The sequence below is a fragment of the Nicotiana tabacum genome, chromosome 19, assembly GCF_000715075.1.
Source record: "Nicotiana tabacum cultivar K326 chromosome 19, ASM71507v2, whole genome shotgun sequence".
Lineage (NCBI taxonomy): Eukaryota > Viridiplantae > Streptophyta > Magnoliopsida > Solanales > Solanaceae > Nicotiana > Nicotiana tabacum.
Genome location: NC_134098.1, coordinates 124,716,171 through 124,788,259, shown reverse-complemented (window position 1 = coordinate 124,788,259; position 72,089 = coordinate 124,716,171). Strand labels below are relative to the sequence as shown.

Genomic DNA, 72,089 nt, shown 5'->3' with positions numbered 1-72,089 from the left:
ACACTTGTTTATTTCATTTATTTACTCTGCCTCATATTTATTCACCTTCTTATTGTACCTGATATTATTGGACCACTAGTGAGTGTCGATGTCGACCCGTCGTCTCTACTCCTCCGGCATTAGGTTAGATACTTACTGGGTACGCATGAATTTACGTACTCATACTACACTTGCTACATATTTTTGTACATGTATTTTTATGTTTGGTGGTCCTTTGGGCATGAAGGCACGGATGATGTGGGGACTTGGCGCGAGCTGCATTTCAGGTTACGATTCGCAGCCAGCAGAGTCTCCTCCAGGGTTATTTATATTTTTTCTGTCTAATTTGTATTCCGGACAGATGTTGTATTTTATTTTACTTCCTAGTTGATGCTCATGCACTCGTGACATCAGGTTTTGGGAATACTTTTGGGATGTTCTGTATTAAGGTTTGTAAAAAAATATTGCCATTTACTTTGTAAATTTTATCTCTTACCATTTAATTGAAAGAAATTTACGATTTCAAAAATACTAAAATGAGTAATTAAGTTAAACTTTTATTGATGGCTTGCCTGACAGTGGTATTAGACGTCATCATGACCTTTAATGGATTTTGGGTCGTGACAATAAAATAGCTAACATGAAATATTTACACAACGAATATCTCTAAAGAAACTAAAGTTGTTAGTCTATTGAGTTAGTCTAACCAACAATGCACCATCTAAAACTCAAAATAACAAGCACAAATTTAAAATAAATTAGTCGTGGTTAACTAAGAACAGTCAAACTAAGTGCAAGGAAGCATTTGGGCAGCTTGTAATCACCATTGAGTTATAGAATGAGAAACGCACAATTATGATATGGCACAACTAGATATATATTCAAAGTATTCATACTCCTACGTTTTTTTCATAGTTATAAAAAAATACTAAATTTCCTCTCTTTTTTTGTATGGTGGAGGAACACACTAAAAACATTAGTTTAAAGTGTAAAAACTATTTTTATACAAAAATTTAAAAATCAAATATTTCCCTAGCAAAGTGTAAAATCAAATATGTATAAAAATTTGATGAATGAAAATGACATTGTAAAAGGAGAAGTTCCCGAGAAAGTCACAATCTAACTCATTTTCTTACAGTTTTTGAAGGATACTGCACTTAATCAACCAGCATATGATGCCATTTTTGTGTTGATATTCTTGGTTTGATTTATGAAGACCTATCCTAGCATCTACTTCAGTTATCCATTAATTTGTCAATTGCATTACTCAGTCCACTTACTAAGTGCATTTCGATAATTGTGCTTTAAAAATTGCTTTTGTTAATTCGATAAATAAACAAGAATTATTAGTTAATATAAAAAAAATTCTCTTACCATGTTTTATTAAGTAGCTTTAAAAGCTTTTCATATTGTACTGGAGCATCGTTTATTTCATTATGATGATTTTGTAAATTGGAGTGTTTTTGTAACATAAGTCTGCCGCTTATTGAATTTAAGATATAAAATTAGAATTTTGTGTTTGACGAAGAATTAAAATATAATAGTACTAAAATTATTTCTAAAGGAGGATAGGCTTAAAAAACTTTCAAATATTGGACCCGTGCCAACCCGGGCTACCCTCACCTAAGTATTTCTCATATATCTCAATCAGATAACTATTTTATTAGTGACATAAGTTAAAATAAAATTTTTAAGTTAAATTACGCGTGAATAACAGTAATTATTATTATTACTATTTTTATTTTTTTGCGAGGTTGTGTTTTCAGAGTGCCCGGGGAGCAAGAAGACGACTGGGAAGTCACCACGTGGTTCTCAACTTTACAGTAACACCATCCTTTAAAGCTAGCCCTCTCCGCACCTCTCTTTCTTCTCTTCACTTCCGAGCTTATTAGGCTTCTCGAGGGTTTTATCTCAAGGGCCTGTACATTACACCTAAGGTAAAGTTTCTGTTTTTGATGTTAATTTGCTGCATTTGTTTAAGTGAGTGAAACCCCAGACAGTAAAGTTTCAGTCTTTGCTTTATTTTACTTAGTTGTTTGATGGGTTTTCAAGGGACAATGAAAATTTAAGTCGGTTAAAGTGTTGTCGCGTTGGGAGTTCTTTTTAAATCTTTAGTACATTTTTGTGTTTGAGAATGTTGTATTCGTAGCTTCTTGAAACTGTGAAGTATCTTGTATAGATTTCTTCTGTTGTAACTACTTAAGTGATTACTTCTGAGTTCCCTTTTTAATTTAACTTAGTTAGCGCGATTCTTGTTTTTTAGTGGAAAAGAGTTATTTTTAGCCTTGTAAGTGTAATATACTTGATTTCTTAGTCTATTGAAGTGTTTCACTTTCTCAAACGCATTTTTGTTAATTTTAGCAACATCTTTCCACAGTCTGTTCTGTCCTGTGGCCTACATTACTATCTATTGATCTTATAATTTGGTGTTACTTTGCGAGCATCTTCTTGATATCATTTTGGTATATTCAGATTCTTTTTTTAGACAGAGAGATTCAGATATTTGCTTTACGTCAATCTATAATCGGCGGTGATGTCTCCAATAGTTCATTCTCCAATAGTTCATTCTATCATTGCTGCCATCTATTAGGTCTTTTTTTGGGAGGATTTTAATTGTTGTTAAGTGAAAGGGAATTTCTAAATATGAATGAATACAGTGATACTACTTGATATGCTTTTGGTTCAAGTCCTTGCTATCTCACAATGCATTGATCTTATTAAGTATTTATCTGTGTCTTTTGCATGTAGCAGCTACAGTAGCTTTTGGGTATACCTTCTCCGTTACTACTATGGATAATTTCAGAAGTTTTGGGTTGGGCAAAGCATTTAGGAAACAGAGGACTAATCTGTATCGCCGGCCTCAAAATGAGTCCCAGATGCTTCTGGATTGTCCTGACAATTCATCAATTTCATCAACGCCACAATCTGATAGGTTGAGCAGAGCATCCAGTCATGACATTGTTGATTATGGTAATATTTCAGGAACATCATATAGTAACCTCAGTGGCACGGAGACTGCCATGAATCAAGGTGTGGAAGATGGAAACTCTGGAGACTTCCGTTCTGGTGATACTGAACAAAAGGATGGTCAGATAGATATGAACAGATTTAGTGAAGGATACGTCACAACATCTCATATAGAAGATCCCCAAATAAGCGGAACTGTGATTTGCAATAACCATTCTGGACTGCATGGAATAGTATCAGATGGAGCTGGGAATGACAATAAAGTCAAGAAAGTGAAACTCAAGGTTGGCGGTGTTACAAGAACAATACACACTTCTGTTGCTGGGTCCTCTTCAACAAAGTCTTCCTCCTCTTCAGATGCTCCCCAACCATGGCAACCAAAGGTCAATATTCATTCTCCTGTTGTTATCATTGCACACATTTCATGCTATATGAAATTTTAGGAAACACATCATACTGACTGGGGATGCACCTTGGTCTAACACTAAAAGAAATGGTGTTGCTTACGATTGGTATTTACTAGATGTTGCATAGAAGATTGTAACCTAAACGGTCTTGGTCTAAGGTGCCAGATTAAGGTTCTGGTCCTAAAGGGTGTGGGTTCAAATTCCATGTGTTAAACATAACTTAATGCATATCAGGACAATCTTACATAGAAGCCTTACAGAAAACGTACCTGATGCGGAAGATATTATCGTAAAGAAACAACGAAAGCCTTGTAGCAAAATCAATTTCTCGCCCCTTTCCCTAACTTACGTTACCATTTAGTTACAAACTTTCCCTATCTTGTCTTGAATGAGCTTGTCATGTTGAAAGTTCTCTATAGCTTCGTAGTTTGTCCTGTCAGCAATTCTTGAGCTTCTTTAAGTAGTTTTCTCTTTTTCATGGCTGCAAAATCCAAGTTTGTGGGACATCAGCTTGCAGTCTCTTTTCCTTGATAAAAGTTTAAACTTAAAGCCACCAGCTAAGTCCATAAGAATGTGACCATCATACCACCCCACCTCACCCCCACCCCCACACCCCACCCCAGGACCAAAAAGAAGACATTTTATTAGATTCCTTGGCGTACTGATGATTAGTGTCTGCATAGGCCAATTTGAGGTCTGCTTTTTATGTTTTGTAGGAGAATACAGGTGGACATCATCCCTCTTATACTGGCAAGGCAATTGGCTTACGAGGTATCCCCTGGAAGGATTTTGCTAAAACTGGTTTTAGCATCAGGAATGTGGATTCCTTGCAGGATCAGTTACCTGGGCAGATTGTCCCTTTGAAACAATTTGGAAAATATAAAGCAGCTCATAAAAGCAAACCTGTGCTTTATAGACATTTATCAGATGATGAAGAAGATGATGATGAGATCCGTTACCTGGAGAAGCTCAAGTCTTCCAAGTACTCTGCTATTTATAGTGCTGGCTATGAGGATGTTGATGAACCTGGAAGTAAAAAGCAACGGAAGATATCAAAGGTGTCAAGTCAAACTAGTAATGGTTATGGTGCAGGTATTAGTGATTACAACTCGCTCAAAGCACGTAAAGGGATGAAGAAGTCCAAATCAGCTAGAGAATCTCAGGATACTGACTCTGAAGGAGTGATGCTTTCTGATACTGAGTTAGAACCCAAGAAGAAGCAACAAGGAAAGGAATTCATTGATTTCTCAGTGGATGGTGGGACAAAATTGGCTGTCACTACTCGCCAACGGGCAATTCAAACTGGAAAGGATATTTCTTCCAGCACAGGCTTGAGTGCAATTGGATTCCCCCATGGGCTTCCACCTCCACCACCTAAAAGTATGTTTTCCTGTTATCTGTGGTTTACATACTTCAGCTGAGGATCAGCTGATAAATTCGTTTTGATCTGGTTGCAGAACAAAAGGAGAAGCTATCTGAAGTGGAACAGCAGTTGAAGAAAGCTGAGGCTGCACAAAGACGGAGGACGCAAGCTGAAAAGGCTGCTCGAGAGTCTGAGGTTTATACCTCTTCCTCTAGTTTATGTGCTTATGTCAATATAGCTTCCGTACAGCTATATAAGTGCTTTACATGTATTGATTTTTACAGGCTGAAGCAATAAGGAAAATCCTCGGTCAAGATTCTTGTAGGAAAAAGCGAGAAGATAAACTTAAGAAGCGACAAGAGGAGTTAGCACAGGTGAGATGCAGCACAAGTCGAGCATCTTGAATTTCAAAGTTTGTTGTAGCCCCTTCTACTTTACAGTTTTTGGCAATTTCCATACGATTTATTAAAAGGGCAGCCCGGTGCACAAAGCATCCCCGTTCATGCAGGGTCCGGGTAAGGGCCGCACCCCAAGGGATGTAATGCATACAGCCTACCCTAATGCAAGCATTAGTGGCTGCTTCAACGGCTCGAACCCGTGACCTATAGGTTATATGGAGACAACTTTACCGTTGCTCTAAGGCTCTCCTTTTTCCATAGGATTTATTACGGGTCAAAATTTAGCAATTATACATGTTCGCCGCTGGTTTCATTTTTTCTTCTTTCTTGTTTTTTTTCCTTTCCTCTCCTCTCCCTCTTGACCATCTATGGGAATGGTTCCTTTTAGTTCATTCCTTTCTCTGGTCGCCGTCCATAGTAATGGCAAGAAGTATCTTCTTCTTCCCTTCTGCCACTCCCGCTCCTTACTGCTTTAAAATACTCTTCCATTGTCTTTTAAAGTGTCTATGACATCCTTAAATGAGCACATCTGGATCATGTGCGGTCATTTCCACGCACTTCTAGAATGTAGGGAGGAAGCTGTTACTATTTAAAGAGAGTAATTTCTTGATAAGGAGTCAAAAGCTACAATGTTGATTTTTCTTCTGCACTCTACTCTTTATTATATTTCACAAATTATCTTTTGCACATATGTTTATTCATTCAGGAGAGGAATGCAACTGCTATTGCACTGTCATCAAGTACTATCAGATGGGTCATGGGTCCTTCTGGTAATGTTGTGACATTTCCTAATGAGATGGGACTCCCAAGCATATTTGAGCCTAAGGCTTGCAGGTGATATATTCTTTAGAACGAAATGCTTATTCTGGAATTTTGGATGCTTAGAGTTGGTAGCTCGAGGACCTTTTCCGGTATTCAAATTTTTTCCTCTCTTGTTTAACTACTGATCACTAATTTATGTTACCTTTTATATGGGTTTTATCTGGTTTTTCAGCTATCCTCCACCTCGCGAGAAATGTGCTGGTCCATCTTGTATGAATACGTATAAATACAGAGACTCGAAATCAAAACTTCCTCTATGCAGTCTCCACTGCTACAAGGCAATACGTGAGAAGATTCAACCTTTGAATGCTTGTTGATTGAGCAGAGATCTTACAGGCCTTATACTGATAGGCACTTGGCCTATTTTTTTTGTAGAGAATCGTGTGGTGGATGTTTTGCATACCATCTTATGATTCTTATCTCATACTTCTGCTGGCATAATCTATCACTTCAGCTGGAGTTGTTCATAGTAGCGTACAGTATGGAACATTACCAGCAAAGCTGGTTCCGATAGATTATATGACTTTAGTCGATCCAGTTATCATAATTGGCATTGAAAACAGGGACTTATGGTCCAAACATTTTGAGTCGAATGGTAGTCTAAATGCAGTCAAATATTTTGAAGTCGAATGTTAATCTAAATACTGTCATGCTGTGAATACACTTTGAAGCTGCTATCCTTACCTTCAAAGGTTAAGGGAGGTCCTGTGTGAGTAACAAGGGTCTGTGCATCTGTTCTCCCGAATCCTGTCCCTTACTCCAGAATGTGCTATCATAGACATGAAATTTTATACAACAATTTTTTGTGTTCGGTACGATAATTTTGTTGAGTAATTTATAAAATTTACTGAACTAACTTCAATATTAACTTTAAGCTTTAATTTGACAATGTAAAAATGTCTCTTTACTACATTTTGTGTATGAGCCAAAACTAGAGGAAATCGTAAATATATCGCACTAGAATTGATTTCTCATATTATCCATGGATTTGGAAATTCGGCCTAATCTATTATTGTGGGGTCGAATCATATATGTGCAAAACCAGATAAAAATATATAGAGTCATAAATATTTTTCAATTTAGAATATAAATTGAGTATTTTAATTGTGAATCCACCAATATTCCCAAAACTATATTTGGTTTGCATGTGGAATGCTTTTTAGCTTATCCTATCAGAAAACAGTTGATTGTATTAACAATATTACGAGCGTGAATACAATCAAGCCTTTAAGGACTTGGTCTTATAATCATGTACTACTACACTTATTAGTCAATCATTAGCATAAGTGTTGAATCATGGTTGAACGATAGAGTATGAGTTTTGTGGTATATAACTATATATGGAAGGAATGGGGGTTGGTGAGGACATCCAAATTTCAAGTATACTTTTCTTTCAATTCCTGTTCTTGATATTTAATAGAGGGGGCAATGGGGCAGTTGAGGCATGTTCATGTAACATCACTTCACTGCCACCCTTCTTAGGTTATCCTCTATCTAACTTGTACTACATAAATTTATTTTGGCCTAACCACTTTGAACTATAAGTTTTTATTTTATATCCAATGTTCTGAGGGAATAATACTAATAGTTGAAGTATCCTTATCAACCTGTAAATTGCAGTAGTATATACTCTCTCGTGCAGTAGAATTTATTTTGCAATATCTAACTTTACCAATTTTATTCAAACATTAAATTTAATGTAGGTTTCGACTGAAAATGGGAGTATTATGTGCTATTATATATGAATTACACGTTGGTATAAATGCCGAAAAATCTTTTCTACAGCAGTTTAGATGTCCAAGTTAGATGGGGACATGAAGGCCGAGCAATTCAAACGCCCCCACTCCATCTATCTTTCTTGAATATTTTTAGTGAAATTCTTGATTATGCAACTGAGGTTTTGTAGACCGGAGTAGTTGCAACCAATTCAAACAACCCCTGTTGAGACTCAAAATCATTTTACCCAAAAAAACAAATGAAAGAAAATTAATCTTAATGTCTCTTTCTTTTTTACTTTGGGTTATTTTAGGCCAACTCTGGCGTATTGAACTATCGCATTCATACTGTTCATTGAAAAAATAAAATGTAAGAAGTCTCTATCATGACATAACGACTTAGCGTATCGTTATTGTTGATGTTTGTTTTTGTGTCTAATAATGTAATTTGGTTGCTTGCTTTTGGAGGTTATTGGCAAAACAAATATAATCCAATCTATTGTGCCATAACTTGGCATGCACGCTGATGTTTACTTGAAATCGGAATAATTTAAATTTTTATTTCGCATTGCAATTTTTATTTTATTTAATAGATTGTTCATCTATCTTGTTTTATGATCTTTTTTGTTTTGTTTGCGTTTCTCCATATTTTATCTATATGTCTAAATCTTTTATTAGGTGGCGAAAGCAACAATTAATGCTGAATAAGACGAGCTGGTTTATATTGTTATGTTTAACATTATTTTTCAAGTTTAGGTTTGTGATCTAATTAGGCAAAGGGAAAAAAAAAGGACAAAGAAAAAGAAAAAGATAATGCGGTCAACAAAGTCTAATTTGTTATAAAATAAAGATGGTAAAGTAAAGAAGTATAGAGAGAAACTGATATATTATTCAATTTCAAACAGATATACATAATGAATTGAAAACTCATCTATTTATAGAAGAAAGGAAGCAGCTGCGACGCTTTTCAGAAAGCAGTTGCAAGGCTTTTCAGAAAGCAACTGCAAGGCTTTTCTTGAGCTACTTGTACGCTGTCTGCATGAGCTGCTTGCAACCTGCCTGTTTAATAAGAAGTTGCCGCAAATCATTTCATTTGAGTTGCTTGCAACCTGCCTGCATCAGATGCTTGTAAATAAACTTCTTCACGAAGATTATCTATAGCGGAGTAATAAATGGACATCCCTTAGATGTTCATTAAAAGATATTGTGCCTCGTTAAAACCTTACTAGGAAAAATCCTAGTGAAGAAAAAAGAGTACACATATTTAGTAATACACATTTCTAACTGCCTCATTAAATACCTTATAAGAAAAATCTCATAGGAAAAACCTTAGTAAGGAAAAAAGAGTACAACGCGTATTTCACTCCCCCTGATGAAAACCTTGTTTCAAATATTTGAGTCTCTGCATTCCAATCTTGTATGCCATCTTCTCAAAAGTTGAAGTTGGCAAAGATTTAGTGAACAAATCTGATGAATTGTCACTTGAACGGATTTGTTGTATATCGATGTCACCATTATTCTGAAGATCATATGTGTAGAATAATATTGGTGAAATGTGCTTCGTTCTATCTTCTTTTATAAATCTTCCCTTTAATTGGGTTGTGTATGCAGTATTGTCTTCGTATAAAATTGTGAATCTTTTATCACATTCCAAACTATATTTTTCTTGAATATAATGAATCACTGATCTCAACCTGTAACGATTCGGCCGGTTGTTTTGAATATTATAACCCTGCTCCCCCATTTACTGCTCAATTTATGTCTTGCAATTGATTTATGACTTATCGGATTAGTTGGTTCGGGTCCGGAAAGAACTCGGAGTGAAATGAGATACCTAGTCTCATAATTAAAAATTTAAGTTAGAAAAGTGAATCGTATATGGACCTATGTGTAAACGATCTCGGATTTGAATTTTGACGATTCCAATAGCTCTGTATGGTGATTTTGGTCTTAGGAGCTTATCCGGAATATTATTTGGAGATCCATAGAGGAATTAGGCTTGAAATGCCGAAAGTTTAATTTTTTAGAAGTTTTACCGGGGGTTGACTTTTTTATATCGGGGTCAGAATCCGATTCTGAAAATTAAAATACCTCTGTTATGTCATTTATGAATTATGTGCTAAATTTGAGGTCAATTGGACGTGATTTGATAGGTTCCGGAGTCGTTTGTAGAAATTAAAAATTTCAAAGTTTATTAGGCTTGAATTGGGGTGTAATTCATGATTTTAGCGTTGTTTGAGGTGATTTGAGGGTTCGACTAAGTCCGTATGATATTTTAGGACTTGTTGGTATATTTGGTCGAGGTTCCGAGGGGCTTGGGTGAGTTTTGGATGATTAACGGATCAAAAATTTGGATTTGAATAGCTGTTGGAATTTTCTGATATCTGATAATGTTTTCCTTCTACGCGATCGCGTGAATGCGTTTGCGATTGCGTTGGCTTATTTGGTCAGTGAGGGTTTTTGTTCTACGTGATCATGTGGGGATATCTGCGATCGCGTAGGGTTAATGTGAGGCCGTGGCAATTTGTGCTTCGCGATCGCGTGAAGCGGGATGCGATCGCGTAGCTCTAGAATTTTGTGACTCGCGAACGCGTAGAGTAAGTGGAGCGGAGTAGAAGTCACGCGTTTTGTGCTTCGCGATCGCGTGGACTAGTCCGCGATCGCGTATGTCCGTGATGTTGTGCAACGTGATCGCGTGGGAAAGTCCGCGATCGCATAGAGTAAAATCTTGGCGATGGAAAATTGTTCTTCGCGATCGCGTAGAGCAAATGTTTGGGCAGAGAGTTTAAGTTTTGAAAGTTTTTGACGATTTGGAGCTCGGATTGAGGCGATTTTTGGGTGATTTTCAGAGGAAATAACGGGGTAAGTATTCTTAACTCACTATTGGTTAAATAAGACGAATCCATGGTGGTTTTTATCATTTAATTGGTGAATTGAGTTGGAAAAATTTGAAAACCCTCTTAGTTTAAATTGAAGATTTGAGGGTCGAGTTGGGGTCGGATTTTGGTAAAATTGGTATGATCAGACTCGTGGTTGAATGGGCTTCCAGATTTTGTAACTTTTGTCGAGTTCTGAGATTTTTAAGCTAATTTTCGGATTTTGTAACTTGGTCCGTCCCGGGAAACTGTAAAGTTGAATAATTTGTTGTTAGCTATATGCTCTCTATGTGTTGATAAAATTTAACTGTAAATCATGCTAGAAATCATGCTTAGGCTATGTGATAGTACTGTTGGGACCCACAGAGGTCGAGTATTTATTGAATTGCGTGCTAAGTGCTATATGTACTTAGTCTCTGTTTTTACTTGCACATTTTATCTCAGTCTCTGTTATTATTATTGATATATCATATCATTGTTATTTGGGCTGATTTCATAATTATTGAGAGCCTAAGAGACTGGAGAGATTTATGACTGAGTGAGGTCGAGGGCCTGATTGTGAGATATTGATACTATAGCACGTGAGTTGTCCGTGCAGTACGTGAGTTGGCCGTGCAGATCCTTATTTTATACTACAACATGTGAGTTGGCCGTGCGGATTCTTATATTATACTATAGCATATGAGTTGGCCGTGAAGCACGTGAGTTGGCCGTGCAAATCCAGATATTTATATTATGGCACGTGAGTTGGCTGTGTGGATCCAGATATTTATATTATGGTACGTGAGTTGTCCGTGCAGCACGTGAGTTGTCCGTGCAGATTATAGCGCTTAGGCTGTAGGAGCCCCTCCGGAGTCTGTACACCCCCAGTGAGCGCGGGTACCCATTGAGAGTGAGTGGTGAGGGCTGGGAGCCCAGGGAGTGATGAGGGCTGGGAGCCTAGTGAGTAATTGTTGTCCTGAGAGGTTGTACTTGATTTTCATTTATTGTTGCACTTAGTTTTTATCTGTCATTGTTGTGAAATCTCTGAAAGATTGTTAATATACGGATTTTATGAACAAGAACTATATAAAAATTGATTTGACATTAAACTGTCAGATTTGATAGCATGTCTATTCTTTGCTGGGATTACTGGAAATGAACTATAACTGTGTAGCTCGTTTCTATCTTCAGTTCCTTATTTATTATTGTTACTTGCTGAGTTGGTTGTACTCATACTACACACTGCACTTCGTGTGCAGATCCAGGTATTCCCAGACATAGCGGGTGTTGATCCTTTTACGCGGTTGATTTTTAGGAGATTTTGAGGTAGCTGTCGTGTTCCGTAGACCTTGTCTCTCCTTCTCTATCTCTTTGTTCACTGTATTTAGTCTCAGACTATTATAGACTATATTTTTCAGACTTGTATTAATATTAGATGCTCATGTACTCAGTGACACCGGGTTTTGGGGAGTATTTGTATTTTATTTAAATATTATGTTTTCAACCTTAAAGAGAAGTTTGGGTTTTATTGAGATTATCGGCTTGCCTAGTATCGAGATAGGTGCCATCACGACAGGTTGAGATTTTGGGTCGTGACACAACCATACGCATTCCCTACTTGCTTCGTGAATAGCTATTATCTCGGCATGATTTGAAGAAGTAGCAAGAATAGATTGCTTTGTGGAGCGACTTGATATGACAGTACCTCCACATATAAATACGTACCCGATTTGAGATCGAGCTTTATGGGAATCAGATAAATAACCTGCATCTGCATAATCAACAAGATCTGCACTACCTTTGTTAGCATAAAACAAACTCATATCAAGAGTTCCCTTTAAATATCGCAAAATATGCTTAATCTCATTCCAATGTCTCCGTATATGAGAAGAGCTATATCTTGCTAGTAAATTAACAGAAAATGATATATCAGGTCTTGTAGCATTAGCAAGATACATAAGTACACCAATTGCACTGAGATAGGGCGTTTCAGGACCAAAGATTCTTCCTCATCTTCTTCTGGAGGAACGGGTCCTTATTCACTTCAAGTGATCGAACAACAATTGGTATACTCAATGGGTCCGCTTTGTCCATATAAAAACGTTTCAAGACCCTTTTTGTATAGGCAGATTGATGTATAAAGATCTCGTCTGCTAAATGTTCAATTTGCAGACCAAGATAAAGTTTTATCTTTCCAAGATCTTTCATCTCATATTCTTTCTTAAGATATTCAATTGCCTTTTAGAGCCCATCTGGAGTTCCAACAAGATTTATGCCATTAACATAAACAACAAGTATAACAAATTTTGATACCATTTTCTTTATAAAAATATATGGACAAATAATATCATTTATGTAACCTTCTTTCAGCAAATATGCACTAAGGCAATTATATCACATGCGCCCATATTGATTTAAACCATACAAAGATCTTTGTAATCTGATTTAGTACATTTCACGATACTTTGAACTATATGCTTCAGACATTTTAAATCCTTCAGGGATCTTCGTATAGACTTAATCAAATGAGTCATATAGGTTATGACTTGCATTTAGATGGCATGACATCTTCAGGTGTCTAGACTACAGGTCCGATCCTCACAATCTTTTACAATATTGTGAACTATATTATATCAAATATATCGTTGACGATCATTTTGTATCGGTTCCTAAGCGACATAACTTGTTGAGACCTTATCACTTTATTTATTTTCAGGTACCTGAATTTCTTCTGGAGTTTCATGAAATGTTATGTCGTGGGCTCTTCTAGAGCTCATTTCCTCCTCATTATGATCATTTTTATCATTTGCTCCTATCATTTTTCAAGGATTGTTACTTTTGGAATCGATCGGTTTACTACGCTTCATGCGTGCAATAAACTTTATCCTTCATGAACTTTAATTTTAATAAGAGCATTTGCAGCTGAAATATGATATTTAATTTTGGATCAGCAAATACTTCTGGCATTTGACTTGAATTATCTTCGAAGTCATGGGGATCATATTAACGATAATTCAATTCATATAACATATTTTTCAGCTCTTTATCCCATCCCCCAAATGTTAGAAAAACTAACACATATACCTAATCTTATTTGGGAAACCTATCTTTGTGCATTGTGATAGAGAAATTAATCATACACCACACATCAAAAGTTATTAGATAGTAAAAATAATTGATTTCTGATCCTAAACCAATTGTGAGGGGATGACTTATTATATTTTGTTGGTCTGACGCATACAAGTGTTGCTGTATGCAATTTAGAAAATCTTAGACCGACACATGGAGCTTTGTTCTCATAAGCAATAGTTTAGCCATTAATAGGAGATATTTAATGCTAAACTAGCTTGGATATAAACCACCATCATCAAGATGAACTATCTTGATTTCATAATCTGAAAATTATGCTCTTAATTGAGAAAAGCAATTTCAAATGCCAAACTGCAGGTTGACAATAAACACGCATGTAACCATCTCATATATGCATCTATAAGTGGTTCACATGATATATGAATGGACCCATATTTACCTTTTATATATTACAGAATTCAGGGATTTTAATCCCAACTTTAGCTGGTATAATCAATTTATTATAAGAACAAGCAACATAAGAGAATTCTTGAAGAATCTTCTAGTTCTTCAATACATGCTTATCAGAATTCTCAATTAGCTCATCATATTTAAACCGGATGAAAAATAAAAACTTCTAGTTTATTATGGCATGTGCTATTTTTTAGTAAACTCCTGGTTTACTATGGCATAAACTTTTATATCAGTAAACTTCTGATTTACCGTGGCTACTGTTGTATCAGTAAATTTCTGATTTACTGTACCTATTTTTGCCTCAGTAAAACTTTTTTTTGGTTTACTGTGACTGCTACGTGATGTAGTACAAATTGAAGAATAAGGCGGGTAACTTCTCATATATATATTTACCCCAAATGATTGTGAAAACATGAAGATTTTCAATCTTTCAATAATGTGTAGTCTCAATATGATTGTCATTTGTATTAGTAAACTTCGTGTTTATCATAACATATGTTTTGACCAAAATAATGATAAATAAGCTCTTCGGGAGCCATTAATTTATTGTCCACAATCAAATATTATTTAGATACTACTTATGTCATGTGTCTTCTAGACAAACATTTAGCTCTTCGGGAGCTTTTAATAAATTTTGTACTACCAAATATTGCTCAGACACTTCTGGTGTCATGAGAGAAAATCTTAGTCAAATGAACAATATAAAGCCAATTCTAAATTTATAAATGACGAAAATTAAGAATTTTAATATTTCTACCATTAACTTTGTGACAAATATCTCTTTCAAGGAGAAATACCGTTAACATTTGAATATTTTGTATCAATGCGGCAACCACATAGTCATTGCATCCTTTAAGGAAAGATACACGAGTTGTTATTTCTTGCGGGGAACTCAATAACTAACCATAATGTATTAATGTGGTTGTAGTAGAAAGCATTCTTGTAGAATGTTTTTGCCTTAGAATGACACTTAATAAAATTATCCAAGATGTTTTACGTATAATAGGTACGTGCGACAATGATCTTTATGCCACAAAAATAATATTTATATCCTCTGTTATTCTAGCTTTTCAGGAGGTGAGCTGTGATATTTCTTTATTCACTCCAGAAAATAAAAATGTGCTTAACTTTGATTAGCTCATTATTTTATTTAAGCACAGAAAGACATAATTTCATAATATTTTCCTGCTTCAAGAGAAAAATTCAATTGTTTTACTGCTTCGGGAGCAAATTTAAAATACGAAATATTGAGTATATATTCTCTCGATCATATTACCTCTTCTGGAGGTGAATCGTAATTTTCTTACATTAAGAGCGTGTTCATATTTACAAGCTTTATTAATATTGTCACATTCACTTAAGGGAATGGATTAATATTATCAAAAGTTCTCTTCCTTCAGGAGATGGAACATAATTATCTGAACATGCAATAACCACATTAAATTGTGATGGCGTTTGATCTCTTTTAATATATTTGCTACTTCAGGAGCAAATCGAGGTATGTATGTAATATAGAGAAATTTTCTCTAACTGATATTCATTGTAACCATAGCAAGTCTAAATTATCACTTCTGGTGGTCATAGACATATACCACTTTTGGTGGTTAACAAAATTTAGTTACAGTAAGATATACGAAACACAATCACTTCTGATGGTTGTATATTTCTTGCAAACTCTGCTGGAGTTAAAGTGAATCTAACAACGTTATCCACTTTGTAATCATTTATTAAGATAATTAGGATGAAAATAAAAATAAAAATAGGTACTGTATACGTAGCACATAACCAAGCAATTGATGATAAGGATATTAAACCAAATATAAGCAAAAGACTCAAATTACTTTATACAAAGTTGGCCACTCCAGACGTAAGTGATATCTATATCATTACCGTTAAGAAAAAAAAACCTCATCACCTCAAGGATATAATCTGTTTTATGGTGTTCGGAATGAACAAGATCTAAGCACGGACATAAGAGTGTCGCCTTACATCGGAGATGAATATTGAAATAGAAATTAAATTCGAAGTAATTGCTCAAAATGTCAGAGTCTCGTACTGATAACGTGTTATAAAATAAAGACAAGTATAAAGAGAAACTGATATATTATTCAATTTCAAACTGATATACATAATGAACTGAAAATTCCTCTATTTATAGAAGAAAGGAAGCAGCTGCGAGGCTTTTCAGGAAGCAACTGCAAGGCTTTTCAGGAAGCAACTGCAAGGCTTTTCTTGAGCTGTTTGTAAGCTGTCTGCATGAGCTGCTTGCAATCTGGCTGTTTAATAAGAAGTTGCTGCAAATTATTTCATTTGAGTTGCTTGCAGCTTGCCTGCATCAGCTGCTTGTAGATAAACTTTAATAGAGTATCAAACAGATAAGCTTTTATAATGAAGTAATAAATTGACATGCACAATATAATTATTTTCATGACATAATTATAAATGTCCTTGTAATATATAAGCTCTCAATTTCAAGATTGAGGTGAAGGTTTATATTTTACTCAATCAGTTGGTCCAATGTATATGACTTTTCGCCCACCTGCTCAGTGTAACATATCACTACTTCTTCATTGTACCAACAAGTATTTATTTACTTAATCTGGATAAGAAATACTCCATTATTAAGTAATCTTTATACGGTACACATTCTCCATTTCTTGAATGATTGGCTAGGTAGCCACTAAACCAAGGGTACAGTGTCAAAGTTACATTAAAGGGCATAGATTACAGTTGGTGCAATTAATATAGTCAGTATAATCATTTAAAGATATTTAGTTTGACGTTAAAATAATATAACTAAAGTTATATTCTCCCGTTGAGTAGGAATTTGTCCTTTTCGATACGATATTCTTCCAAAAGTGAGAGAGTAAATTAAAGAGTTTTTCATGTAAAAAAAAAGTATTAAATAAAAAATGATGAAGAGTTTTTATATTGGTATTTTCCAACTTACTTTTCTGGTCAAAAGTAAAGTCATAAATTGGTAAGAAATGCTATTAAACATAATCTTTTTATAATTGACAAATGACTCAATGTATTGAATAACTTTTTAGTGAGGAATTATTTAGCAGTTGAAATGCAAATATAGGCTTTTAAAATGCGACCATATAGTAGAGAACATGATAATGCTAAATTTTGACACTTTTTTCTTTCCCATAATCGTGACAGAACTTTAAGCTCGATATAAAACATAAAGTACATTGTCAATGTTGGAGTTTAAGTAGCCATCTTAGGATACAAAAGCTTTTACTAAAGTAACACTACTTCACCTTAATTGTTTTTTGCCAATAAGAAACAATTGATTAGATATTTCATATTTCAACCAAATATCTTTTTCCACTCAAATCTCTGAAAAGTTAAAAAGTGCTTGCTGATATTTCAATTCAAAAATTTGTAGACCAAGAAAAGAGAAATCATATGCATCAGAACACCTTTTCTTCAAACTTCTCCCCCACAAAAGATAGACTCATAGTCTGTTTGGGGAGAGGCCAAAAATATTTTTTTTCTCAAAGGTAATTTTTTTTCTAACTTAGAGGTGTTTCTTCAAGTTTTTTTTTGGGGGAAAACGTGCTTTTGGAAAGAAGCAGAAACAATTTATGAGAAACAGAAAAAAATAGCTTCTTCTCAAAAGTAGAAGCAAAAGCAGTTTTGACTTTTCTTCTTACCAAAAATACCCTTAATAACATATAATATATATCAAAATAACCGTTAAACATAATACTTAGGATATTAATGTATAAATATTTTTTTATTATTTTTAGGATAACTTTCTAATATATAGTGACTTTAGGGGTGAATGCTTTTATATTTGTTGAATGATTTTAATACATTTAACTTATATTAAAAGAATTAAGTACTTTTAAATTTTATTTTTATATTTTATTTAAATAAAAAAAAATTTCATTATTGCCTGTAATAATAAATTTTTAAGATTATTTATTTACTTATAATATTAACTATTAAGTAAATCTATTCATGTCCTTATTCGTAATTTGATACTTAAAAGCACTTTTTGAAAAATTTGGCTAAACACAAATTATTGCTCAAAAGTGCTTTTCATTAGCCAAACACAAACTGCTTCTCTTCAAAAGTACTTTTTTCATAAGTATTTTTGAAAAAAATACTTTTCAAAATAAGCTGATTTTTCCGACTTGGCCAAATAGGCTATTAATATAAGACCATAGAAAGAAAAAAAAAAACTAAAAGTGGAAAATTATTCCAAAGAAAATTAAAAACAGAAGGACGAAAATAAAAAATAAAGTACTTTTTTTTGGTAGGGAAAAATAAAGTATTTAAGGACCTTTGTTCAAAGAGGTGACAGACAAAAGACAAAAGCAAGTCTCTTTTAAGTGACCTGACAATCACGTGATCTCTTCTGTGCCTACTCTTCTAGTACTGGTCTTGGATTCTTGAACCCACCCACCCCATTAATCCCTCCCCCCCCCAACAGCAAGCCCATGCTATTGTTTCCTCGTTTAAAGATTTATTCCTTAAAATCCACGCGCTCACTTTTTTTATTGTCTCTTTTCTTGCTTTTTCCAACATTTGATTCTTTCTTTCTTTCTTCACTCCTCATTAGCTCCTCTCAAAGTTGAAACCTTAATTGGAGTTTGAGTTTCTTCACTCCCCAGATCTCCTTCTGTAGTTGAAGGTATGTTAATCTTACTTGTTTAGTAATATTGTGTTGTGTATTCTTCCTTGTAATTCTTGATATGGCCCTTTCCTGGGTTAATGAAGTTGAAATTTTCTCTCTTCTTAGGTTACTGCTTATTTTTAACTCTTGGTGTTATTTTTCTTGGAAAATTTTTGTGCACATTCTTGAGGTTGTTGATCATTAGCCTAGCCTGTTGGTTTTTTGTTTTCTTTGCATTCTTTTGGTATCATTGTGGGCTTTCAATTCTTGTTTATGTATACATGATTACCTCTTCTCTGTTTTGTAATTAATGATCTTGGTTTTCACCCTTTTAACCTCTGAACTTTTATTGCCCTTTCTGGTTGGTTGGATGATTTTTCTTAACTGCATTTTGGTTTTGGCTTGAGTTTTAAGTTGTTCTATGTATGTTGCTAATCTTGGGTATGTTGGGTTCTGTTGTTCTTCCTGTATCACTGAGAAAATTTACTTGTTTTTTCTGAAACTTGAAGGAAAATGGGGTTTATTTCACGGAAATTATTCCCAGCATGTGGGAACATGTGCATCTGCTGTCCTGCTATGAGGTCTCGATCTCGACAACTCGTGAAGCGTTATAAGAAATTGCTAGCTGAAATCTTCCCTAAAACCCCAGTAAGTACATTCAATTTAGTTTTCTTGAGGTCTAACTAGGGTCTTTATTTCTTTTAGTTGTGTTTTCATCTATCTGTCCAATTGCTTGCATTCTAAAAGTGGAAGCAGGTGACTTGGAAAATTGAGTTTTCATGGTTATATCACATGGAGTTTACTCCTTCATAGGAGTAGAAGTCAAACACTGATCCTCTGAACGACTATTAGACATTTGTGTTCCAATGTCTGATGCCGTCTTCCAATATTAGTTTTGTACCTAGACTGCTTTGTTATGCTTGAGAAGAGCAGATGGACCCAAGTCCAAAAATATCCTGAGTGGTGGCTTGCTTAAGTGCAACAACAACAACAACAACCCAGTATAATCCCACTAGTGGGGTCTGGGTAGGGTAGTGTGTACGCAGACCTTACCCCTACCATGAGGTCGACAGGCTGTTTTCAATAGACCCTCGGCATCCTTCCCTCCAAGAACTCCCCACCTTGCTCTTGGGGTGACTCGAACTCACAACCTCTTGGTTGGAAGTGGAGGTTGCTTACCATAAGAGCAACCCCTCTTGTCTTAGCACTGAATTATTAAATGAGGATTTTTTGTACTTGTGATAGCCAACAGTACATTACTCTGCATCTTGTGAATGCAGGATGGTTCGCCTAATGATAGGAAAATAGTGAAATTATGCGAATATGCAGCAAAAAATCCTTTCAGAATCCCAAAGGTATTGACTTTCTCTCTGCTTGTGAATTTAAACTTTACATATAGCATGGAAAAAATGATGCTTAAATATATGAAAAATATTGCCTCCTTTAAAGATGTTGTGGTTTTCCTTGTTCAGATTGCAAAGTATCTTGAAGAAAGATGCCACAAAGAACTGCGAAGTGAGCACATTAAATTTATCAATGTTATTGCTGAGGTGTACAATAAGTTGCTCTGCATGTGCAAAGAACAAATGTGAGTTATTATTGTGCATATATATAAAAACCTTGATGAATTATAAGAGTTTAAATCCCAAAATATTCTCTTGTATTACTATCCCGAATATGCTAGAGTGAAATTTAACCCTTTCTTCTTTATCCAACCTTACTACGTTTTAGCCATGATTTCCCACTATCGCTCTTTAATTTCTTGATGCACTTTTTCAGTTAAGGTGTAGCAACTTACCTTCAGAATAAATAACTTAAAAGAGCAGATAAGGTGTGCTACAATTTCTAATCTGATATTAGTTATCATTAATTGAGCTTCCTTACCGCCGAGATGTTGCATTTTATCAATAATCACAGGTTCACATAATACTTACCATCTAACTAGTTGCATATTAATTCCAACCATCAATAGGCTAGCCTGTCGTTAAGTCTGTATGATAGTTGATAAACTAACTGGTAGAGTGATTCTATTATGTAATGGTTGAGATTCTCTTGGTTTGTGAGATCATCATATTTTGTGAAATGAAGTCAAGTTGGAGTAAGCTTCCATTTTATCTTCTAGGGATGTAATATACTACCAATATTTGTATCTGCAGGGCATGTTTTGCTGCTAGCCTTTTAGACATGGTTGTTGAACTGCTGGATGACTCTAAGAGAGATGCTATCAGGATTATTGGTTGCCAGACTCTGACCAGATTTATTTACAGTCAGGTGATTAATGAAAATATTGATGAATGCAGCTATGTCTAATGTCAATTTCTCTGTTGGGGTTGCAATCTGCAGATGTAATGAGTAGTTGATTAACATAAATACCTTATACAATTCAATGAGATGTAAAAGAAACGTTCTTGAACATGTCTAATTGGGTATTCTTCCCACTGCGGTGTCCTGGTTGATGAAAGAAGTGTTGCACGATTTAATTCACTTTAAAAGCTTCTACTAGCTCCAAAAGCGGTACTTGGTATTTTCATAGTCTAGTTATAGTCATTTTATGGATTGATAGTTTATTTGTCCTGTTTGATTCACCTCGATATGAAGCACTACTGCTAAACTTTGTTATTTTAGTAGTGAAAACTTGTGTTATTGAAGCTAAAGCATATAACAATATGTTTGGGTTTGTCTTGGTTGTCTAGATGAGTGTCCTACTTTAATTTTCCTGTGTGAAGAGTCACTTCTAACCATATTGTATTTGTTATCTAAGATTTGTATCTTGTCCATTTTAGATCAACTTGTTTGTAGAATCTTTTTTCCCCAAGAATCTTTTATGTAGTATTACTGCTTCCTAATTATAGTATACCCGGAGTCATTCTACACCGAAAGAAGATTGCCGTTAGGTTTTTTGATGTGTAAAATTACTTACCATCTTCTTCTGGAAGCAGGTAGATGGAACATACACGTATAACATAGAAACTTTGGTTCCCAAAGTATGTTCATTGGCAAGGGAGACTGGTGAAGAACATCAGAAGTGCAGCTTGAGGGCATCAAGTTTGCAGTGCCATGGTATTTTGGAGTTACTTTTTATGGTTGGAGTTGAAAACATTGTTTTAACAATGGGTTTGTTATTTTGGCAACATTTTGCCTCTTTTGAGAACGTTTTTTTTTTAGAATGATTTGGCGACATTATACCTCATACAAGTTTGCTGAATGTTTAGTTGGATCTGAGCAGTTGATTCCATCTGAGCAGTTGATTCCACCTTTGCAGGTTTGGTTCATGGCGGAGTTCTCTCATATATTTGCTGATTTTGATGAGGTTAAGAGCTCTCTCTCTCTCTCTCTCTCTCTCTCTCTCTCTCTCATACAACATGTTCTAGTTCCTTATAATTAAGTTAGTGCTTCCCTCTTGATAATTTTGAAATGGTTATGGATTCTTCATTTGCCAGACATATTTCATGACTCTCACAGTGATTTGCTACTAAGTTCCTATGATAGACTGATATGTTGTGGATAACATTGTAAATCTTTCCCCCCACCTTGGATGGGGTCCTAGCGAGTCCTCCCTATCCGTTCTCGTTTGTCTTTCAAGCTGATCTGACATAAGTTCTTCATGGCCATCGACTTTCAAGTGAAATATTGGACCAGTAAATGAAATGATATAACGAACTCAACTAAGCCTGTATAAGCTCGAAGCTGATCTGTGTACTTATTGAACAAAACAAACTCGTGCTTATTGTATAGCTCTATGAAATGAGCTGAGCTCGGTAGATCAGTTCAGCTCGTGCCCCTTTCCTATTTTCCTTTGGTGAATACGAAAGGTCCACATAGGAAAATGATTATTTCTATTTACCTTATGAATGCCATTTTATTCCAAAAAAAAAAATGAAGAAAAAACTTAAGAAATTGAAGTTTAAACAAACTAACGGATGACTAGCTTCATTAATAAAACTCGAACTCGGCACCGGGTTATCAAAAAATAAACTCGAACTCGAGCTGAGCTCGGCTCATTTGTCTAAACACGCAGAGTTTAGCTTGAGCATGAGCTTCAACAGATTTACTCGAGTTAAGCTCCTTGGCTCATATGCTAGTTGTGCCAGGCTTTTCTGTGCTTGTACTTGTAGCATTAGCCAAACCAAGTTCGAACCTCTAGAAATCAGCTAGGGTTGGCTCATTTATAGCTCAAGGAAAGTTGTCTTGTTTTCTCATTCCAGTTGGTAATTCTAGATTCGCTGACTTGGAAATATCTTAGTTATGGATGTTTTCTTCTAATTATGGTTTGTTAACAATTGACAGTTACTAGACGTCATTGAAGTTCTTTATCAACTTGTGCAGATTGTTCATGTTACTCTGGATAACTATGAGCCTGAAATCCATAATGAAGACTTTGAAAGAGGGGAGGCACACCACAATTGGGTGGATGAAGTAGTTAGATCTGAAGGAAGAGCTGTTGGTACTGAATATGGTCCTTGCCACATAATTAGACCCCGGCCTGATAAGAAAGATCCGTCTTTATTAACAAGGTTGGCGCCGTTAAATCCAGCAAAAGTTGTCTTCCTTGCCAGATAACTGCAACTGCCGCCAATGAGTTGATATTTGTTTTTAATCAATTTATCTGCTTTCCTTTCTTTTTCTTTCTAACTCAGATTTTTATCTACAGAGAAGAAATTGAAACACCAAAAGTGTGGGCTCAAATATGTCTGGAAAAGATGGCTGATTTGGCCAAAGAAAGCAGTACAATGCGCCGGGTGTTAGATCCAATGTTTGTCCATTTTGACCATGGGAGGCACTGGGCTTCCCCACATGGGTTGGCTGTGATGGCTCTTTCTGATATGATCTACCTTGTGGAAAGTTCAGGTAATCCACCAATACACTGCGTCTTGAACCTGCTGTCATTATCCCTAGTGCTCCCAGTTTCGACGTGCCTGCGTTTTACAACTTTTCCTTTTTCTTTGTCCTCATGATTAAGATTCTTGATAGTCGGAATTTGCCCATCAATCTATACTTGTATAACCATATGTCATGTCACTGTAAAGATGTTATTTCTTTGATGGTTTCCACACTGCATTCCTGCTAACAAAAGTTGCTACATCTTCTCTGCAACCTGTATTTTCCTTACTGTGTCTTGAAAAGAAGGTGAATAACAAAAGGACTGTATATTTAGTATATTGCTAAAACTGGTGGGTCATAGGTCTGGTATCTGTTATGTCATCATGAAATGCTTTGCCATGACATTAAATTTCTTGTAGTCATAATAATTCTACTGGACATTGATGGCGCAAATATTGGAATTGACTTGATAGCATCTAAATGTTTTCTTAATGCTTGTGGTTCTTCTCAGGGAATCAACAACTGATATTAACTGGTGTAATTCGGCATTTAGACCACAAAAATGTGGCACATGATCCTCAAACGATGTCTTATGTCATCCAAACTGCTACTGCTTTGGCTCGACTCATCAGATTAAGAGCTAGGCTCTCAGATGTACGGTTTGTCAGTGACTTGTGCAGACACTTGCGTAAAAGCCTTCAAGCAACTGTTGAATCGGTTCAAGAGCAAGAGCTAAACTTCAATCTTGCACTTCAGACATCCATTGAAGAATGCTTCCTAGAAACTGCAAAAGGGGTAATTTATGTTAATGAATGAAGGATATGATAGGCATTTGTATTTCTTGATATTAACAGATTTTTTCCCTCTTAGATTGTTGATGCACGACCACTGTTTGATATGATGGCAATGATGCTGGAGAAGTTGCCATCTCTTAAAGTGGTTGCCAGGGCTACAATGGGGTCCTTGATCATTCTTGCTCATATGATCTCATTAGCATCTGTCGTTTCACGATGCCAGCAGGTAAGAAATCGCTAGCTTTTGTCATCAGATGTTTTGGGTCCTCTTAGATGGCTGGCTAGTATGTGTACACGAAAATATGTTTCCTCCACTTGAGCTTTAATTGCACATTTTCTTATCTTTTAATGAAAACTAATACGTGATGTTGGAAAAGCTTGAAAATGCAATGGGAAAGAAAATTCCCGTTGATGAATTGAAGTATGTGTTCATCTTCTATATCATTTGCTTTTGAAACTGGGTTTATTTTGTATTTAACTATCTTTTAATTCTTTTAGGTGTTCCCTGAAGAGCTATTTGTTCAGCTACTGAAAGTGACATTGCATCCGGATGTCGAAATTCGTATTGGAGGACACCACATCTTTTCTGTTCTCCTAATTCCAAGTTCGAACCATATTAGACATGACATAGCCAACCATACAAGGAAATGGAATGCCAATGGCACATCTACGTTTGTGTCAATTACCGCTCTACTTGAGAAGCTTCGAAAGGAAAAGGATTCAATTAAGTTGAAGGATGGGTCTGGTAGTCATGATGATTTGAAGGAGAGAGACATTGTTGATGAAGAACTGAATAAGGGTTGGGTCCTTAAGAATTCTCCAAAATTTCAAAATATTAGTTCTATGATTGATTGCACAGCTATATCAGTTGGTAGCTTGAATGAGGGTGTAAGTACTTTAGTGATATCACATTTGTATTGTAGTTTTTTTTTCATTCCCGCTAATTTTTGGCCCAACTGAACCTTGCTTTTTACTGGTTAACACAGGAACCATACATTCTGAAGTTAAACAAGGATCAAATTGTCCAGTTGCTGTCAGCCCTCTGGACGCAAGCCAACATGCCAGATAATTTACCTGCAAATATTGAAGCTATAGCTCAGTCATTCTGCTTAACGCTTATTTCATCACGTGTTAGGGTGCGCATTCAGATTATAATAACTCATTTATTATGCATGTTAGTTTGGGTGGATACACGTTGCATTTTGTAGACCCCCAAACAGCCATTTGCTTTCTCTAAGCATCTTCCTTTCTAAACTATGCTCATGATTCTTAATCTTCTATTGTTGCAGAAAACCCACAATAACTTAATGGTCTGCTTTTGTCAGCTTCCCCTATTACTTATGAAGTTATCCGTGGACCCTAATAATGGTGAGGAACTGCACTGTAGTTTTCCAACTAGTAACGAACTCATTATTGTCTGGTAAAATTACCTTGTGAATATCTTCTTTCAGGGTCGCTGCCTCCAGCATACCAACGTTCGCTTCTTGTGTTATCAGCTGCAATGTTAGCATTTACAGCGAAGATTTATCAGATAACTGACCTGAATGTTTTGCTCGAATCATTACGGGGTTGTGGTGTGAGTAATCTTTATGATAAACTTTTCATAAGCTTCATTCTCAAAGTCACATCTACATTTTCTGTTACTTGGAAAAAGTAATGCAAACAAGGGGTCTTATCTTGCCTTTTCATTATAAGACTCATAACAGGTAGGATATTCACAACATTATGCAAATAGAATAAACTATTTTTCTGTGTTGGACAAGTTATGATTGCAACTCTATGGAAATAGAAGAAACTGTTTTTCTGTTGTTGAACAAGTTATGATTGCAACAACATTGAAGTAGAAGAAACTCTCTTCTGTTGTGGAACAAGTTACAGAAAAGGATGTTTCATCTCTATTAACATGTTGCTTAACAAGTTTGTTGTAGCTTTAGCATATTGTACGTATTAATTGCTGCTAATTCCCTTCATGTTCAGGTTGATCCTTTTCTGGGTATCAATGATGATTATCAAGTATACCTGAAGCCTCAGGCAGATGTGGGTGCATATTGTTCTGCAGCTGATAATGAAGCAGCTGTATTATCATTATCAGAATTGCGGAGCAAAATTCATGAGTGCCACGAGATAATAAAGGATACCTTAGTTAAAAGCTTGTCTAGCATTGCAGAGGTACTAGCTGTCTTAAAAATATTATGCATACTACTAAAAAATATTTCAACTAACCTCCTCTCCCCAGTCCTAAAAAGGAAAGAAATTGCGAAATGGATTTATTTAGGTCCTTACTTATTCTCTTGTGGTGTGCCTTAGGTTGAGGCAGATGACATATTCAAGCAGCTATCAGAGGATTTCACTCCTGATGATACTTTCATATTTTGTCTGCAATCAATGGTTGACATGGATCATGTCCAAATAGGATCACACTCCAGAGATTCACCTTCATTTGATGGGGTATGCTCATCAAGCATTCACATGTTTCTTTGTGATGTGACAACGGTGGTGGATTAGCATTCATCGTGATACTTGTTGCTACATGAATCTCTCCATATTATTCTCTAGTTTTTAGTGGCAGTGTCTGCTGCCACTTTTCTTATTGTTAATATATGCTCTCATCTCCCTGAATCACAACCATTTTTATGTTTGTCGCGTTTTACTGCAGGATTTTTCTCCAAATTCATTTGTAGAGGATGACAAAGTAAGTGAATCCTCAATTGCTGACATCGCCAGATTCATTCCCAAAATTCCTATGTCTCCGTCCCCTTCAATGACTCATGTTGTGAGCATTGGACAGCTTCTTGAATCGGTAATATTCCCTCAACCCCTTATCTTTGTCCTCAAACATGCATCTGTCTATTTGCCTTTGTGTACTCCTATGGATGAGCTTGCTTGTCGAAGTAGAATATAGTCTAGCCAAAAGGAAAAAATTATTAATTATAAACAAGATTAGGGAGGTGTGACTAATAGTTGATTTGCCTGTTTCTGATAGACTATCTCCATTTTGTAAATGAGAGTGTAAACTCTTTCAAAGAAAAGGAAAGTCTTCATTAAAAGAATTACAATGTTAGGGAGGTGTGACTAATAGTTAATTTGGCTGTTTCTCACAGGTGATCTCCATAATAGTAAATTAAAGTAAACTATTTTTTTAAAAAAAAAGGAAAATGTCTTTAATAAAAAAATTACATAATGAAGTAGCTTAGGGCTGTGCATAATTTGGTAAATACCGAATTACCGCACCGAAACCGAAAATTTTGGTATTCGGTATGGTATTTGGTTTAAGTTTTAAAAAAAATTGGTATTAGATATGATATTTGGTATTTTAAAATAAAATACCGAAATACCGATACCGTACCGAAATATATATTATATTACACAATACACATTTTTATTAATTATTACATAAGTAAACTATTTTTTTTTTAAAAAGGAAAATGTCTTTAATAAAAAAATTACATAATGAAGTAGCTTAGGGCTGTGCATAATTTGGTAAATACCGAATTACCGGACCGAAACCGAAAATTTTGGTATTCGGTATGGTATTTGGTTTAAGTTTTAAAATAAATTGGTATTAGGTATGATATTTGGTATTTTAAAATAAAATACCGAAATACCGATACCGTACCGAAATATATATTATATTACACAATATACATTTTATTAATTATTACATAAATATAAGAAATCTAAAATTTTACTTTCCTTTATTCTCTAAGTTCATTAATTAACTCTAAGCAAGTAACAAGATATTTCCTAAGTTTTCTCTCTCTAGGTTGGTATTTGCTGGTTTTGGACAAAACTTTTGTCAACAAACGTTTTTAGTTTTGTATTTTTGAGTACTTTAATTAAGAATATTACCGTCTATGACTCTATGCACTAGTTAGTATTCAAACCGAATAAACCGAAGTTACCGAAACGAGAAAAACCAAACCATACCGAATTTAATTAGGTACGGTACTGAAATAGCATTTTACGAAACCGAATGCCGAAAATACCGAACCGAAATGTCTAAATACCGTACCGACCGACGAACACCCTTAAAGTAGCTAGCTATCTGCAACAGTATCTGTCAAATACTCCTGCTTCTGATTTTAGGTGATGCTAAATGCACTTTTCTGCAAATGGATTTCACCTTTATTGCAATAAAAAATTTAGTGTATTTTGCATTTGTAGTTCTCTCTCTCTCTCTCTCTCTCTCTCTCTCTCTCTGCGTGCGCACACTATAAAATTTAGAAAACTTGTCTATCAATTCATATTTTGATCCAATGGTCAATATCTAGCCTATATTGAACGTCAAGTCTGTGTCAGAAATTGCACAAGAAGAATGCAATGTTAATTAGTGGGAGTAAAAATATTAACATGATAGACGTATTATCCTTCTTATTTAGTGCAACATCCTACGAAATGAGAAAATGTGAGTTTAAAGCTGAAACAAAATAGTTAAATATCTGCTCAGTATGGGCCATTAGTTCTTGTATTTGCCAGCGGGCTTGCATTTGAAAATTGTTCATAAAGTTAGCTTGATATTTTGCATCTCCTGTCGAGTTAAAGAGATGGATTACAGCTCCTTAATATTATGCTAGGTGGTCTTGCCCAGTTTCAGACATAAAAACAGTTATGCGCTTCTTCCATTGTTTGACAAGGACAAGTTCTGCTCCCTGATTGGAATCTTTTATTTATGACTGCTCGTGGTGTTTTGCCGTAATATTATTTAGTTAGGTTGTATAAAGAATTGAATCTGGACACGCATAAAACTTAGTTTTGGTTAGTCCAAATGATGAGAGCAGACAGATCACAAACATAATGATTATTAGGGGGTTTAAGAGCAAATGGACCAGTCAATCAAACAGCATCTCTTTTGTTGTTCCTTGAGTTGGTTTTGTGTTTTCAGGCACTCGAGGTGGCTGGTCAAGTAGCTGGTTCATCTGTCTCAACTTCACCGCTTCCATATGATACCATTGCTGGTCAATGTGAATCTCTTGGCACTGACACAAGAAAGAAACTCTCTAATTGGCTAGCTCATGAAAATCGCTGTGCGAATGCAGCTGGCATGGCATATCCGGCCTTCCCAACAAATGGGCCATCAGCAGTCGCGAAGGTGATACTACGTTAACCGTCTTCTAACTAAATCTTCATGTTTTTGAATCCCGTGACACTTGTGTATGCTTGGAAACTTTGAGCACAAATGTGTTCTCATATAATTTTTTATCAGTTTCGAAACTTATGTTTACTGGAAATATTAATAAAAAGATGTCCTGGTGTAGAAGTTGCCTACTTGCATTTGATATCCATATGGCATGTTTTATCATTCACAACTTGTGTTTGCTGCAGATACTTGAAGAAGATGGAACTTTTAGGGGACCTCCGCTGTCAAAGGAACCATGGTTAGCACTTAGGCTACCTCCTGCAAGTCCTTTTGATAACTTCCTTAGAGCAGCTAGAGGTTAGATGCACGCAACCGGTCTGTTTAGTAGTAAATGACAAGTAGCTAGTGGTGACTAGTAGGTTTAGCTCAGTCTTTTGTTTACTTCTAACCGTGGAGCTGCCACGCCTGAATGGGTGCTCTTTGTGTAACTAAGTTTACTGAATCATTGTTGTAAAGTGCAGTATTACTAGCGCATTTCTCGCTGTATGTAGTTCTAACTTATGTTATTATGTAACTGGCTTTAAGACTGCAGCTTGTCAAAAAAAAAAAAATTCCCCTGCTTTCTGGTGCTAGATTATGTATTGCCTGGACTAGGGACACATCACACATGTTCATGTCCTCTATTTAGTCATTATTTCAATGTAGTATAGTATACAGGAATGCTCAAACGTCACTCTTCGTGCTCATCATTAGTAGTCATTATCCATTAATTACTGTCTATTTCACTCAAAATTTCGTAAAGAGCCAACTCATAATTGCTAGGAAATCCTCATATATAAAAGAATGACATATAACCAATGCATGTACTTCTGCCAATTATCATTGTGTCTAAATGATAATACCGAAATGATTGAAATTTCAACTATATATATGATATCTTTAAGGTTCAGGCAACAACTTCGAGATTCGTATCTAACATGTCCAAGTCATGAAAGATGTAAACTGCTAACCATAGAATAACAATTTCTTTATTAAAGAAATAAGCAAAGCAAATTAGACAGGATAATACAATGCTGTTAGTGCAAAGAATATTGTAGTAACGTGCACGATGTGATAATATGGAAACCTGAAATATGACAAATGGCAAATGCTACCAACTTTATAAATCTGCAATGATTTTATTGTATGCACGTACTCTCAACCATTAAGATACCTTTGACTTTGACAAACAAATGTCGTGCTGTCCTTAAGGACCTTACCGTTGTATTTATTTCGTGGGTATGAATAAAATTTGAGAAATAATGGAAATGAAGTTCTTCTCTTGTATTTTTCTGCTGTTAAGTCTCCATTGTTATTGCTATAACAGATCAGAAGCTAGCGTACAACGTTTTGTGTTCGGCGATACCGTAGTTGACACAGGCAACAACAACTGGTTTCACACGCTAGCTAAAGAGAACATCTTACAACATGGGAAGAATTTCGAGGGAGGAAAGCCCAATGGCAGATTTTGTGATGGAAAAGTAAATCTAAACTAAGTCATTTACACGAAACGGGTTAGTTCAGTTTAGATGTGGCAATTAGGGGAATTGGGTCAAACTGAGTGTGTTAAAACGGGTAACTCAATAATCGGGCCATGCTATGACTAGCTCAAAGTTTGCTTGGGTCAGTAAGTTACACGAGTCAAGATGGATCAAATAACAAGCTTAACTCGTCCAACATGACCTAAGCTCCCCCTCCTTTTTTTAAATTTTCTTTTTTATTTAAAAAAAAAAATGTAAAACCTACTCATATATAAGTTTTCTTAAATTAGCACCTTAACTTCTTCCAATCTTACATAACTCCCCATCTCAAATTTTGATTTTTGGATGCTTGATTTGGGGTTGCATTTTGACCCACTGGTTTACATGATTTTGATCCAATATTATACTTTGAGTTGGTTGGAGTAGTTGCTAAAAAATGAGTTGATTTTGCCACCTCTTTTCGAAACGGTAGATCACGAGTTTCAGTTTTATAAAAGTAACAGTTTCTAGCTTTATATTTGTTATAATAGTGGAAGAACTTGGAATAAAGGAGCTCCTGCATACAGGGGCGACTCTAAGGCTTTGGGTAGTGAGGTCATTGCCTCCAAATTTATATATTTTAAATTCTTATTATTATTGTTACTATTATATATTATATAATTTATATAATTAATTAGAATAAAAAAGTGTTACAGTATATTTTTTATTACTCGATTGAGATTATTTTATACAATAAATTTATAAATTATGATAATTTTCTTCCCTCATTAATTAGTATATTTGACAAGAGTGGGTTGCTCTAGAGGTGAGCACCGCCAATTTCCAACCAAGATGTTGTGAGTTCGAGTCACCCCAAGAGCAAGGTGGGGAGTTCTTGGAGGGAGGGAGCCGGAGGTCTATCAGAAACAGCCTCTCTACTCTAGGGTAGGAGTAAGGTCTGCGTACAAACTACCCTTCCCAGACCCCACTAGTGGGATTATACTGGGATTAAGGGCCTCCGAATATGGTTTCGCCTTAGGCCCCGAGATCTGTTGAGCCGCAGCTTCCATATCTTGATCCAAGACTGCAAGCTAATTAAGGATCTCATAACTGGAGTTTGCTTTGCTTCAGCATATGATCCACAAACAAACGCTTTCTTGGTATATTTTCCTTTTCCTTTTTCTTCAAAGAATAAATGTGAGGGGTTGTCTTTTTCTATAGTTTTATTGATCTTTTTCCCTGATTGATGAAAATGCAGCCAGTTTTATCAATTCCAAAACAGTTAGAGTTGTTGGAGAAGTTAGAGCTTTAGAAATTCTAAGAAACAGACTTTTTATAGTAATCACCGGCCAGATTGACATTCAATTTAATCCAGCGTCATGTTTTATCTAGTTGAATCCACTAAAATGTAACTGTTTAATATATCTTTGCTATTTGAATTTTTCTTTTTGAAAGGGCGTGTACAAGTTGGGGTGGTGTATTTGGTGTAGCACCAATTGGATGCTTGCCATTTTACACAAGGAGGAGTTCAAAGGAAATGTGTGGATTCTCTTAATCGCAAAGCATACTCGTTCAACAACAAGCTCTCTACGGAGATAAACTCTGTTGTTAACACATTTCCTGACGCTAAAATGGTCTACATTGACTTGTACAAATTTCATCCTTGATCTAATCAACAACCCTACAAAATATGGTAAGTACTATGGCACCCATTTAATTTGTTAATCTTAAATACTAAACTACCTCTACTCTTCTATAGCCAGCTACTACTTGACAGGAATTTTTGTGAACTATCAATCCTAGTAGCTAATCGTTACACAAAGTTTAATTTCATTTTATTTGATTTGCCGTGGCAGGTTACAAGATTGCAGAAAATGGGTGTTGTGCTCTTGCTGGGAAACTAGATTTGCTAGATTACTGTCCAATCGCTTGTTCAAATGATTATGACTACGTTTTTTGGGACGGTTTCCACCTTACAGAGAAAGGCTATAGACTCCTAGTCCGTCAAGTTCTCCACCAACATATTCAAACCTTCATCTCATGACCAAATGATCCATAATTATTTCATATACTCAAGCATTGTTGTACTTTCCTCTATTTGTTTACTGTTTGGGGTTTCAAACATTGTATTTTTTCTACTTCTTTTTTATTGACTGTTTGTGATGTAGATACTTATTTTTTTTGGTACGTTAAAAATAATTGAATAAATTATTTAAAAACTTTCTTAAGCTACATGGTTTGAATCTGTTAGGAGAAAAAAGTTTAATTTCGTTAAGCGCATTTTCTCAAATTAGCAAATCGTTATTATATTTGAGACCTTCATTTATTAGAAAATCTGCATATTTGACACCTAAAATATATGATAGAATTGCCAACTTGAAAATTTAAGTGCTCTAAATAGCACCATATTTGTAATGACTTTTATAAATTGATATGTAATTAATTAATTAATAGAGGAAAGTACAACAATGCTTGTGTATATGAAATATGTAATTATCCTTAACCAAATGAAATACACAAGGATAATTTCCTTAACCAATTCATGTTCAATATGTAATTATCCTTAACCAAATGAAAGAATAGCCACGAAGATTTTTATGATGTTCGATACCTAATTTTTATGATAGCCCAGATTGACTATCTCCTCCTCAGGAGGTGTGACAGAGGGTTGTGCAAGGATTGCAAGGTGATTCCAGGTGAGATACTCGCGACGCAATATAGGCTCTTGGTAATGAACGTTGGTATTATGTTAAAGAGGAGGAAAATGTCTACTCGAGGAAGACCGAGAATCAGGTGGGGAGCCTTAACTAAGGATAAAGCCCAAGCGTTGGAGGGGCGGTTGTCGGCTATGGGAGCTTGGAAGAGTAGTGGTGACGCGAGCACTATGTGGTCAACGACAACAGACTATATTAGGAAGGCTGCGAGAGAGGTGTTAGGGGTCTCGACGGGCGTATCTGGTGGGCACAAAGGAGACTGGTGGTGGAATGAAGTGGTCCAAGGTAAAGTGGAAGCAAAGAAGGCAGCGTACCTGAAGTTAGTGGGGAGCATAGGTGAGGAGGAGAGGCGAGTGTGCATGGAAAAGTATAAGGCAGCTAGGAAGGAGGCTAAGTTGGCGGTCACAGAGGCTAAGACTGCGGCTTATGGTCGTATGTACGAGGAATTGGGAAAAAAAGGTGGGGAGAAGAAGTTATTCCGGCTGGCCAAGTTGAGAGAGAGGAAGGCTCGGGATTTGGACCAAGTGAGATGCATCAAGGACGAAGATGGTAGAGTATTGATGGAAGATGCCCAGATTAAGAGGAGATGGCAGACTTACTTTCATAAACTTCTGAATGAAGAAGGGGATCGGGATATTGTGCTAGGCGAATTGGAGCATTCCGAGAGTCACCGTGACTTTGGGTACTGCAGGCGTATCGAGGTTGAGGAAGTCGTGGGAGCTATGCGTAAGATGAGTAGGGGCAGAGCGACCGGGCCAGACGAGATTTCGGTGGAATTTTGGAAGTGTGTGGGGAGAGCAGGTTTGGAGTGGTTGACTAGGTTGTTTAATGTTATTTTTAAGAGGAAGAGGATGCCGGATGAGTGGAGGTGAAGTACGGTGGTTCCATTGTATAAGAACAAAGGTGATATCCAGAGTTGTAACAATTATAGGGGTATCAAATTACTAAGTCATACCATGAAAGTATGGGAGAGGGTGGTTGAAGCGAGGGTGAGGATGACAGTGTATGTATCCGACAACCAGTTTGGGTTTATGTCGGGTCGTTCGACTATAGAAGCTATACACCTTGTTAGAAGGTTGGTGGAACTATACACAGAGAGGAAAAAGGATCTGCACATGGTGTTTATTGACCTAGAGAAAGCGTATGACAATGTTCCTAGAGAAATTCTCTGGAGATGCCTGGAGGCAAAAGGTGTGTCAGTTCCCTACATTATGGCGATTAAGGATATGTATGATGGGGCTAAGACTCGGGTTAGGACAGTAGGAGGCGACTCTGAGCATTTTCCGGTTGTAATGGGGTTACACCAAGGTTCTGCACTCAGTCCGTTCTTATTCGCCCTGGTAATGGATGCGTTAACACACCATATTCAAGGGGATGTGCCATGGTGCACGCTATTCGGCGATGACATAGTTCTGATTGATGAGTCGCGAGCCGGTGTTAACGAGAGGCTGGAGGTTTGGAGACAGGCTCTTGAGTCTAAGGGTTTCAAGCTGAGTAGGACGAAGACGGAATACTTGGAGTGTAAGTTCAACGCTGAGCCAGGGGAAGAAGGCGTGGATGTGAGGCTTGATTCGTAGGTCATCCCGAGTAGAGGCAACTTCAAGTACCTTGGTTCGGTTATCTAGGGGGATGGGAGATCGACGAGGATGTCACACACCGTATTGGGGTAGGATGGATGGAGTGGAGGTTAGCATCTGGAGTCCTGTGTGACAAGAGAGTGCCACCGATACTCAAAGGTAAGTTTTATAAAGCGGTGGTTAGACCGGCCATGATGTATGGGGCTGAGTGTTGGCCCGTTAAGAACTCACATATCCAGAAGATGAAAGTAGCAGAAATGAGGATGTTGCGGTGGATGTGCGGGCACACTAGGATAGATAAGATTAGGAATGATGATATCCGGGAGAAGGTGCATGTGGCTCCCATTGATGACAATATGCGGGAAGCGAGGGTTAGATGGTTTGGACATATTCAGAGGAGAAGCCCAGATGCTCCGGTACGGAGGTGTGAGCAGCTGGTTGTGGATGGCACGAGAAGAGGTAGAGGGCGGCCTAAGAAGTATTGGGGAGAGGTGATCAGGCAGGATGTGGCGAGGCTCCAGATTTCCGAGGACATGACACTTGATAGGAAGATGTGGAGGTCGAGTATTAGGGTTGTAGGTTAGGAGGTAGTTGAGTCGTGCCTTACTTCGTACCATTGTGGGACTAGCCATGTAGGGTTTTTGTCTAAGATAGCTAGTGGCAATGTTGTGGCTTACTATTTCGCTTTTCAGTGCATGTCCTATTTACTAGCTATCGCTTTTGCTTTGCATCTTTCTTCTAGATTTCATGGTGTTCCTATTTTTCTGTATGATTGTTGTGGTGATACTAATATTTACTAATATTGTATCCCTTTGCTTTGCATCTTTCTTCTGGATTTCATGGTGTTCCTATTTATCCTATGATTGTTGTTGTGATACTAATATTGTCTCCTTTTTGTCATTTTGTCTTTTTATTTTTTTGAGCCGAGGGTCTTTCGGAAACAGCCTCTCTACTCCTTCGGGGTAGGGGTAAGGTCTGCGTACACACTACCCTCCCCAGACCCATTAGTGAAATTTTACTGGGTTGTTGTTGTTGATACCTACTTTATCTAGGCTTGAACGTTGAGCAAAGCTAAGGTTAATATTGTTTTGCTACACTAATAAGTTAAGCTTAGCCAAGACCAACCCAATTACTTTTGCAATGAACCTCCTGGTTAAGTCTTTTTATTTTGGCAGAATGGCCTAAGTGCCCCCTAAATTTGCACAGAAATTTAAAACCGGCCTACCAATTTTCATTTTTCTCATTTTAACACCTCTACTTTTTCCAAATTACTATTTGGTTTAGCGGCGTATGTTAATGGTTTCGGTGCTAAGTTACGCTGAGAGCGCTGTTCCGCAACGTCCAAGCTCGTCGTTCTCGTTATTTGCTTACTCCAACACTCAACTACTCTTTGCCCCAAAAACCTATCTTTTTACTCTTCCCTCTACTCCGAACTCAGCAAATATCAACACCCTTCCCTCTCTCTCTCTCTCTCTCTCTCTCTCTCTCTCTCTCACCAAAAAATTCCAAGAAAAAATGGCACATTCTTGCATAGCCACAACTTCATCCGTCTCAAAATTCAAGTACCCGATTGAATCTTCCACTCTTCCCCTAGCCCACCCCGTTTCCCTCCCTCTTAAACATCTTCCCTTCAGGTACGCGAATGGGTTTGTATATTTTCACTTGTATATGTAGCTAATGCTGAAACTTTTTCCTTAAAGTTGTGATTTTTTTTTGGCTAATTCCGCAGGAAATTAAAGACTGTTGGGAAAGTGAAGAATAGGGGAAATAGCACGGTGAAATCCGTGTATTCCGGAGCTGAGTGGGTTTCGGCTAAGCCTTCACCTACAGGAATTTGGTCTATAAGGTTTCTAATATTCTTTAAAAACCTAATCTTTTAAGGGTCTTGTTGGAATTCCTTGTTAAATGTGCAAATTTTGTTCCTTTTTTCTTGTTAGCAGGAAATTGCTTATTTGAGATGTCAATTTGACTTATATATCTTGGGTTTATGCTCAATTTTAGCTAAACCAAGTTTAGAAAATGCATAAGAAATATGGGTGTGCCTGCCTGTCTCCTGTTTAAGATGTCAATTTGACTTCAATATTAGCAGTAGAAGAAAATACTAAAGTGAGGGTTGAAAAGTTTGTTTCATATCAAAAACATCACAAGAAAGTTCGAAAATTGAATAATGGCGTTAATTTTGAATTCTTGAATGTTGGGAAGATTGTATAGAATAAAATTGTTAGTGGAATGGTGTCTTTAACAATTTGCGATGTCTAAAATGAAAAGAGTTCATATCAATTGAGACAGAGGAAGTACTACTTTTATCTTTACTTTCTTTTGCTTCTCCGGAGAATCTCGTAAGTTCTCTAGCAAAATATATTTGAAGGGTGTTCTCTTAGGTCAATTTTTGTAGGATTTATATAAGAGAAAAATCCAGTTTCGTGGACTTGTTTCATAAATCTTAAGAATTCACTGTTAACGACTTAGTTGCTTTGTCATCTTATGTGCCACATAAATCCTTTATGTCATATGATTTTTCCTTGTTATTGTGTTTTGCAGAGATGATTTGCAAGTTCCGTCTTCACCTTATTTTCCTACATATGCCCAAGGTCAAGGACCACCTCCGATGGTACAAGAGAGATTTCAGAGTGTGATCAGCCAGCTCTTCCAATATGTAAGGATTTGTGTTTTTATGGAAAATTTTACACTGACTGCCTAGTTTTGAAGTATATGCTAAAATTTTAACTCTTGTATTATCATTATCTTCTTGTAGAGGATCATACGATGCGGTGGAGCAGTTGATGATGATATGGCTAATATCATAGTTGCTCAGCTTCTTTATCTTGATGCTGTTGATCCCACAAAGGTAAATTTTCAAGACTGCATTTCTTTTTCATGGGATAGTCTTGGGTAAAATATTAGATGTTTTAATTCAAAGAGTATTCTGCATTAGGCATTCCTTCAGTAGTATACATCATATTTTGTGTCTCTTCCATCACATTTTCTTGTCTAATATTATCTGTCCGCTGCTTAATTGCTTGAGCAATTTATGAATTTCTTGCTTCTTTTTCATGGTGAATTTTCCGCATGTGATGTCAATTCACATGCCAGCATAACTTGTTTGCTTGAGCTAGCCTACTGAGGCCACATTGGCCCAGTAACGAGTGAAGATAGTTGAGGCCTAAGTGAAACGTGTGAAAATCCCACCTTTCCCTCTCTTTATCTTGGTCTAAATCCTATACACTGATGTAGTCGACAGCCCTTATACCATGACTCTAAGAGGCTTAGCCCTTGATCAGCTTAATCTAAAATGAATCAAAGCTTTCTTTATATTGAACAAGAGAGAATAGAGGGATGCTTCTATGGTTTTCTTATGCAGCTCTATTTCTTTTTTTAACGTATGCTTGTGTCCCTTTTCAGTGAAGCTTTTAATTCTTCCAGTGTTTTTTCCCTACTTCTTTGAACTACATCCTTTTATTTACTTTTTGCACGGCTTTCTTTTAATTCAACTGAGCAGTTCTGTAATTCATTACGCAGGACATTGTCATGTATGTCAACTCTCCAGGAGGGTCAGTAACGGCAGGTACAACCAAGTGTTTCCAGTCAAACTCATTCTGTTTCTGCTGCCAATTTGCCATAGTTACTTCAGCTATTATTGCATAGTGTTGAACTGTTATAATCAGTTTTACCGTCTTTAATGCATGGTTCGTCAATTGGTATGCACCTATTATATCTCAGGAATGGCCATTTTCGACACCATGCGGCATATTCGACCTGATGTGTCTACTGTCTGTGTTGGACTCGCTGCAAGGTACTTCTTTGGTTTGAAAATGTCGGCATCGGATTTGCTTTTCCTTTCACGCTGTCCTCTCCCCTTTACTCTTCCCTTCATCTTTTTTGTCACTTTTAGCCCCTTGTAAGCCCTCTTCCTATATTGTATCAGTTCATCTGATCCCAAATTCCTGAGCACTTCCCTTGAAAGGAGAAGTATCCGATCTCAGAGAAATTAATATAATATAAATTTATTTTGTTGATTTGAATAGATGTGTTATTTGTTACTATTTCCAGTTGATGTAACATTGCTTTTACAATCCACCGACCTTTCATGTTGTTACTTCCTTGACCTTCACATAGATTAGATGGGTGAGTTGGGGACAATTTACAAGTTTATTTTAAAAGTTTTTTGTCAATTGAGACTTTAGATTCAGTTACAAATGGATATTTATGGAGTCGATTTTACTTTTAGTGCTTTGCTTGAGCCGGGAGTTTATCCGAAACAGCCTCTCTACCTTCGCAAGGTAGGGGTAAGGCTGCGTACACTCTACCCTCCCCAAACTCCACTCGTAGGATTACACTGGGTTGTTGTTGTTGTTGTACTGTAAGGTGACTGCCTTGGCTATTTTTTCTTCTTCATGGAATAACTAGATTTCCTTACGTAGCTAACTTTTATGTTTTGGGGCATTGCAGTATGGGGGCTTTTCTTCTCAGCGCGGGCACCAAAGGTAAATTAAATAGCTGATTCAAGGATAAAGCTTTATGCTATACTTCTAGATTTTGTTCTTAACTTTTGATGTGATTATCACCTTGAAGGAAAGAGATATAGCTTGCCAAATTCAAGGATAATGATTCACCAGCCTCTTGGTGGTGCTCAAGGTGGCCAAACTGATATAGATATACAGGTAATCACCACTCTACTTTATGGCACATTTAAAATTTTGCATCTAGTAGTCTATATGGCGATATATTGGTATATAGAGTACAATATCTGGCTTCGTCCCATGGCAGAATCCCAATCCCTCATACAAAAAGATGCTATAATCAGGATTCCCTACTCTGAAAAAATTACATTCTGCTCAATGTGCGGACAAATAAAAGTACATCTGAACAATGCCCTTAAAACATAAAATGGATGGAAAATGTTCAAAATATGTTTATTTAGAGAACACATAACAAGTGGGGCAATTTTGCGATTTTGGTGGTGGTGAAATATAAATACAATAATTTTTATCAACCCAAACCTTGCGGATTATTTCCATCCAATCCTATCAGAGCTAATTTTCTATGACTCTTCATTTAGAGAATGCATCTGGTTAAGACAATATTTCCCAACTTGCTTGGGACTGAGGCATAGTAGTAGTTGTTGTATCTTAGTTTAGACAATTTTGCGATGACACAAGTTAATTTTCCAAAATTTCAGCTTATGTACACAAGTTAGTCAGAGCTTACAGATTTCTGTCTCTCTTGTGCAATAACTCAAATAGTGCAACTTCTCTTTGATAAGTTAATGGAGTAATATTGAAATATCTATGTGAAATCCTTTCTTCTTTTCATGCTAAGACGCTGAGCCACATATAAATGCATGGATTTCATTGAATTATAATTCTAGTATTTGTAAATTGGTAATGATGGGATAGTTAGACCTAAATCATGCTGGCATGGTGTTCAGGCTAATGAGATGTTGCATCACAAAGCTAACCTGAATGGGTACCTTGCCTACCACACTGGTCAAAGCCTTGAGAAGATTAACCAGGACACCGATCGTGATTTTTTCATGAGTGCAAAGGAAGCTAAAGAGTATGGGCTAATCGATGGTGTCATCTTGAACCCCATGAAAGCCCTTCAACCACTTGCAGCAGCTGCTGAACAATCATAGCTGAATTCCGAGGCTGGTCAATTTTTTCACTTCGCGCTTGGATGATGTTTATGATAGTCATGACTAGAGATTGTAATTGATTACTGGATTTTGGGTAGAATTATCATTCCTGCTGCCAGGAGCAATTGTACACGAACGTTTACAAGTTCATCAGAGCGACAGTCAGGGAAGAGTAAAATGTAACGTTTTTCGCACAGGTCTTGATGTTTCTACTTTCATTTTTCCTTTAATAACAATCAAATTCATCTGGATGAAAGAAACTTGTATTTCTTTCTGTTCATGTTTTGTTGAAGGGCACAAGATAAATTTTGGCATTGTATCAAGTGCAATCCCTTTGGAGAAGCTTGTTTCCTACTACTGAAGACAGTTTCAATAAATCGCGAATGTGGAAGCTAGTTTATTGATTTCCCAGTTTATTGACTAACTGGATTATATTATTGTTATTGAAGAACAAAGGCTTCCAAAGGACAGCTAAGTGACAAAGAGATTTGCAACTTAAGCAGGTGTTTGGACATAAAAATAGTAATTTTTGAAAAAAAAAAATAGTATTTGAAATTGTGTTTGTACATGCATCTCACTTAAAAAAAAAATATTGTAGTTTTGTGAGTGCGAAAAAAGTTTTTTGATATTTTTGAAAAACTCATTTTTGAATTTTGTTTAAAAATTTGCAAAATTTTATAGACAAACACATTTTTGAAAAAAAATTCGGAAAAAAAAGAAAAAAAAATTATGGGCAAACTGGTCCTAAGAGTTTGCATCCCTAGTTAAGTTTTTCTTTTTTCTTCCTCAATGGAAACAGAATTATTGAACTATGTGAACAGAAAAGAAAAAAGATTTTTATTGAATCTTGACGAACTTTCCTAGTTTGCCTATACAATGCTACTCTTTATTGAAAGGTTCTCTGTGAAATGGGATGAGTTCAATTATTTGTCCTTTTTAAGGCAAGTGACATACAATCATTTATTATATCTTTTGGCACGGTAAAACATGTTTAATCTTTAATTAATTTAAGTGTATTTTTATCCTTTTATATAGAAAATATTTTATTTGAGATTATTTTACAATTATACTACCCTCATAATAAGAAATAAAACTAATAAATTTAGCATAACATATAAGTAGTGACGTAGTTTAGCATATAAAAATTCATTAAATTTGTGTCTATTCATTAAAATGAATCTTAAATATGTTTAATCCAATACCACAAGGACAAAAATAAAATTTGTCAATAATTCAGGGGCTAAAAGTGTACTTCACTCTTCAACCAAAAACGATTCACAACTGATGAGATGGGACTAGACCGTTTCGTCAGCCCAAGGTAGCCCCTCTCTGAAATGGGCCTTCCTTAGTATTAGGAAATAAAAGAGAAATTTACCACCTAATAAATATTTATTTAAATAAGTTGCAATTAATTTTAAAATATTACATATCATACAACTTATTTTAAAACATACAACTATTTATATTCCTAGTATCTCTCTTGAGATTCTCTCACCTAGAGGATTTTATTATATATCTCTCTTAAAATTCTCTTACCTAAAATGTATTCTTATATACCTCTCTTGAGATTCTTTCGCCCAACTACATATATGCTCCTTTTTCATTTTCAAAATTTTTCTTGTTCTCTCTCTCTTCTAGTTGTGTATATGATTATATATATTTGATATGCCATTACTATATGTAAAAACCTATATTGCATATTTCAAATAAATATAATATACAAATACACAAATATTATATTAGTATGCTAATATCTTATTAATCAATGATACATTAATTATTATATATTTAGTATCGATGAATATATATTACATATACTTAATTTTTAAACTTTCCTAGTAAGTCTATATAAGTAATATATTTCACATATATACAGTATACTATATACGTGCTGCTCAAATAGATCAATTGGTATATTATATATTATTTTTTATAGTACATACAAAAATGGAATAAGTCGATTAAGTTTTTGGTCTGTAGCAGTTTATTGATATTCTGTATGACCCAAATTTACATTTTTTTTACCCTACAAAAAAGTATGATACATTATGTTGCCTTTTTTTTTTTTTAACTCCCAATGGAGTAGAATCATAGATCTAAAAAAATATCCCAAGATAAAGAAGGAATCTGAAAGAACGAAAACATACCAACATGGAGTGCCTATCTTTGCCAAGGAAGGATACTTGGTTCATAATCACCATTTAACGAAATGGAGGATTTTTAGGGATAATTAAATATGATGCATAGTCTATTTTCTTATTTATCGGGAAGGTAATGTTGGGATTAAAGATTGATGAATGAGAAATGGAGGGAAAGTGAGCTCACTTTTGCTTTGGAAAAAGCAAAGTGTCCCTCATTGATGATGGAAAGAAAAGTGAATATGCTTATATTGAAAAACACTTCTCTTGGTGTTAAATGGGTTGGAAAGAAAGTAAGACTCGCGCCGTCGTCGTCGTCGCTCGGTTTCGGTCAAAGATTGATTGATTAATTAACGAAAATTCAATCCGAAACAACTCAGGACCCGCGACGCGACCCGCTCCGATCCGTTTTCTTTCTCGGATTATTTTAAATCCGTTTTTCCGCAATATTTCATTGGCGTTTTTGGTACCAACACTCCGATGAGTTAAATCGTTCTATCCTAGGAGGATAATATTCCAGCACCTCGGGGTACTTGAGGGAAATAATTTTCTTATGGACACACTGCGCATTTAGTGAGCTCGATTTATTCCGAAATTGTTTTTTCAAAAAAATATTTTTACATTCTGTTATTGCTAACTTTCTGTTTCTGTTTTTTCCTGTTTCAGAAAGTTTACTGTTTCATTATTTACAGTAATACATATTGGATAACAATCTTAAGGAAAATAATTTATTGTATTATGTATTCAGTTTTTTGGAGATTAAAACCTGTGTGGTTTTCTACTCCATCTGATTTTTTTTCTATTCTGATTTGAAGATATAAAAACTTCATCGGAATATTAAGATTCAGAAATGATTTGAAGAACATAAAAAACGTCATCGATTATTGTGAAACAGTATATAAAAAACTTCGGTTTTTATTTATTAAACGTACTGTTTATCGTTCATTACAGTATTGTTTATTATTCTATTTTTTTGCCATTAATTGAACTCTTCTATTGTTGACAGTGAGAAATGGCAATTGAGAATGGAAATTCTTCTGCGACTGTGACGGCAACGACGATAGCCTCGTCAAGCCGAACTGTTATTCCACCGGCCGAGAAATCGGAGAAATTTTCTGGAGCCAACTTCAAAGGATGACAGCAAAGGGTATTTTTCTGGCTTACCACACTTGGTACGCAGAAGTTCACCAGTGAAGACCCTCCAGTGCTTGTCGCCGATATGCCAGACAATGAGAAGTTTATGATTGTTGAGGCATGGAAACATGCATACTTTCTTTGCAAAGGCTACATCCTAAGTGCTTTGGAGGATGACTTATACAATGTCTACAGTGCTGTGAAAACTTTGAAAGAATTATGGGACGCACTTGAGAAGAAGTACAAGACTGAAGATGCACGTGATAACGACAAGGTCGGGAATCCAAACTAGAGTAAGAATTTGAAAAGAAAATGCGAAAGCAATAACAATAAGGAATTGAGCAACTAGAACTAAAGGGCAGAAATAAAGGATATGGGAAAATTCAAGGAAAGAATTCCAAGAACTTCCAAGAACGCAAGTTCTATAGCCTTGACAAGATCAAAGCAACAACGTCTTGATTTATTGAAGAAATCAAACGCCTTTACTTAAAAGCAAATCAGAACAATAGATTCGGATCTTGACCGCTTTACGAGTAACTTGAGACAATAATTAATAACTAGTATTAATCGCCTTCTAAGAATACCACAAAGGAATCAAAGATATCACAATAGAGAAGTAATCTTACTACCTTGAACTATGAACTAGTAAAGGTTGAAAGATAAATCTCAAAGCACAAGTAACAAAGGTTCAAAAGAATTCTCAAAGTATGATATACTTAATCAATAATCAAGTCTCAATGAATGAGAAGAACTCCTTATTTATAGGATTACTAAGGCACAAAAAGTCCTTAAAATTAGGTAGGGTGGTTGCTAAGGCATAAAAAGTCATTACAATTAGGTAGGGTGATTGCTAAGGAGTAAGAAAAGTCATTACAATTAGGTGGGGGCGACCAAATCTCTTTGGGGCAGATTTGGACCTTAAAACTACTAGTTTGGGCCATTGATTTGGATTCCAATTGGGCTCCCTTTGAAACACCCCCTTTTAGACCTCTTTTAAGCTCATTTTGAGCCCCTTCGGTGGACTTCAAGGGCTGATTTGGTGGCCCAATCTTCCTCCTCTTGGACTTCAATTTGGATCACCAAATAATTATAAAACTTGGATAATTCATCTACTTTGGGCTTGAGCTCTTCCTCTACAATTAAAAGCTTCTTTATTAGCCATTGAAGTCCAGCAACCTTAGAGTGCAACTCTTTAGTTTGAGATCTTGTAAATGGCCTTGGAGCTTCCAAAACTCTATCCTTGTCCTTGATGCTATCATTCCCCTCTTCTTGAAAAGAATTCGTCCCCGAATTCGATCCTACATCAAACAAAGACAAGTCAGCAACATTGAATGTAACACTTACTTGGAACTCACCAGGTAGGTCCAGCTTGTAAGCATTGTCTCCAATCCTTTCAAGGACTTGAAATGGGCCATCTCCTCTAGGGTGCAACTTTGACTTCCTTTTGGATGGAAATCTCTCCTTTCTAAAGTGAACCCAAACTAAATCTCCAGGTTTAAAAATTACTTGTTTTCGACCCTTATTCTTTCTCAAGGCAGTTTGCTCATTTTTCTTCTCAATTGCAAGCCTTGTTTGTTCATGAATTTTTTTCATCATCTCAGCCTTTGTCCTACCATCAAGATTAACAATATCATTAGTAGGTAATGGTAATAAATCAAGGAGAGTGAAGGGATTAAAACCATAAACAACCTCAAAAGGAGACATACCTGTAGAAGAATGGATTGTTCTATTGTAAGCAAATTCAATCATAGGTAAGTGAGCCTCCCAAGAAGTTAATTTACCTTTCAAAACAGCCCTCAACATATTTTCTAAGGTTCTATTAACTACTTCAGTTTGTCCATCAGTTTGTGGGTGACAAGAAGTAGAAAACAATAATTTAGTGCCTAACTTCCCCTAAAATACACGCCAAAAGTGGCTCAAAAACTTAGCATCCCTATCACTAACAATAGTTCTAGGTATACCATGCAATTTAACAACTTCTTTTACAAAAAGATCAGCAACATGTGAAGCATCATTAGTCTTTAAACAAGGAATAAAACGAGCCATTTTGGAGAACCTATCTACCACAACATATATACTATCCTTACCATACCTTGTTCTAGGCAAACCTAACACAAAATCCATAGAAATATCAATCCAAGGTGAAGTAGGAACAGGTAGTGGCGTGTAAAGACCATGTGGTAACACTTTAGATTTAGCTTGTTTACATTCCAAACACTGTGCACACATTCTTTCAACATCTTTTCTCATTCCAGGCCAAAAGAATTTTTCAGCAAGTATGTCTAGCGTCTTTGGGACTCCAAAGTGACCCATAAGCCCTCCACAATGTGCTTCCCTTACAAATACTTCACGTAAAGAGCAATTAGGGATACACAACTTATTTTCCTTAAATAGAAACCCATCTTGGAGGTTAAACCTCTCAAAAGGACCCAACTTACAATCTGCAAAAATCTTGCCAAAATCAACATCATTAGCATAAAGTCCCTTGATTTGATCAAACCCCATCAATTTAGAAGTCAGGGTAGAAACTAAGACATACCTTCTTGAAAGTGCATCCGCAACAACATTCTCTTTCCCTTGTTTGTAAGAAATTACATAAGGAAAAGTTTCAATGAATTCAACTCACTTAGCATGCCTTCTACTAAGCTTACCTTGACTCTTCAAGTATTTCAAGGATTCATGGTCAGTTTTAATGACAAACTCTCTTGGCCACAAGTAATGTTGCCATGTGGCTAAAACCCTTACCAAAGCATATAGCTCTTTGTCATAAGTGGAATAGTTCAATATGACTCCACTCAACTTCTCACTAAAGTAGGCAATAGGTTTAGAATCTTGCATCAAAACAGCACCTATTCCTTTGCCAGAAGCATCACATTCAATTTTAAAAGATTTAGAAAAATCAGGCAATTGTAACAATGGAGCAGAACATAACTTTTCTTTCAACAAGTTAAAAGCATCATCTTGTTCTTTTCCCCATGTAAAAATATTATCCTTTTTAATAACTTCAGTTAAAGGAGAAGCAATGGTGCTAAAGTCTCTCACAAACCTCCTATAAAAACTAGCAAGTCCATGAAAACTCCTAACTTCAGTTACACTCTTAGGTTTTGGCCATTCTTTTATTGCTTTAATTTTCTCTTCATCAACCTCAACTTCCTTTAGAACTAACCACAAAACCCAAGAAAATCACACGATCCACACAAAAAGTACACTTTTTAAGATTAGCAAATAAGAGTTACTTTCTAAGAACTTCAAAAACTTGTTTTAGGTGTTCTACATGCTCTTCTAAAGTGTTAGAAAAGATCAAGATATCATCAAAGTACACCACAACAAATTTTTCATGAAAATCCTTAAAGATATGATTCATTAATCTCATGAAAGTGCTAGGTGCATTAGTCAAGCCAAAAGGCATAACTAACCACTCATAAAGCCCATATTTGGTCTTAAAAGCAGTTTTCCATTCATCTCCAGGATTCATTCGAATCTGATGGTAACCACTTTTTAGATCAATTTTAGAAAAGATTTTGGATCCATGTAATTGATCCAACATGTCATCAAGACGAGGAATAGGATGGCGATACTTTACCGTTATCTTGTTGATTGCTCTACAATCCACGCACATCCTCCAAGTTCCATCCTTTTTGGGTACCAATAGGACGGGAACAGAGCAAGGGCTCATGCTCTCTCTCACAAAGCCTTTCTCAAGCAGCTCCTCAACTTGCCTTTGAAGCTCTTTTGTCTCTTCTGGATTACTCCTATAAGCAGGCCTATTTGGGATTTGTGATCCAGGCACGAAATCAATTTGATGCTCAATGCCACGTAAAGGTGGCAATCCATTAGGAATATCTTCAGGAAAGACATCTTCAAAATCCTGTAAAAGAGAAGAAATACTACGTGGCAAAGAAGAAGTTAGTAACTCATAATTAATCAAAACTTCTTTGTAAGTAAGTAGTATTATGGGCAACCCCTCTTTTCTTGCATTTAAACACTCTTTGGCTTTTATATAAAAACTCTCTTTTTTTATTTCCTTAGCCTCTTTCCTCTCACCAAGACTTTCTATTTTTTCATTCAAGCCCCTTTTTATCTCTTCTCTCAAATTGTTGCCCTCTCTCTCTTTCTCTCGGCCATCTCTCTTTTTTTCCAACTCTTGGCCTCCTTTCTTTTCTTTTTCCTCAAGCTCACTTTTTATCCCTCCCCTTGGTTTTCCCATTGTTTCCCTTAATCTCTTTTGATCTTCAAACACTTGAGAAGGAGATAAAGGTGCAACAGTAAATTTCCTGCCATTTAGCTCAAGAGAATATCTATTCTTCCTTCCATCATGAAAAACATTCCTATCATACTGCCAAGGACGACCCAGTAAGATATGACAAGCTTGCATAGGGACTATGTCACAAAGAATATCATCCTCATATCTACCAACATTGAATAAAATCATGCATTGCTTGTTTACCTTTAGTTCACCACTATCATTTAACCATTGGAGTCTATAGGGAGTAGGGTGTTTCATGCATGCAAGTCCCAATTTTTTCACAAAGTATGAACTCACCACATTAGCACAACTACCACTATCAATGATCATAGAACAAGTTTTTCCCTTTATCCCACACCTAGTATGGAATATATTCTCCCTTTGTTCTTCACTATTGCTTCCCAAATTGATAGTCATAATCCTCCTAACTACCCCAATCATGCCATCATTAGGTAGTTCTATATCATCATCATTACTCACATCTCCCTCTTCTTCTCCCTCACTTTTTTCACTCTCATATCCTCCATCTTCTCTAAGAATGATGTTTCTTCTACTTGGACATTCATGCATCATATGTCCCCTTCCTTTACATTTATGACACTGAATAGAACTAGAAGGTATAAAAGGTTTAGGGTTAAAGGTTTTACCTCCCTCTTTGTTCTCAAATTTACCTTTATCCTTGTCTTCTTGAGGTCTAGAAGAACTCTTCATCTCTTGATTCGACCATGGCTTCTTGGAGATGGTGTTTGACCGACCTTTCCATGAGCTAGCTTGCTTTCTTTTATTTTGATTTTCTACCTTTACAGACAAATCAACTAACTTGATAGGACCGCTCTGATACCACTTGATAACGACAAGGTCGGGAATCCAAACTAGAGTAAGAATTTGAAAAGAAAATGCGGAAGCAATAACAATAAGGAATTGAGCAACTAGAACTAAAGGGCAGAAATAAAGGATATGGGAAAATTCAAGGAAAGAATTCCAAGAACTTCCAAGAACGCAAGTTCTATAGCCTTGACAAGATCAAAGCAACAACGTCTTGATTTATTGAAGAAATCAAACGCCTTTACTTAAAAGTAAATCAGAACAATAGATTCGGATCTTCACCGCTTTACGAGTAACTTGAGACAATAATTAATAACTAGTATTAATCGCCTTCTAAGAATACCACAAAGGAATCAAAGATATCACAATAGAGAAGTAATCTTACTACCTTGAACTATGAACTAGTAAAGGTTGAAAGATAAATCTCAAAGCACAAGTAACAAAGGTTCAAAAGAACTCTCAAAGTATGATATACTTAATCAATAATCAAGTCTCAATGAATGAGAAGAACTCTTTATTTATAGGAGTACTAAGGCACAAAAAGTCCTTAAAATTAGGCAGGGTGGTTGCTAAGGCATAAAAAGTCATTACAATTAGGTAGCGTGATTGCTAAGGAGTAAGAAAAGTCATTACAATTAGGTGGGGGCGGCCAAATCCCTTTGGGGCAGATTTGGACCTTAAAACTACTAGTTTGGGCCATTGATTTGGACTCCAATTGGGCTCTCTTTGAAACACCCCCTTTTGAACCTCTTTTAAGCTCATTTTGAGCCCCTTTGGTGGACTTCAAGGGCTGATTTGGTGGCCCAATCTTCCTCCTCTTGGACTTCAATTTGGATCACCAAATAATTATAAAACTTGGATAATTCATCTACTTTGGGCTTGAGCTCTTCCTCTACAATTAAAAGCTTCTTTATTTGCCATTGAAGTCCAGCAACCTTAGAGTGAAACTCTTTAGTTTGAGATCTTGTAAATGGCCTTGGAGCTTCCAAAACTCTATCCTTGTCCTTGATGCTATCAGCATGCTTGAAGAAGTTTGTGGTTGCCAAGTTTCTAGACTATAAAATGATAGACAGCAAAACCATTGGAACCTAAGTTCAAGAACTTCAACTTATTTTTCACGACCTTATTTCTGAAGGTATGGTTGTGAATGAAGCATTTCAAGTGGCTGCAATGATTGAAAAATTATCTCCTTTGTGGAGAGATTTCAAAAACTATCTTAAGCACAAGCGCAAAGAAATGAAGTTGGAAGATCTTGTGATTCGTCTCAAGATTGAGGAAAACAACAAAACAGCCGAGAAAAAGTCTCGTGAAAATTCAATGATCATGGGAGCTAATATTGTTGAGGAGACTGCTCCAAAAAGTAAGAAGAGAAAGAGGTCTTCTGGACATACTAAGGAGCAGAACAAAAAGAAATTCAAGGGCAACTGCTACAATTGTGAAAAAGCTGGTCACAAAGCCCTTGATTGTCATCTCCCGAAAAAAGATAAGAAGAAGGAACATGCCAACATAGTGGAGAGGAATGATGACATTGATGATCTGTGTGCAATACTTTCGGAATGCAACCTAGTTGGAAATCCGAAGGAGTTGTGGATTGACTTTGGAGTCACTCGACATGTTTGTGCTGTCAAAAAAGCATTTGCGACTTACTCTACTGCTGGTCCCGAAGAAGAGCTTTCCATGGGAAATACTGCAACAACCAAGATTGAAGATTATGGGAAGATATTCCTGAAGATGACTTCCGTCAAGATGTTAACGCTCAACAACATTCTTCATGTTCCTACTATTAGGAAGAATTTAGTTTCTACTTCTTTACTTGTTAAGAATGGATTCAAATGTGTATTTGTTTCTGACAAAGTTGTTGTAAGCAAGAATGAAATGTATGTTTGAAAGGGCTACCTCACAAAGGGCCTTTTCAAACTCAATGTAATGGTTGTTGACAGTATGAATAAAATTTCAGCTTCTTCTAATTTATTGGAGTCAAATGATTTATGGCATATTCGATTAGGACATGTCAATTATAAAACATTGCGAAAGTTAATTAATTTAGAAGTATTGCCTAAATTCGAGTGTAATAAATCAAAATGTCAAATATGTGTTGAATCTAAGTTTGTAAAACATCCTTATAAGTCTGTTGAAAGGAATTCAAATCCTTTAGACTTAATTCATACTAGCATTTGTGATATGAAGTCGACACCATCTCGAGGTGGGAAAAAGTATTTTATTAATTTTATTGACGATTGCACTTGATATTGTTATGTTTATTTGCTTAATAGCAAGGATGAAGTAATTGAAGCATTTAAGCAATACAAGAATGAAGTAGAGAATCAATTGAATAAAAAAATTAAAATGATTAGAAGTAATAGGAGTGGAGAATCTGAATCTCCGTTTGCAGAAATATGTTCGGAATATGGAATTATCCATCAAACTACTGCCCCCTACACACCTCAATCCAATGGAATTGCGGAAAGAAAAAATCGGACATTAAAGAAAATGATGAATTCTTTATTAATAAATTACGGATTACCGCATAGTTTGTAGGGGGAACTATCCTTACAGCTAACCGAATACTCAACAAAGTACCCCATAGCAAAACGTAATTAATTCCATATGAAAAATGAAAAGGAAGAAAATCCAACTTGAAATATTTTAAAGTGTGGGGGTGTTTAGTAAAGGTACAAGTACCTTTACCCAAAAGGATAAAAATCGGACCAAAACCATGGATTGCGTTTTCATTGGATATGCTACAAACAATAAAGCATGTCGGTTTTTGGTTCATAAACCTGATAATCCTGAAATTCATGTTAATACGGTAATTGAATCAGATAATGCTGAATTTTTTGAAAGCATCTATCCGTATAAAACTGAATTCGAGTCGTTAAGTGAAAGGCCTAAACGACTACGGGAAGAACCAAAGGAAAATATTCCAAGTGAAGAAGATCCAAGGCGTAGCAAACGTCAAAGAACATCTACATCCTTTGGACCAGATTTTGTGACATTCTTGCTTGAAAATAAGCCTCAAACTTTTAAAGCAGCTATGTCATCTTCTGATTCAGCATTTTGGAAAGAGGCAGTCAATAGTGAGATTCAATCAATTTTAGATAACCATACATGGGAATTGGTTGACCTTCCTTCAGGAAATAAGCTTTTAGGTTCGAAATGGATCTTTAAACGGAAAATGAAAGCTGATGGCACTATTGACAAATATAAGGCAAGACTTGTTGTCAAAAGTTATAGACAAAAGGGAAGGCCTTGATTACTTTGACACTTACTCGCCAGTAATGAGTATAACATCTATTAGGGTGTTAGTGGCACTGGCGGCCGTGTATGGTCTTAAAATCCATCAAATGAATGTTAAAACAGCTTTTTTAAATGGAGAATTGGGGGAAGAGATTTACATGGAACAACGTGAGGGTTTTGTGATTCCGGGTAAAGAAAAGAAAGTGTGCAAACTTGTAATGTCGCTTTATGGACTTAAACAAGCACCCAAACAATGGCATGCCAAATTTGACCAAACAATATTGGCAAGTGGGTTTAAAATCAACGAGTGTGACAAATGTGTTTACATTAAAAATACTCCAGGACATGAAGTCATTGTTTGTTTATATGTTGATGATATGTTGATAATGAGAAAAAATATAATAGTTATAAATGCTACTAAGCGCATGTTGGCTAGCAAATTCAACATGACAGACTTAGGAGTTGCTGATGTGATCTTAGAAATCAGAATTCACAAGACTCCACAAGGTCTAGCATTATCACAGTCTCACTACATTGAAAAGGTACTTGACAAGTTCAAGTATTTGGATTTCAAAATTGCCAAGACTCCAATTGATGTGAGTTATGCACTTCGAAAGAATGAAGGTGAAAGTGACTCACAAGTGGACTATGCAAGAGTATTGGGAAGTTCGATGTATATCATGAATTATACGTGACCAGATATAACATGTGCTATTAGTAAACTGAGTTGATTTACAAGTAATCCCAATCAAATATATTGGATGGCAATGAAACGAGTTTTGGGGTATCTGAAACATACCCCAAAATTACTCTTTGTATTATAACAAATATCCCTCTGTGATCGAGGGATATAGTGATGCAAATTGGATCACTGGATCATCTGAAGTTAAATTCACGAGTGGATATGTATTCACAATTGGGTGTGGAGCAGTGTCTTGGAAGTCATCCAAACAAACGTGCATCGCCCGTTCTATAATGGAATATGAATTCATAGCTTTAGATAAGGCCGGTAAAGAAGCTGAATGGCTCCAGAATTTCTTGGAAGATATTCTATTTTGGCTCTAACCTTTGGCACCAATATGTATACATTGTGATAGTCAAGCAGCAATAGGCAGGGGCAAGGAGCGTTATGTATAACGAAAAATCTCGTCATATACGACGGAGATACAATACCGTTAGACAACTACTCTCTAGTGATGTTATCACGATTGACTACGTAAAGTCAAGAGATAACGTGTCGGATCCACTTACAAAAGGCCTATCTAGAGAGGCAGTTGAAAGATCATCAAAGAGAATGGAGTTAAGGCCTAGGACAAGTCATCATGGCGGTAACTCTACCTAGCAGACTGGAGATCCCAAGAGCTAGGTTCAAAGAGATGAAACAAAGTTATGAATGACTGTTCAACATTGTCATATAACTCAACCCATTCTTGTGATGAAGACAATGTTCAGAAATCAAGGTAAAGCATTAAGGCTTTTTGATAAGTTAATAAAGCTTAAGCCTTTTAATGATTTGTGAAGTCTGGAAGGATATGACCAGATAGTGTGTCTATAGGATTACACGTTTAGAAATCACCTATGGGAGTGTGAAGTGTAAGCCGCTTCAAGGGGAATGAAAGTGAAAGCCCATTCTCTAAGCACTCATGAAATCATGCGGTGTTCATGACTGAAACGAACACAACCATGAGAACCATAGATGGTTAAAGGTTGATTGTGTGACTTATGTTATCTATGTATATAACAAAGCTCGACAGTTCAAAGATACCAAATCTACCGATTGACCGAGTATATCCGATATAAGTTCACTACGGAAAGTTCAAAGGGAAACCTACTTATCTAGATGCAATTAATCCTTGCATGTAAAACATACACTCGTCCGTGTATTCCTTTGTCTTATAGCCATTCCCCATTCATGTGGGGGACTGTTGGGATTAAAGATTGGTGAATGGGAAATGGAGAGAAGAAAGTGGAGGGAAATTGAGCTCCCTTTTGCTTTGGAAAGAGCAAAGTGTCCCTCATTGGTGGTGGAAAGAAAAGTGAATGTACTTATATTGAGAAAACACTTCTCTTGGTATTAAATGGGTTGGAAAGAAAGTAAGTCTCGCGCCGTCGTTGTCGTCGTCGCTCGCTCGGCTTCGGATTCAGATTCAGATTCAGATTTGGTCAAAGATCGATTGATTGATTAATCTTTTTGGACAAAGTTTCTTTCAATTATTTAATTAATTAACAAAAATTCAACCCGAAATAACCCAGAACCCGCGACGCGATCCGGTCTTGTCCGGTCCGTTTTTTTTTCGGGATTATTTTAAATCCGTTTTCCCGCAATATTTCAAACAACCTGTTCCAACAGCCATGGCTGTTTCTGAAAGGTTGCAAACCTTTTCAGAAACAGTGCCAGAAAGTCTATAAATATGCTTTGAATCCCAGAATCTTTCCTTACGAAATTTTCGGCTCTTCTTCTTCTTCTGCACAAAATCTTCAGGTGTGTTTTACAACCTTCTAGTGGTTCGCTGTTTCATCGGCGTTTTTGGTACCAAAACTCCAGTGAGTTAAATCGTTCTATCCTGGGAGGATAATATTCCAGCACCTCGGGTACTTGAGGGGAATAATTTCCTTAAGGACACAATGTGCATTCAGTGGGCTCGATTTATTCCAAAATTATTTTTTCAGAAATTATTTTGACATTCTGTTGTTGCTAACTTTCTGTTTCTTTTTTTCCTGTTTCAGAAAGTTTATTGTTTCATTATTTACAGTAATACATATTGGATACCACACTTGGAAGATATCTTCTTTATTTATGGTTATGTTGTAGAATATGAACTTAAAGGTTTCAAGTAAAAAATTAAATTTCACATATATACACATATATAACTAAAACAAATCCTGAAAATAACGAGCTCCGGCGAACTCTCTGCTCAAAACATAGGTCCTTCTTTGCTCACAGAAGCAATAATAACGAGACTCAGAGGCATGGGACAAAATAATATTTTCAATAAAAAAAATTATATTCAATCTGTATAAAAAAATACTGCTTACTTTTACACTACTAGAAAACTGTCAAAATCTGTCCAAACCATACCGACCAAAATTGGTCGGAAAGAAAAACCGACTGAAATCGATCGAAAATAGTGTAATTTGGTGCAAAAGTGAAAGAACCAATTTCAATTAAATATACCGACTACCATCGGTCGGTAAATGTGATCTCATAATATCGAAATACTGTAGCATCTAACATAAACCACATTTCCGACCGCAATCGGTCGGAATATGGTCAACATTTGACCAAAAGCTGGTCAAACTTGACTATTATGTACTAAAAAAATATTAAAATAAAATAAGCTCCTCATTTCCTACCGATTTCGGTCGGAATATTGAATTAATTTTTTCCCGCCTAGGTTCTCTTTTATTTTTCCATAACTAATATAATTTTTCAAAAAGAATTGATAAAGTTTTCGACCGATATCGGTCGGTATTAATGGTCAAACGCAGTCAAATATTTATAGATTATTGTTATCTACAATCTACACATATTTAACATCCTAAATTCCAACCCATATATATATATATATATATCAACTGACAGTTAGTCACTCAGTACTGTATAAGGCCAATCCAGCCCAGGGGAAGATCCATCCCCAAATATAAATGATTCACACAAGATCCATGTCCATGAAAGATCCATCCCTCAATATAAATGCTTCGGGCAAGATCCATGCCCAGGAAAGTTCTATCCCTCAATATAAATCAATCGCGCTCACTGTGGGGGGTGCAGACTCCGGAGGGGCTCCTTTAGCCCAACCGCTATAATAGCCAGATCCAGGAAAAAATAAATAAAATATGTTGTAACGTGCAACCCGATCCCATAAATACCACTCAAAATCTCCAATCTCTCGAGCTCTCAATGACATGAAAATCAACCCAACATAATGATATGTGTCCTAATGAATAACAACAGAAACTGAAATATGATATGCAACTGATGAATGTGACTTAGTACAAAAATTACAATTTAAACAATAAATTCAACAGCAACATGACCCTGTGGGTCCCAAAATGTCAGCACGTAGCCTAAACATGATCTTTAACATAAGTCTCAGCTCAATTCCCTCTAACACGTGGAGTATATGTGGATAATGACATGATTCTTCAATTATGCTACTTCACAGAATTTATTTAAGTCACAATTTATATGGTGCACGCCCACACGCCCATCACCTAGCGTGTGACTCACCGCCATGCAATTCACATAACACGTAATTCAAAGATTTATACTATGAGAACCAAGTTTAGAAATGTTACTTACCTCAAACTGTGTAATTCTTCACTCAGTTATGCCTTTGCCTCACGAATTGGTCTTCGAAAGACTCAATCTAGACACAATTAATTCGATTCAGTCAATACAAATCATAAAAATTTATTCCATATGAAAATACTAATTTTCCAACGAAATCCAAAATTTAACTCAAAAATTACCCGTGGGGCCTACGTCTCGGAACCCGACAAAAGTTATAAAATATAAATGCCCATTAAACCACGAGTTCAACCATACAAAATATATCAAATTTCGACACCAACTCGCCCTTCAAATCTTAAGTATCAGCTCTATGTGATAATCTAGTTTTTCGGCGATGCGGCATCCTTTATAGTTGACCAGTGGATCAATTGAGAATAATTAGATTATACAATATAATTTATATTGGTAAATATAAATATATAGATGCGACATCGCCGAATTGTATCAGCTCTATGTGATAATCTAGTTTTTCGGCGATGTGACATCCTTTATAGTTGACCAGTGGATCAATTGAGAATAATTAGATTATACAATCGATTTTCTATGTGGTAATCTAATTATTCTCGATCACCTGATTAGTAATTTGCTCAGATACTTGACTAGTGGATCAATCGAAAATTCAATTATATCTGATTAACCTAGGATATACTTTTTTATTACTTTAGTTAACCTATAACATGCATAATTCTTGATTTTAACTGACAAGATATTATTGAGTTTTAATGTGTGAGTGATCGAGTCTAAGTATCGACATGCAACACGCTAGAACACATTTCAAAGCAAAATGTATAGTGCTATAAGATGTAGTGCTATATTAAAACTTAAGTTGTAGCAACAACAACATATACTCGGTCAAATTACATCTCTTGGTTGATATATATATATATATATATATATATATATATATATATATATATATATATATATATATATATAAGTTGTACCAACAACAACATATACTTGGTCAAATTACATCTCTTGGTTGATATATATATATATATATATATATATATATATATATATATATATATATATATATATAGTACTGAGTGATTGAGTATTCTGAGAGTGTGAGTACACGAAGTTTCCATTGTGGTACATCACATAAAACATATACTTTGGCATGTAGATATAGAGATGTTATATTTCTCACATCATGCAGATTTTATCTATTTTTCTTGTACTAAGTTTAACTGTTGAACTAGAAAGCATGCCAACATTTCTGTACTGTTATTTTTGTACTAGACTTTACCTGTTGAGTTTGTCACTACTTTCAGCCTAGAGGTTAGTCTTGTTACTTATTGAGTTGGTTGTACTCATACTACACTCTGCACCTCGTGTGCAGATCCAGGTACTTTCGGATACGACGATTGCCGGATTTGAGGATTTATCTGTTGGAGACTATCACGTGCGTCTGCAAACCTTGACTCTCTTTCCTTCCAGTTATTGTATTGTTCTATATTTTCAGACAGTGTTCTTATCCGTCAAACTTTGTTATTATTTAGATGCTCTTATACTCAGTGACACCGGATTTTGGGAAGTATTTTATATCAGTAATTGTGAGATTTTTATGTTGAATTAAAATGTTAAGTTTTCAAACTTAAGAGGTTATTGTGATTTATTGAGGTTATCGGCTTGCCTAGTATTGAGATATGCATCATCACGACAGGTTAGGATTTTGGGTCGTGACAAGTTGACCCAACTTTCAACATACCTGAAGATTTCTATAAGGCTAAAAGATTGGTTTCTAAGTTAGGACTCTCGTCTATGAGAATGAAGACGGTTGCATGTTGTATTATAAGGGCGATGCAGATTTAGAAAGTTGTAATTTTTTTGAAAAACCTCGTTTTAAGAGGGTTTCCAGTGGGAAGAAGGTTGTTGTGAAGTCGATGCATTATTTACCTCTTATTCCTAGATTAAAGAGGTTGTACGCATCGATGAGTTTCTCATATGAGATGGCACTATGAAAATAGAAGGTCGCCTGGTGTTATGTGTCATCCTTCAGATGGGGAAGCTTGGAAGAATTTTGATAGGACGTATCCGGATTATGCTAGTGAACCGAGAAATGTTCGGTTGAGTTTGTGAGATGATGGTTTCACGCCATTTTCTGTTTCTGCGACACCATATTCATGTTGGCTAGTCTTTATTACGCCGTATAATCTTTCGCCTGAAATGTGTATGACTAGTCCATATATTTTTTTAAATTGTGTTATTCCCAGTCCCCACAATCCAAAGAGTTTAATTGATGTATATTTGCAACTTCTGATTGATGAGCTAAAACAGTTGTGGTATGATGGAGTTGAGACATATGACATATCAACTAAGCAAAATTTCAACTTGCGTGCGAACTTATTGTGGACCATTAATGATTTTCCTGCGTATGGAATGTTGTCTGGGTGGATGACTGCTGGAAAGTTAGTATGTGCTTCCTGTATGGAAATGGTAAAGCGTTCACTTTAAGACATGGCTAAAAGCAGTCATGGTTTGATTGTCATCGTCAGTTCTTGCTTGTTGATCATGAGTTCAGAAGGATAAAGAATGCATTCAAAATGAATACAGTTGAACGTGATTTGCCACCTCTAATTTTGTCTGGTGAGGGAATTTGAGAGAGGGTTCAGAACTTTACTAAAGTTACCGAGGCCCCACCTTCTAGATTTCCTGGATATGGTGTTACTCATAACTGGACAAAACAAAGCATATCTTGGGAGTTGCCATATTGGAAGGATAATCCTCTCCGACACAATCTTGATGTCATGGATATTGAGAAGAACTATTTTGACAATTTGTTCAACACGGTGATAGATGATAAGAATAAGACAAAAGATAACCCAAAGGCTAGATTCGACGTACAAGAATATTGCAGGCGACCTGAATTACATTTGCAGTCTGCAAATAATGGTAAGGTCCTCAAGCCCAAGGTCAGCTACACATTCACTTTGGAACAAAGACGATAGATTTGTGAGTGGGTTGCAAACCTAAAGATGGCCGAGGGCTATGCTTCGAACCGGGGAAAATGTGCCGATATGATTGAAGGAAAACTGACTCATATGAAAAGTCATGAATGTCATATCTTCATGGAAACCTTAATCCCTATTGTATTTTTGTGGTTTGCCTGAAAATATCTGAAAACCCATCACAGAGATAAGTTTATTCTTCAAAGACTTATGTTCTACCACATTAAGGGAAGAAAACATATTTTAAATGAATCAGAACATTCTTGTAATCAATAATAAGATGGAAAGGATTTTTCCATGTGATTTCTTTGATATGATGGAACACCTTCCAATTCACCTTGTACACGAGGCGCGACTTGGAAGGCCGGTACAATGCAGGTAGATGTATCCATTCGAGAGGTAATGATCAAACCTTGATTTATTCTTGTAATTTTCTTTAAGGTTATCGTCTAATATGACAATGTACAGAACTATTGGCAAGTGTAAACGATTTGTTAAACTGAGGAATATGATTGAAGGATCCATATGATTGAAGGATCCATATGCGAAGCCTATCTTGCAAAGGAAACTGCCCATGTTTGTTCATACTACTTCGACAGTCATGTGTCATATGATAGAAATATGCTTAATTGGCACAATGTTGTGATTGATATTGGTCCATTATATCCACCAATGTCCCTATTCAATCAACCAGGCTGAGGTTCTAAAGATCGAACAAAAAAGGGCCTAAGTAGTATGGAGTACAAATCAGCTTCAAATCATGTGTTGCTAAATTTTCCGGAAGTTCAACCCTTTCTTAAGTAAGTGTTGACGTAAGATTAATTTACATGGACTACTATTTAATTTGGTTGATGCAACTAACAAAATTTTCAATGTGTAGCTCGGTGACTTCGTGAGTCAATTTGGCCATGATGTTGTATATTCTACATTTGATGTATGGTTTAAAGATTGTATAAGTGCATCTTACATACTTTTTCGCATGTGAATATACATACTTGGTCACTTGTGAATATACTTGGACACATGTGATTTATTTAACACTACATATAGGTTAATAATCCAAACAACGATGTTAGTCAATTTTTGAAAGATATATCTTGGGGACCTGCACCTATGGTTACAACTATGTCTAAGTATTTTGTGAATGGTTATAAATTTCACACCGAGGGATGCTCCAAGTATAAAAAAAGCAATAAGAGTGGGGTGTGTGTCAAAGGTGGTGAAGGCAACCAGGATGGGGGAAATGATTATTATGGTGTGATCAAAGAGATTCTAGAATTATCGTATTCAGGTTGGCCAAATAAGAAGATCATACTTTTTCGATTCAAGTGGTTTGACCCAACACCTGGAAGAGGTACAAATGTACACTCGCAGTACAACATAAGTGAGGTTAATAAAAAGAGGGAGTATGATCGCTATGATCCTTTTATAATTGCAAAAAAAGTTAGGCAAGTGTATTATGCTCCATATCCACTGCGGGGGGATAAGGCTGATTGGTTGGTTGTAATCAAAACTAAGCCTGTTGGTAGGGTGGAAGTTAGGCAAATGTATTATAGGATGGTTATTGGTTGTAACTGGCAGGTGGTGTAGTGTTACACCTCATATTTTCGTACGTGAAAGTACGCCGTAAGTCAATTTATGTAAGCTCGAAAATGAGATTCTCTTTGGAAGTATATAAAGTGATCTAATGATATTACATCCCATATTTCCTTTCAACATACAAAGGACTAGGTTGAGGACGAATGCACTTAAACGTGAGAAAGGAGACATTGGACAAATAAAAATGAGCTGTTGGCTTACCTGAAGTGCCTGCTTCACCAACTTACTTTTCGTCCTACTTGCTTGAGCTACTCGATTCATATCTAAATTATTTAATAAGGATGAGACACATGTTTCAAAATGTAAAAAGTACCAACATGAATCACCTACTTGATTAAGTAGGTGACAAGTAGGTGCATCACTTACTTAGAGCTTGTGGATCAAATTAAAAGGGAATGGAAAAGGATAGAAATGGAAAAGTCTTGGGGTCAGCCTAAGACCCATCTTCCCAAGCCCATTAGCGGGTCCATATAAACATAGATATATCTCAATTTCACTTAGAAAATAATCCATAATCCCTCTCTCACTCTATTACAACGTGAAGGAGCTCCAAAATATCAGCTCAAGATCTCTCTCAAAGTTATCTTAGGGTTCAAGACAAATCCACAAGTTGGTAAGGTAATTTCTCTCTTGGAAGATCAAGACCACCTAGTTATCTCTCTACTTTATTGTTTGGGGTAAAAAGCTTATTTGAGCTTGAAGTAAAGCTTAGTTGGATGAGAATTCTTTCTTCCAAGGTAAGGTTTAACTTCTCATATATGTATTTAAGATCATCTATGTATATATAGTTGATTTGATAAAGGAAACTTGTGAAGTAAGTTGAACTTCATGTTGAAGTGTTGTAGTTGCTGGTCTATTTTGGAGTTGAATTCTTGATGTTTTATGGCTGGAAATCAGTAGAAATAACTTAAGAATACTATTTCTATTGTGGTTCATGTGTTTGGAAGAAACGAAGGCTTGGAAAGTACAAGTTAGAACTTGGTTGTTGGGTGATATGGTATGGACTATTTTGGTGATGTATTGTAATGAATATGAGGTTAGATATTGATATATATGTTTGTTGACATTCTGGATATGTTTGTCTTGTTTGTGTTGAGTCCTAGCTTCCGTAAGCTTAACAATGGTCCCTTATTATTTGTTGTATATTGAAGTACTAACGGGCTGAACCGGCGCCATGTGGTTAGGTAAACGACAATGGTATGGTAAGGCTATCCATTCTTTACTTTTGGCATGATCCATATGATACAAACGAAACGATCAAACGCACAACTTTCATAAATGGCTCTATTCATAGAATTACTAGGAGTGCCTATGTTCTTGATTCCCATGTGTCCTATTATTATATCATCTGTTCACGGGTCTTAGAAAAATACGTAAGTTGATAAAGTTTATCCGAGAGATCTTATTGACTTACTTCATTGTGCATTGCATTCATTTATACATGTACATTAACCCATGACCAGATGGCATCATATACGCGTATATTATATGTATATGGGATATGGGAAAAGGTTATGGCATTATATACACACCACCACCTGATCATCTGGTATACGTTGATGATTTGCCCACAGTGGCCGAGATGATATGATGGGATGCCCTCAAAGGCTTGATGATGTTATGTACGCATATACCTATGCATGGTATGACATTATACACGCATATGCATGACATTATAAATGTTTCACGATTCACAGAGATATTCAGACTTACATGTTGAGTTCTTTACACCATGTTTCTTTCATGCCTTACATACTCGGTACTTTATTTGTACTGACGTCCCTTTTGCCTGGGGACACTGCGTTTCATGCCTGTAGGTTCCGACATACAGGTTGACAGTCCTCCTAGTAGGCTATTAGCTTAGAAGAAGGTGTTGATGCACTCAACTTGCTCCGGAATTGCCTATTTGGTCAGTATGATTTGGACATGTATTGATTGGTATGGCGGGGCCCTGTCCTGACCTTTATAACGTTTATGTACTCTTAGCAGCTTGTAGACAAATGTCATGTATATGGATACTTGTATGGCTTTATCGGCCTATGTTATGAGCGTACAAATGATCATATCGGCCTTATAGGCCCGTATGTCACATGTATAAGTTTCTATATCATGTTGGGTCGTCCTATGTCTAGTATTCCTTTATGTTTTATTCCAGTCATCTCATGATGGCCCTTCTGGCCCATTTACCTATGATGGTGTGATAAGACAGATATGTTACGTTGGTACTCAGTTGAGTAAGGCACCGAGTGCCCATCTCGGCCCTCTGATTTGAATCGTGACAAAAGTGGTATCAGAGCAGTTCTGTCCTAGAGAGTCTACAAGCCGTGTCTAGTGGAGTCTTGTTTATTAGTTTGTTGTGCACCACACTTATAAGCAGGAGGCTACATGGCATTTACGACTGTCACTCTTTCTTCTTACACTAGATTGTGTGGTAGAGCTTAGTTGTAAGAATTCAAACTCCTAACTTATATTTTATTCGTAATACAACGATACCTTCATCTAGAAAGATAGCTGGTAAGAGATTGACTATGGCTATGGAAGAGTTGAGTCAGAGGAACTCGATTTTGTATTAAGCTTATGATGAGTAAATGTGAGGTCTTCAGTAGATCATGTGTGTACTAAGGCGTGTAAGCTTCCTGATAAGGAGTCTTAAGGCATGAATATCTATCTACCCATATAGTTTAAAGCAACGAGAGAATCAGAAGGCAGATACAAGTTTTAACAAGTAAAAGAAGCAAGGTGAAGAAGGGTACGAGGTACCCAATTAGTGAAGATTATCAATATTTATAATTCAGACAGAGAAATATAAGCATTTTGAGTTACCTTCAATTGTAATAGAGGTATGTACAATTGGCACACCCATCTCAGTTATGCTCCATGGGAGCTAACAGATATAACTTAGGAGAAGGACAAGATATCAGGATCTAGCTAGTGTTAGAATAACCCAAAATGGTGGATGGATTGTTAGCGTTAGCTGACATTTCCAAAGGATTTTATAATAGTTGTCATCATGAGAATTTCAGAGATAGCGTTCTGGCAATAATAGAATGGAAAACAAAAGAATAGCCTTTAAAGTTCATTCAATAAGACGCTTCCCTAAAGCAAGCACTGTGAGCAGAGTTAATCTTAAGGGACTAAGTGTGCCACTTACACTAGGTGTCACCCTCGTAAGTAAGAAATTTTGTTATCCTTGATATAGAAGGATTACCGCAAGGCGAGTAAGAGTCAGTAAATATATGAAAAGATGCCAAAGATGAAGAGAGGGGAAAAGATGGTGTGATATGGTATTAAGTAGGAGTTATATGGTTCAGGGAATCATGGAATAGTAAAGGAAGAATGTGATAAAAATGAGAAAGGGATGAGACTGCACCTATTCAAAACCCACATATAGGTTACGACTCCAGAACATTATGTCAGCCCGATGGCAGGGAGGGGCAGTAAAGGTTCCCGACCAGGATGTTATTGATAAATAAGTACGAATGAATACTTGATAGATAAGGAGCCAGTGCGAGAGGTAAGTTAAGACAAAAGACATATCCCAAGAGAGATTACGCGGAATATAGATATGAGAATGGACCAACGAGTAGTTAGTAGTTGATTCAGGAAGAGCCTAGTTATGGCTAGACAAGAGGATACAGACAAATCAGCAGATCATACAAGATAAACATATTTAGTCTCGTAATTATGATATTGTAATCCTTGAGAAATATTCAGATAAGAGTTGGGGTAGTTAAAGATACCATATTGGTGTTACGGAAATAAAAGAGTGTCACTGGGAAGACAGTCAAAATATCAGTTCAGAAGCAACCCTACTAATACAAGGGCGTGGAGGTAAGTAACTAAGGATAATTATAGACGAGGAAGAACATCAAAAAATTTCGTTGAGTATACAATGTAATAAGCTCGTATCTTTACAAGAGTCAGAGGGTCCTCCTAAGTACTACAATGAAAGAGTAGCTGAAGAAATAAGAAATAAGGCTTCAACCTAAGCATAGTAAATTGAAGAAGAAATGGTCATATAAAAACAGTCTCACTACAGCATTGTATGTACTCCATAAGAAAGTGGCATCTACCGTGGTTAATGAATGGGTAGTGAAAAAAAATCCAAAAGTGACATTTGAGATCATATGAGTTACATGAAATTCTAGTATTTGTGGGCACTAAGATAAGCCAATTATTCATGCAGCAGGTAACAGAATGACCAAGAAAAGTAATTGCTTACATTTAAATAAAGCTGAGAAGGAACGAAAGAAATTATTTTATCAATGACCCAGAGTTAGTTGCGTTATAAACGCATTTAAGATTTTGGAGTATTATCCTTGCAGCATATGTGCTTACATTCATACAGTCGTAGAAGACTCCGATATAAGTTAAAAGAAAGATTTGAGCCCGAGTCATAGACAAAGGATTGAATTGTTAGAAGAGTATATCATGGATATCTCATAGCGTCCATGAAAGGCTAAAGTAATAACTAATACTCTGAGCCACAGATCGGAAGATAGTTTAAGCCTACATAAAGGCTGAAAGAGAAGAGAAAACTAAAGAGTTACATCATCTAAGTAAATCAGGAGTCTTATTATTGGACCTAGATAATTATAGAAATCGTGATTGAAACCATTGCAGAATCACTCTTAATATCATAGGTACAAGAGAGATAGTACATCAGCCATATTCTATAACGGCTATACGATAAAACCAGTTATAAGAGTACCAGTTTCATAGGAAGTCAGTATGAAGCTTCCATCGGATTGTGTATGCACTAGAGGTGCAAGTATTATGTAGAGCTTCAAGTTGTGGATGTGAACTATACCTATGTGGAAGGGAGGTTATGAAAGAGATGGAAGATACGATGCGAGATTTTAAGGTATGTAAGGTAAAGGTAAAGGTAAAAAAGGTACGAGATACTCACGTGTAGAAGGTTGTGAATAGTCTGTACTTCAGATAGAGGGCTAGAAGTACTGGGATTCAGTATCAAGAAATGATAGCGGTGTCGTCAGTGACATATCTACCAGCCTATGGTTTCCAAGTATCGAGAGGTCTAGTTAAGAAAGTAAATAAGAGTTAGAGACAATGTGATGTCTCGCTTGAGGTTCCAGAATAACATAAGGTAATATATGGTGCAAGCAAGTTAGAGGAGGTTGTGAGTAGTATAAATAGATATGTGTAGGTCGCAAGCTAAAGTATGGTAGAGAGACGAGGTTTTAGGAAGACATGAGTAAGGATAAAAAAATGCGAGTGAGAATAGGTAAGTCCTCATGATTAAGCCCATTAAAACAAGAGAGTTGATGGTTTTCGTAAGTTATAGAAAGCTCAGTATAGCATGAGTGAACTTAGATAAGTCTAAGATTATGAGCATTTAGAAGAGATGGAATATTGCCCTGGTAGTAGAATAAGGGTGTAATTGTGAAAGAAATAAGGATGAAATTTAGACATTTGATTGAGTAATGATCTAAAGAAAAGGGATCATGAATTGCACGGCACTAAAATACCCCCATAAGATGAATCACATTGGGATGCTATGAAATACAGTTATTGAAGTTGATCAGGCAAATCACTTCAAATGTTCCTCGACGCGGCGTGAGCCCTAGTGACAATGTATTACATAAGAGGTTTCAAGTTATCAGTGGTAGATTGTTGATCAACATTGAGGTGAATCAACAATGGATGGATAAAAGCTACAAAGTATGAGATAAGATTAGGCCATCATTCTTAAGATGAACAGTAATGAGGAAGCATTCAAGGACTTACATTTATACATATAGGATAAGTAACAAGATTAACCTGGAGTTTGTTAGCAGACCTCAGTAACAATAAACTGAAGTAAGAGTTATGGTATAGTATGACCTACTTAGATGTAGTAAAGCCATAGACGCCCAGAGGGACAGCTTGTCATAATTCTGTATATATTCACAAAGTGACGCCTAGATATTGGCTAAAAGCTTGATGAAGAATTAGAGAAGAGTCGCATAGGCACACATACAAGGACAAAGTCGTATAGACTGCATGATAAAAGGTAGGGGTGGGCATTCAGTATTTCGATTCGGTATTTAAGAATTTCGGTTTGGTATTTCGGTATTCGATTTATCAATTATGTATACCAAATACCGTACCAAATTATTTCGGTACAGTTCAGAATTTTTTATTTTGGTTCGGTACCGTTTCGACTTAATAATCGCTAAATAAACTTATGACGCCTGACAATCCTCTGCCCCTCTCCGTGCACAATTCTTCACTGAATTCATAATTCACTGATTCAATGAATTCACAATTCACTCAATGAATTCACAAGTACATTGGTATTCAACAACAGAGGAAACAATCCACTGGTTGTGAGATCAACTTGAAACCTTCACTTCGCTCATCTATATCAAATAGTAAAAAGAAACAAAAGCTCTCAATCAAATAGTAAAAAGAAACAAAAGCTAATGATAGAACAGCTCACGAGCTTTTGTTATACACTTATACTAGATTTTTTCTATATTCGAAAAAAGGCCATCCACAAACAGAGGAAACACCTGAACGTTGGCATTCACAATTCAGCAAAGAATGTTACCACTGTTTTGTAAAGAATGTTACCACAATTCAGCAAAGAATGTCATGAGCTTTTGCAAAGAAAGTCAAGTGCAAAACCATAAACACAACATTTAAGACAGATTTAAGGCAGTAGCATAAACAAAGAGGGCATCAGACTCTAACATCAGACTCTAACACAGTAGCAGCAAAATTAAACAAAGTGCAACAAAAAATCAGAGAGGTCATCCCTCAATTCAAGTTTACACTAATAGTCTCGAATCAACTTAGTCTTAATTCTTAAATACGGATTTCAGGAAGACGCTCAAGATAACACCTAATATGCTTCCTTAAACTATATGTGCCATCCTTCTTCCGATGAATATTATAGACTCGACCACAATGCTTGCACTCTACTTTGCGAACTTCTCCCGTTATCTTCTTTCACCTCAAAATGTTCCCAAATATGAGAGCGTATTTTAGGAGCACAGGGCATGATTGCACTTGAACCTAAAAAAAGAAAGATAAATCATAAGTTAGAATATTATTTTTTGAATATAATAAAATAAAATTACAAAAGTATATCACCAAACAAATAGAGTATTAAACTTACCACTCAAGTTGCAAGTTGCAACTATACATCAAATAATGCTAGTAGTGCTTCCATTATTTTTCATATCTAAAGATAATTCAACCAAATATGTCATACAAATAAACAAGTATGATATATTATTTTGAACTAAAATACACACAATAATATTAAAGCTATCCAAGCTCGAGTTCCTCAAGATACTCCAAGTTTTCTTCAACACTAATAGGATTCTTCTCTTCTCTAAGCCAATCTTGAACACAAACAAGAGCTTGCACACAATCAGGAGTCAGTGAACTCCTAAATGAATCAAGAATATGGCCACCGGTGCTAAACGCACATTCCGACGCCACACTAGAAATTGGAATGGCCAACACATCACGAGCCAACTCCAAAAGAATAGGAAATCTAGGAGCATGTGTTTTTCACCAACTTAAGATATCAAATTATTCACCAAAAGGCTCTTGTTCTTCACTAATGTATTTATCCAACTCCGATTTAGCACCCCCACTTCCATTGTCTTCCTTTTGTTTCTTCAAGTGAAGCTTCGTCCTTTTTAATGATGCAGTTATAATACTCCTACTAGATGTATTAGATGTGTTATTAGATGAAGTGGAACTAGATGGAGATTGAGGACAAGATCTAGTTGAATACTTTTTTATATACTCTTCAAATAAAGAACTCATATAAGCATACACCTCATCATTTATTTTCTTCCCCTTTTCCTCCCCAAAAAGCTTTTCAAGTGCAAGGCTAACATATTCAAATTTGTTACGTGGATCCAAGACTGAAGCAATAAAATTATTTTATTCATCTTTTCAGGTTCACCCCAATACTTCTTGAACTTTTCTTGCATCCGCTGAGCCATTTTTCTCAAATGCTCATCCTCACTAATTAAACACATTTTCAAATGACAATAAAGTTCAAACACATCCTCAAAATGGGAATTACAAGTGACATAACGTGAACCTGAAACTTTTTTGGTGAGCTCATGAAATCTTGTAAAGAAACTTAATCACATTCCTCTCATTCACCCAATCATCATATTCAAGAGGACCTGCACTACTACCATTTTCACAAAGATGAGAACATTGATAAGCAGAAAATCCATCATCAAAAAGAGGAAACTTGTCAAAGGCCTTTTCAAAGTTTTGTGCTGTATCCAACATCAAATATGTGGAATTTCACCTAGTAGGAACATCCAAACACAATGTTTTGGAACATTCTACCTTTACATGTGCACAACACTGTTTAAACTTTAAGGTCCTTGCAAGCGAAGATCTCACATACCTCACAATATTTCTAATACGTGTGACAGAAGCATCAATTTTTTGCAAATCATCTTGCACAATTAGATTTAGTATATGAGCCATACATTTTACATGAAGGTATTTACCACTCATCATATTAGTTTTTCACATATCTAACTTTTTAGATAATTCTTTGAGTGTGACATCATTTGAAGAAGCATTGTCCACGGTAATAATGAACACCTTGTCTAATTTCCATTCAAGCAAACGATTAGAAATAGCTTTAGCCATCTCTTCACCCTTATGACTAGTGATAGGGCAAAAATTTAGTATTATTTTATGCAACTTCCAATCCCTATCAATGAAGTGGGATGTCAAACACATATAATTTATTATTTGCAATGAAGTCCATGTGTCTGTTGTGAGGCAAATTTTTGGTTGTGCTTCTCTAAAACACCTTCTTAGATTTTGCTTCAATTCACCGTAAACTTCATAACAATCACTTGTTATTGTTCTACGATAAGGAAGACGAAATAGTGGTTGAGTTATTCTCATAAACTTCATAAAGCCTTCCTTTTCTACAAAGCTAAATGACAGTTCATCAATAACTATCATCTCAATTAAGGCCTCCCTAACCACTTCTTGATCCAATTTCCAAAGTGATCCTCCATCATTTTGGAAATATTGAAAGTTTATCTTTGTTTGACTATTATCTTTATCAATGTTAAGTGGGTATTCTTTGTATCTAGCCCAATAATTTTTCAATCCTGTTGTTCCATTCCTAGATGTATTAGCAGCATAAGCTTGCTTCCAATATCTACACCTTGCTTTACCGACCCCATTTACCTCAAATTTATCAAAATATTGCCAAACTTTGGATCTAGGTTGCATGGCTTTTATTTTCTTAGAATCTTGAGTATCAATTATGTTGGTGTTGCTATCTTCAGTAATTGGTAAACTTTCAGTTGAACCGGCATCACTTACTCTACTTTCATCTACCATCTATACAAAATTAAAACAAATATAAACACAAATTAAGACTTAATTTCACCTTTTACAACTCAAAAGCTATATGATAAAACTAGTGTAGCTCACCTTTTACAACTCATGTTTACTGTTGTTGGTACTATATGATAAAAGCTATTGAATTGTTATTTGTCATGTAGTAGTTCCAACCATGAACAAAAGTTTTGGTTTGTGTGAAAAAGAAAATCTCCACAGAAATATGTCTAATTCTTCAAAATAAGAAATGACCCTTACTCAATTTTCTAAATTTTTTTGTCAAATTAGTTTGGATTTCCTATAATTAGACTTAGGCTACTAGGATGGCAAGTAGGATTTTCCTAGGCAAACTCCATACTCACATGAATTGCTTTTAGCTGAAGTTGGACTCTTGTGCCAATAAATATGCATCAAAATTAGCCACTGCCTGGTACAAATATAGTAGGAATAGGAATCATCTTAATTTGGTAGTGTTAATACTAGAAGGGCATAACTTGTACAAACCAATAAGATAATGGCTACAGTGAGTATGATATGCATTTGCTAAAACTATCCATTAATGAAGAAATACATCCTAATGAATTACAGTAACCTATGAGTTCTGCAACCAAAACCAATTTTCAATCGAAGCTTTAAAATTACAAATTAAAACCACTTGTACAACTGTTTTTCATATTGACTTCTTCCACAAACTCCAGCAATCTTCTGATATTTAATTCATTTACAGAAAAATCAACTTCAGACTGTTAAAATATACAATGTAAGCAACATCAAGCCAATGTACCCTAGTAAACATCAGGTTTCGACTTATCTTAAACCCCACAAAGACCCAGCAAATCACTAGACTTTACTGTAGAGAATGATAAAAGAAAAGTGCAGTCTTTACTCGAACCAGTTACATCTAATTCATCCAAAAACAGGTAACATCCATTTTTCTTTGAAGAAACTAGAAACATACCTTTGATTCTTTGAAGTCACAGCAGCAAACCCTAAATCGCACCAGTAAACGCACTGCAAACCCTAAAACCTTCAAAGGTCTTCTCGCTGAAAGAACCCTAAATCATCGTTTCTGACCTTTTGTATTTCTCCCTTTCTATTTTCTAAATTCTAATTCCCTAATCATATAAGTGAAAGACTAGTAGGGCCTTATTGGGTTAGGTTGGGGTGGGGCGCTGGGCAATGGGCATTAGTCACTAGATATACAACTTGGGTTAGGCACTATAGCTATAGGTCCAACTTAAAATTTGGTATTTTGGTATAACAAAATTTCAAGATCTTAATATCGAGGGACGTAACGTTATATCGAAATACTGAAAATGTAATACCGAATTAGACCGAAATACCGAAAAATCCGAAACCTAAATATTGAATTAATTCGGTCCAGTTTGGAATTTGGTTTTTCGGATTTTATGCCCACTCCTATTAGAAGGTAGCAATAGTTACGATATTGGAAGAATTCCGACCACAAGTCGTGATGTGAGAAAGAGGCCTAAAGGGGGGAAATGCCTGGCC

The 72,089-nt window shown here is 36.0% G+C and overlaps 3 protein-coding genes across 8 annotated transcripts; all 3 read left to right on the top strand.

Moving 5' to 3' along the window:
• The first annotated feature begins 1,744 nt into the window (after positions 1-1,744).
• Positions 1,745-6,566, top strand: LOC107809835 (uncharacterized). Of its 4 annotated transcripts, none has more exons than XR_001653496.2 (7): positions 1,745-1,916; positions 2,731-3,329; positions 4,070-4,733; positions 4,811-4,911; positions 5,001-5,090; positions 5,821-6,025; positions 6,109-6,566. XR_001653496.2 is itself a non-coding variant. In XM_016634532.2 (7 exons), the coding sequence occupies exons 2-7, from the start codon at positions 2,769-2,771 to the stop codon at positions 6,251-6,253; spliced, it is 1,689 nt and encodes a 562-aa protein (XP_016490018.1). In that variant the 5' UTR covers positions 1,745-1,916; positions 2,731-2,768; the 3' UTR covers positions 6,254-6,566. The 4 variants fall into 4 exon arrangements, 3 of the variants coding, with proteins under 3 accessions (XP_016490018.1, XP_016490022.1, XP_016490032.1); XM_016634532.2 differs by having other exon boundaries at positions 5,821-5,948; XM_016634536.2 differs by having other exon boundaries at positions 1,778-1,916; positions 2,728-3,329; positions 5,821-5,948.
• An 11,795-nt stretch (positions 6,567-18,361) lies between these two features.
• Positions 18,362-30,004, top strand: LOC107809856 (protein SEMI-ROLLED LEAF 2). Of its 3 annotated transcripts, none has more exons than XM_075238546.1 (20): positions 18,362-18,700; positions 19,192-19,330; positions 19,963-20,037; positions 20,155-20,270; positions 20,839-20,953; positions 21,622-21,742; positions 21,945-21,992; positions 23,009-23,196; positions 23,334-23,530; positions 24,015-24,298; positions 24,374-24,523; positions 24,796-25,185; positions 25,284-25,433; positions 25,587-25,665; positions 25,749-25,873; positions 26,275-26,466; positions 26,605-26,745; positions 26,954-27,097; positions 29,180-29,386; positions 29,620-30,004. In XM_075238546.1, the coding sequence occupies exons 6-20, from the start codon at positions 21,740-21,742 to the stop codon at positions 29,734-29,736; spliced, it is 2,415 nt and encodes an 804-aa protein (XP_075094647.1). In that variant the 5' UTR covers positions 18,362-18,700; positions 19,192-19,330; positions 19,963-20,037; positions 20,155-20,270; positions 20,839-20,953; positions 21,622-21,739; the 3' UTR covers positions 29,737-30,004. The 3 variants fall into 3 exon arrangements, with proteins under 3 accessions (XP_075094647.1, XP_075094649.1, XP_075094648.1); XM_075238548.1 differs by having other exon boundaries at positions 18,369-18,700; positions 21,622-21,765; XM_075238547.1 differs by having other exon boundaries at positions 18,654-18,700; positions 20,155-20,197.
• Positions 30,005-36,506: 6,502 nt separating this feature from the next.
• Positions 36,507-41,059, top strand: LOC107809867 (ATP-dependent Clp protease proteolytic subunit 5, chloroplastic). The gene is made up of 9 exons (XM_016634564.2): positions 36,507-36,798; positions 36,894-37,010; positions 37,706-37,820; positions 37,920-38,012; positions 38,684-38,729; positions 38,885-38,957; positions 39,614-39,648; positions 39,737-39,825; positions 40,593-41,059. The coding sequence occupies exons 1-9, from the start codon at positions 36,680-36,682 to the stop codon at positions 40,797-40,799; spliced, it is 894 nt and encodes a 297-aa protein (XP_016490050.1). The 5' UTR covers positions 36,507-36,679; the 3' UTR covers positions 40,800-41,059.
• Positions 41,060-72,089: the final 31,030 nt, after the last annotated feature.

What these genes read in the sequence shown, in the direction of transcription:
- LOC107809835 (XM_016634532.2), top strand. Translation starts at nt 2,769, where the DNA reads ATGGATAATTTCAGAAGTTTTGGGTTGGGCAAAGCATTTAGGAAACAG. An exon ending in TCCACCTCCACCACCTAAAA is followed by an intron (nt 4,734 to 4,810) that starts GTATGTTTTCCT and finishes ATCTGGTTGCAG; the next exon opens with AACAAAAGGAGAAGCTATCT. An exon ending in TTTGAGCCTAAGGCTTGCAG is followed by an intron (nt 5,949 to 6,108) that starts GTGATATATTCT and finishes CTGGTTTTTCAG; the next exon opens with CTATCCTCCACCTCGCGAGA.
- LOC107809856 (XM_075238548.1), top strand. Translation starts at nt 19,196, where the DNA reads ATGGGGTTTATTTCACGGAAATTATTCCCAGCATGTGGGAACATGTGC. An exon ending in TTGGTAGCTTGAATGAGGGT is followed by an intron (nt 25,186 to 25,283) that starts GTAAGTACTTTA and finishes TGGTTAACACAG; the next exon opens with GAACCATACATTCTGAAGTT. An exon ending in ATCCGTGGACCCTAATAATG is followed by an intron (nt 25,666 to 25,748) that starts GTGAGGAACTGC and finishes ATCTTCTTTCAG; the next exon opens with GGTCGCTGCCTCCAGCATAC.
- LOC107809867 (XM_016634564.2), top strand. Translation starts at nt 36,680, where the DNA reads ATGGCACATTCTTGCATAGCCACAACTTCATCCGTCTCAAAATTCAAG. An exon ending in CTTAAACATCTTCCCTTCAG is followed by an intron (nt 36,799 to 36,893) that starts GTACGCGAATGG and finishes CTAATTCCGCAG; the next exon opens with GAAATTAAAGACTGTTGGGA. An exon ending in TCAGCCAGCTCTTCCAATAT is followed by an intron (nt 37,821 to 37,919) that starts GTAAGGATTTGT and finishes ATCTTCTTGTAG; the next exon opens with AGGATCATACGATGCGGTGG.